General features: G+C 41.0%; 1 protein-coding gene across 1 annotated transcript; it reads left to right on the forward strand.

The window, feature by feature from the left end:
• The first annotated feature begins 25,705 nt into the window (after nt 1–25,705).
• Nucleotides 25,706–59,692, forward strand: LOC113040960 (pleckstrin homology domain-containing family G member 1). The gene is given in 19 exon segments (XM_026199187.1): nt 25,706–25,983; nt 35,565–35,774; nt 35,777–36,021; nt 39,685–39,785; nt 40,600–40,669; nt 46,706–46,752; nt 50,734–50,884; nt 51,036–51,167; nt 51,272–51,454; nt 52,293–52,388; nt 53,195–53,281; nt 54,028–54,061; nt 54,146–54,232; nt 54,329–54,367; nt 54,468–54,490; nt 54,582–54,752; nt 54,979–55,098; nt 55,224–57,072; nt 57,187–59,692. Coding segments are annotated over 19 exon segments (4,653 nt in total). The 5' UTR covers nt 25,706–25,973; the 3' UTR covers nt 58,185–59,692.
• The last annotated feature ends 12,397 nt before the right edge of the window (nt 59,693–72,089 follow it).

The raw sequence follows: 72,089 nt of genomic DNA on the forward strand, positions 1-72,089 counted from the left end.
AGTGATTTCCCGGGATATGTACATGCTTTCACACACAACCCGTAAAGATCCCGTACCGACACGTGACATCAGGGCGGGACGAGTAATGTACGAGTCGAAAATGTTAGGCACGTTATACTTTCACTGAAGCAAGCAAACGATCTCTGCGCCAGCGCAGAAAGTGAGGAACTAACTGATCTCTGCTTCCTTACAGTTTGCACATATTTTTTTTTTGTCACAAACGTTGATCTTCCTTCAAAACAGCCGGTAAAAGAGTCGCGCATCGCATTAGATCTGCCGTTCGACATGGCATTATATCTGGCTTTTGTTCACACAGCGCTCATCCCGGGTTGAACCCAGCGATGTTACTAGGTCCCTGACCCGGGTTCAATTCCAGAATCAATCCCGGGATGTAGTTGCTTTCACACAGAAGGCGACCCGGCAATGTTCCGGCAATATGCAGGGTCTGACGTGCAGTGTGAAAGGGGCTTTGGTAAAATCAGGTTCTGCATGTCAGCAACAACAGAACTTGCAACCATAGTAAGCTATCAAATGCTTTTGGAAAATGCACCCCTAATTAATAACAGAGGTTGAACTCCTAGAAACATCTGGAGAACTGTTTTTTTTATAGTTAAGAGCCTAGGTCTTCAGCTCCATCCCTGTTGAAAAAACAACAACATATGCTGGTTATGTACTGTATGTTTTGAAGCATGGCAGCTGGTTTGAGCTGGTTTAAACTTGACTTTAGTTGGTCATGAGCTGGTTTAAGCTGGTCATGAGCTGGTCCAGAGTAGTCGATAGTTGCTTAGGACCAGCACATGACCAGCTTAAAACCGCTCATAAACATCTTATAACCAGCTTAAACCAGCTGCCATGATTTAAAACCTACCTAATCAGAATATGCTGTTTTTTTATTTCTTTTCTTTTTTTCAGTATGGCTCTACTACAAATTTTAGTTCCAACTGATTCAGCACACCTGAACTGTAATCCTCAGGACCTTGATAAGCTGGTTGGTTTGTCTTTGATTAGGGTTGTAACTAAACCCTGCAGGACATTGTGGATCCCCAGGAGCAGGATTGAAGACCTGTGGTTAAGAAGGAATCAGGTACATTTTGGTTGATTTTCTCGGGAAAGAGAGAACTCACAATCTGGTTCTAGAACTGACATTCTCTTTCTCTCTGTTTTTCGTCCTATTTTCCTGTATTCTGTGACACCACCTTGGGGAGTTAAGGGGAGAAGGAGGGGTGAGGAGCAGAGAGCTTAGAGAGTAGAGGCTGTATAGGATGTATTTAGTCTCTAAAGGTTCAGCTGTCCTATATTAATGACACACTTAAGGCGAAAGATGAGCCGGGCATCGTATCTGACGATCAGAACCGCATGTGTGACTGTTGAGTCGAGACTGACTATATGTTAGTCTAAAGAGGTTGTGTGTATGTTCTGTGAAAGGGTGAATTATAAAGTTGTTTTCTGTGGAGATTTGGTTTCAAAGGCAGGTGTGTTACTGAGACCCTATTAAAGATACGTGTGTTACTCTATTTCTCTGTGTTATAGGTGTGGCCGTGTTTAGTTTAGCCTCAGGGTGCCACGTGAATGCCATCATGACCTTTTGGAACTGAAAGACACAATCCAAACAGCTACAATCCAAACAGCTTGCAGGATCCAAAGATGTCACCAGGTTTAGCAGACTTTAGGAGAAGAGTTTGAAGGGCGTTTTCAAACCTGCCTCGCTTGGAGCGTTGGTTTCGAAACTTTTTGTATTTTCATGTAGGCATGCATGAATCGGATCGACACAAAATCAGTTGATCTGAGATCAGCTGGGGGTTTGGCCTGACTCAGAATAGACTTTGGAGCAGTTTATTTGTGGTAAGAAAGCAATTCAATCCAACGGATCAACAAGCTAAGCTGTATTATAATTCACAATGGGAGATACATTGCATAAAATGCAGCAGTGCCTAATTATGTGAGTGAGCACATTACTTATCGCAGTTAAAATCCAATTATAATGCTGTGTAATTGTCTTCTCTGAAACATTTGCAAGAAAGCCAATGAAGCCTTGATTCCCATGCTAACTGATATATATATATATATATATATATATATATATATATATATGTATGTATACACACTCACATTTCACTGCTGGTTATATATGCTCTATATAATTGTGTATGTGTAGTGTAATTATTTAGTGAGAGCTGGAATAAAGGCTTATATAAATTTTTATGTGTGTAATAACAGTCTGCTTCTTGATGGATGAATGTTATCTCATAAACATTAACCATGAACCAAGGTGAAAGACACTGCAACAATTTAAGTCCTTGCTTCAAAAACAATCTAAAGATGCAACCCTTCCATTATAAAGTATATTCATGACATTCATTATTCATGAAATGTATTTTATGATTTTTGGCCATCTGAAATAAAATGTACACTCGGAAAAAAAAAGTTTTTTAAATGTTTTGTTCTTGCAGAGCCACTTTACAAAGAAAACCTGAAATGTCACTTTTCAAAAGACAAAAGATTAAAATGTATAGTCACTGCCGTTTTACATGTTTGTATTTGATTTTTTGAAAAATAATAATAAAGTGCTGATATTTTTAGATTCACAAATAAACCTTCATTTCTTCTCATTTGTTGACTTTCCCCTCGGGGTAATGCTGGGAACACTGGGGTCATGAACTTGGTTAGTAACGGTTGCCGGCCACTCTATTCTGTGGTATGTTTACAGTACCTTGGTTTCGGTGTAGTTAGCTAACATCAGAGGAGAGAGCTAACACTACCATGTTTGTAATTTTATAGCTAATGTAATTAGTCATTCATTACTTTGTTTTGTTCAAGTGATACCTCAATGAATTCCCTAGCCAGAGGGGAATTTTATTGCTCAATCTAGTAAACCTAAGACATTGTTGAGATCCAGCAGTGTAACTAAGATCTTAAGGACCCCAGTATAGCAACACATGATAGAAATTACATAATTGAATAACACTTTCAAAATTAAAATTTCCCAAGAATACCTGGAGGATGTGTCACTTACGCAGATTGCACCTAGGAGTGTTAAAGTGCTTTGGAGCATTCAAAAGTTGAGAAATGTGAAACTTTATGCAAAAAAAAAAAACATTTAAGCAGTAACCAGTCTATTTGTGATTTGTGATGGGTCATTCATGAACGATTCACTGCATCTGTCACTTAACAAATTGAAAAAAAAAAAAATTGTAAGGTAAAGTAATATTTATGTAATTATTTGTGAATTTCTTAATCCAAGACACAAAATAAGGTGTATCAACTGAGAGAGACATCCAAAATGTGTACTGTTGGGGGAACTCAAGTCCAGTTAAGGTTTTGGAAAGCATCTAGACATAGACCTTATCAGAAGATCAGAATGAGCTTTATTGCCAGGTATGGTCACACATACTAGGAATTTGTTTTTCTCCACAGTGCAACATAATGACAGCGACAGAACAAAAAACACAATAAGGAATAAAAAAAAAAAATATGCAAATAGGTAGGTAAGGAATGACAATATACAAATTGACAATGTATGGCAGGTATATTACAATGAGCAGTTATGTATGTACAGGTATATTATGTGCAAAAAATTTAAGTGTACGCTAATTATGTGTATTAGATATTGTTGTGTTCCACAGTTATTATCATTATCATATTATCAGTTATTAGCTGTTCATAAGATGGATTGCCTGAGGGAAGAAACTGTTCCTGTGTCTGGTCGTTCTGGTGCTCAGAGCTCTGTAGCGTCGACCAGATGGCAACAGTTCAAAGAGGGAGTGTGCTGGATGTGAGGGGTCCAGAGTGATTTTGCCAGCCCTTTTGCTCCCTCTGAATAAGTACAGTTCTTGAATAGAAGGGAGGGTTAAACTGATGATTCGCTCAGTAGTCCGGACTACCCTCTGTAGTCTTCTGAGGTCAGATTTAGAAGCTGAGCTGAACCAGACAGTTACTGAAGTGCAGATGATGGATTCAATGATGGCGGAGTAGAACTGTTTCAGTAGCTCCTGTGGCAGGTTTAACTTCCTCAGATGGCGAAGTACAACCTCTGATCGGCCTTTTTCATAGTGGAGGCAATATGAATATCCCTGTCATGCAGTAGTCCCTTGCAGATCTACTGCGGGACGTTTTAGGTTGGCTTGACCCGTAGAAGTAAATAAAGGGTAACTTTTATTTACAGTGTGCCGGAAAATTATCCAGTGCAGATAAGATATAGAGTATATAAGATTTACACAAGTGCTAAGTCCCAACAAAGCAAAGTACCAAAACAGAAATAAAAGAACAAAATAAACAACAAATAATATGTACAAATGGGTATCCACAGTATACAATACGTTTTTTGTTTCGCTCACGTCACCTCAGTAGCACGCTCACTGACTTGGTAAACAAGCCCCTGTTCTGAGCCTGGCCTCCCTTCTTATAGGCCAGGCTCCACCCCCTACCTGGAGGGTATCATTGGCAGGTAAGTATTTAATATTACACTCCCATCTTAAACCATAAACTTCACATAAAACATCAATCATATGTTAACACAAAAACCATTAACCCATTATTAAAATATATACTACTAACACAAATAATTAACATTCATTATATTTTTCCTTTTCCTGCAGAAAAGACGACACCTTCCCCCACACAGAAGCAACAATGGTTTCGTCAGAACGTCAAAAGCGAGCACCGCCTGATCGTTTGGTTTGGCCTGCGCAACGCGGAAGTCCGACTACTCCCCACACATACCCAAGACGAGACGAACTAAAAATAAAACTTTAAACTAACAACCAAGCATATGTGTGATTGAACCGGGGTATGTCTTCTGTAAAGGGGATGATGTAGAGAGTGTGAAATGTCCGTGTGCCATTCTGATTACATGTGCACCCGCCCTCTGATGGCTAACCAGTCGGGGTAGGAATGAGGTATGTGTGTATGTCTGTGTATTTAACTTATTGTGTGCCAGTACTGCCGTTCCCAACGGTGAAGATCAACTCTTCACAGTCCCACTTCAGGTCCTGAGAGATAGTGGTTCCCAGGAACCTGGTTGACTGTGCTGTTCATGATGGTTAATGGGGGGAGAGCAGTGGGGTTTCTTACATGATCATCTCCACTGTTTTGAGGGTGTTAAGCTCCAGGTTGTTGAGAGTGGACCAGACAGCCAGCTCTTTAACCTCCTGTCTGTAAGCAGACTTGTCACCGTCCTGAAGGCCGATGAGTGTGGTGTCATCTGTAAACTTCAGGAGCTTGACAGAAGGGTCCTAGGACGTGCAATCGTTAGTGTACAGGGAGAAGAGCAGCGGGGAGAGGACACAGCCCTGGGGAGCTCCGGTGCTGATTGTACGGGTGCTGGATGTGTATTTTCCCAGCCTCACTAGCTGCTGCCTGTCTGTCAGGAAGCTGTTGATCCACTGACAGATGGAGGTGGGCACGGAGAGCTGAGTTAGTTTGGGCAGGAGGTGGTTTGGGATGATCGTGTTGAAGGCCTAGCTGAATTCCACAAACAGGATCCTCACATAAGTCCCTGGTCTAGGTGTTGCAGAACATAATGCAATCCAATGTTTACTGCATCGTCCACAGACCTATTTGCTCTGTAGGCAAACTGAAGAGGATCCAGCAAAGGTCCAGTGATGTCCTTCAGGTGGGCCAGCACCAGTTTTTCAAATGACCTCATGACCACAGATGTTATAGCCACAGGCCTGTAGTCACTTAGTCCTGTAATTGTAATTATGCATCAGAGAAAAAAGTGCTCCGCTGTCTTTAGAATTTTGTCTTTGAACTTGTATTTTTGCGGTAGCTTAATAGCGTCACTGTTGATGAATTATTAGCTGGTGAAGTGGATTTACTTATCGTAGAGTCAACAAAACTTATCATGAGCATTTCATGTTTAAAACTTACATCAGTAGGCCAGGATGATTTTAAAATGTGCAATTTATTCATAAATTCCTACAACATTACCTTCATGCTGTTCAAATACAAACAGAAGACAAAAAGCACAGCACTGAAAAGGGGCAGAGCTACATAAGGTCTCTATATGATGATGATATTTGCCATCTACTGAAAACAGCTATAGATTACAGTGTGATTCCTTTTCAATTTTGAGTCCAAGACCATATTTTCATGGTCTTGACTTGGTCTTGGGAGCATCTGGACTCTGTTTTGTGTTCTGTGCCAACACATACACACTTGCACGCCCCAAAACAGAAGATTTTCAGTGTTTCCATTAGCACTCAGTGCTGATTTCTCCCACTTCAGTGGACACACACTGTTAGGAGTTTTAATATTTAATCTATATTGTTATAGAATACATTGAGGGGTTTTGGTCATAATAGGCCACCTGTTCTCTGGGCCGCCTGCTCTGTGGGAAGTAATGCTACTGTTGAGATCTCATCCGATGGAAACTTGTAGAAACAGGTGACATTAAAGAGATGATGATTTCATGCTCTGTAAAACAACATCTCCTAAATGAAACAAAATACACAAGAAATGTGAGATCAGAATGAGAATTATAAAGCTGTTTTATGTGCAAAACAGGGAGCGATGAATCACAGGTTCACCATCTGTGTCACACACACACACCCTGCATGTCTGCACAGCATGCAGTGCTACAGCAGATCTGCCTGCAGCAGTTCCCAATGTTCATCTGTGTATCACAGGCTCAATCTATAGTCACAAATGAGCTGCATTTCTAAAGTGTGTGCAAGCAAATATTTATACTCAAAACAGATGAGAGATCCACCAGTAAAACTGGATAATGTCTATAATTGAGCATTTTCTGAAGAAAAAGCCCTGGGTTTTTGGCAATAATCTCTAAAACACATTCTTCCAATGTCCTGGCTGAGGATTTTGTCATCATGGTTTTTGACAATACAAAAAATAAACAAAATATCATACTTCAGTGTGGGCTCTTTTGACTTGGGTCAGAATGTAAGTACCTAACAAACCACCCATAATACTATAAAAGGGTACTAGCAACACCTGGAAACAACATACATCAATTTTGTGACTTCTGTAACCCTAGCTGTCAGTGTTGTTAGATGTTGTGTTTCGGGGAGTTGTCAATTGACTGTAGAAGGAACACTTTAAGTTCATCTGATATCTGTTTGTCACTCATTTTGCCATGTCAGGACATTTTTCACATTCTGAGATATTCATACTTTTACTTCAAAAACATCTGGGCCCTGTTACTGCTTTGTGAGTGTGTATACATGTCTAAAAGCAGTTTCGACACAGATAACCCTTCATTAGTCAGACATGTGCTCTCCTGTTTAATGGTTTTGGTCGTCCAGCCAAAAATGAATGCAGAAAACCAAGCCCAAATGAATTACAGAGTTTCTCTCTCTTCCTATTTTCTCATTTCTGATTTGTTGGGACAGGGAGAGACTTGTTGTATTCATCTTCATTTCCAACATATTTTATCTGAAAGATCAGAGCACTGAATAACAAATACATAATTGTTCACAATGTAGAAAAAAAATTATGTAATATGAAGCATTCAAAAGTCTTCCTTTGTTGAAAATGAGGTGCAATAATGACTTTTCTGAGCATTTAAAACTTTTTAATGTCAAACATGTGAGTATGTAAATAATTTAGTTATCACTACAAGCACAAGCTAACTTTGAAAGAAAATCCAACCTGAAAACTCCACTGCAGTGTGCAGTGACACATAGACTTCAGTTATATTTGGGTTGTATTTTCGAGACTGTGGTTGTAGCTTTAATACCAAACACATGGGATCCCAATACTGGCTTGGCCGCAGCATTTTAATAAGTGTGTGTGTTAAAAACCACCATTTATTTCTGCCTTTGTGCCTATAATGAACATTTTATGTGTAATCTGTGTGCAGCTCCTGTGCATGTGTTTTATTCAGAGTCATAATGTATAGCAACATGGTTGTAAAGGGTTGATTTATAAATAGTTTTGAGGTCGTACTATCACAGTATCCATCGATGGCTATTTGAGTGAGGTCTTTCCTCAATGAGGTCACATCCTGTATGCTTCCCAATCTCCAGAAATCAGGAGAGGGAATTTGGGAGCTTCCCACTTTAATGTGAACGTGATGTGGCGGTAGTCACCTGTAAACTGAGCGCTCATGCTCACTGCTGGTTGGCTCTCCAGAGTCTTTCTGATGGGTAATAACTGAGTCACTCAGTGGCTCATTGCCAATCAGGAGAACAAGATAACTTTGATCCCATCACAATGAAAGCACATTTTAGATGATCTCACATTATGATGCATTTCCTGCAAATGATTTATCTGAAATGAATGGCTTGTTTGTTTTAACAAGCCGGTCACTGTAAAATGAGTGATGCTATCAGTGGACAGCAAGTCGTTTAACCTAAATAACATAAAAGGTTCCAAATTGTGGATAGCAAAATTGTGCCACCTATTTATTATTTTGACTAAAATTGACTATATTTTGACTAAAACACCATGTCTCATACAACCAGGAAGCGATAAGATTCTAGTGACAAGCAATTCGCAATCATGTGGTTCTGTGTATATCGTTTGCAATTTTGAAGCAATGCATGTTGGTAGAAACCAAGCACTTAAAAGAGCACCAGTCACTAGCAATGTTTCCGTCACACTGTTTTGTCCAGACTTCCAGAATCAAGTTGGAAAGCCACTGGATATGATGACGACGTAGTGTTTTACAGCCATACATTACCAGTGTTCAGTAACTTTCATGATAATTTGTTTCATGTATGGCCTAATTAAATTTAAGAAAGGAACATTTCAGAATCAAGAAAGTACAATGAATCATTTAATGCCTGTGTTTTTAATATGTAATCATGCAATCTATAAAAAAGCAACTGTAATCTGATTATGAACATTTAAAAATGTAATATACTCTATAATTACAAGCAGTTCATTTTTGGAATCGTATTCTGTAATCTAGATTACATGTAATCCGTTACTTACCAGAGTATTACGATATATAAATATACATATATTAAAAATAAGCTATTATACAGATACAATTAATATAATACCTGAAACCTGTGTGATTAAATAGTGTAATGTTTTTAATAATTTGACTGCTTTAATTAGCTGTATGTTTTCATGTAGGGTGTGCCAGACGTCACAATAACAGTCAGTGACCTGAATCTCACACAAACTCAAACATCGTTGCCCCTGTGTGCCCTGCATGGCCTTTTACAAGGACATTTATTATTATTTATGTTGCATTGTATCTTTGGTCATGAATAAGGCCATACATATGTGAGGGGTGTGTGTTTTAGTAAAAACCAAAGTGTGATGGAAACACTTCGGTCTCAGGAAGCAGGAATGACCGTTGGACTCTACTGAGGGACTTTCCTCAAGAGTGTGTGCAGCTATTATCGAAACAATGCCCCTGTTTAACACCATGACATTGTTCTGGGTCTCATACTGTTTCACCTATTTCCTCTGGTGACGTTAGTGTGTTTATGTGTGTGTGTGTGTGTGTGTGTGCGTGTGTGTGAGAGAGAGAGAGAGAGAGAAAGCGAGAGGTAAAGTTTCTTCTTCTCCTCTGTTGACTGAAGCAGAAATCCCATCTCTATGTCTATCTCAGACCACCTTCAGATCTATTTCTGTGTGTGTAGCCTCTTTAAAGTGACCCAATTGTGTGTACGTGAGGAGGACGGTTCTCCCTTGGCTCGCTTCTTGCTTTCTTAACCCCTCCTTTTCTCTCCAATTTTCTTTCTCTCAAACTCTTTATTTTTGTTTTAGTAATTTTTTTTTACAATTTGCATTGCCTGCAGCATTATCCATGATCCAGTCTGCATCCATGAATGTGAGTGACTGTGTGTGTGTGAGTCTTGTGATGGTGCATCAGGAGAAAGATCATCAGATATATGCTCTCTCTCTCTCTCTCTCTCTCTCTCTCTCTCTCTTTCTGATCTCATAGAGGTGTGGACTCGGTGGACTTTGAGAGTCAGTATCAAGCTGTGTGTGTGCGTGTGTGTGTTTGTGTGTGTCAGACAGCAAGCAGGACTGCCTGAGCCTATGGAAATGGAATTAAATATCCGAAGGATTTTATTCACAAGAAAACTGTGTGAATCACTCCAAAGGGCAGGGGACAGTGGTAAAGCTGTTTAAAAGGTGAGTTTATGGTTGTTATTAATTCATTTTTAACAGGAATGAAATTTATAGACTTAACATTTAGTAACAGGAACGAATATTGTTTTTGACGCTTGTGCAAATAGATGTACCTCCTTTAATATTCACTTTTCATGTTTATCGGGTTCTTGCTTTGTATTTGTAGGAGTATTTATGAGTTTTTATTTGCCATTACGGTATTACTAAGCTTTAAGATGTCATTTAGAAAGTGTTTTACTTCATAAAATTACAGTTTCATAAAATTAATATCCAACTCCACACGTATCCAACGATACGTTTACTGTCTATTTATTTAATTTTTTTTTTTTTTTTTTTTTTTTTATGAATGGAAATTAAGTGAAATCTAGAGCATATCAAAAATAGAGGATATCGTTATGTTCATTATATTTTCTGAAAACATATTTGGTAATGGTAAAGCAAATAATGGTAGTGATTTAAAACCAAATGTTTGTCTTGTGATAACTCTTGTCTACTGAGACTGTATGTGTGTACTGGATTTGGACATGAAAATATTTGGTACATGTTATGGACAGACTGGACATATGCTGAAGTCATTATGTGAGTGTGTGAAAGTGACCTGCTTGATGGACACTCACATTTTTGTTACATATTTTGAGTAATTTATGTTTTTTTTTTTAGATTTTCATTTTTCTTTAGCACACACACACACACAAATACATCCATGTTATTCAGAGGAAGACCATTTCCACCTCCTGTTGATTACTCACCCAGCGTGATCATCTGAGGCCAAACAACACTTCCTCCATCACACATACACACACACACAGTGCCACTGACCCCTGATGAATGCACAAAGCTGACCATAACCTACTTACACCATGTCTACCAAATGAGCAAAGAAATTGCCACTGAACATTTATTTGAGTAAAAATTTTGAAATGCTGTGGCATTAGAGACACGAAACTAGCACAGCTGAGTATACATGCTGTAGAATGCAGTGTGTGTGTGTGTGTGTGTGTGTGTGTGTTTGTATCGGGGACAATAGCTTTCATTTATTCTTATTCTTTATTTCTTATTCACACAGACACAAACACACACTGACACTATCTTACAGCAGGGCATATCCACTTCCTAGGGTACAAAAAAGAACACTGCAGTTTTTTTTTATTTTTGTATGATTTATAAGCTGTTTTCCCCATGGGGACTATAATAATATCCGCACTAGGTCAAAATTGACTGGTATTACTATCCTTGTGGGGACATTCATAGTGAATATTAGTACATACACAGACACACACTTGAGTACAATCTTGCAAACAGAAACAGAAAGACAGACACAAACACAATCACTGACTGAAATCTTGCCTATTACTAGGAAGTATGAGGAGAATTTGCTTTAGATTTGCATCAGTTCTGGTGGAGTGTGACGACATTCCTGCATGCAAATCTACAACGAATGTAACTTGTGTTTACCATGTAGTGCATTGTGACAGCAGAGTGTTTACCCTCTCTCTGTCTGTCTTTTTCTGTCCTTCTTTGAGAAGGAGTGCGAGAGTGAGGGACCCAGTCGTTTATTAAAGATGTTCTTTTGTGTAGGCCGTCCCGCCCCTCACATCCCAGGGCCTGCCACCGAACCTGTTGTCATAACAACAGCTGTCTTCCTGGCGACCCCCACCCAGCCCTCTGTATCGTGTGTGTTTTACTTTGCAATAGTTTGAAAAAATAAATAAATAAATAATTCCCATAATTTAGCAAAATTTGATTAATAAACTACAGTGAGTATTTCATGTACCTGTGATATTATCCTTAAACATTTGATTGGAATGTGCAAAACACTATCTCTCTTAACACCAAAAGATTCTGCTTTAACCATATTTGTAATTCGTTTAGACAATCCAACAGAGGTCCTAAGAATTCTTTACTTTTTTGCTGCAAGGGAAACTACAGCTGAGGATCATCCGCATATAGGTGGAAGGACACTCCATATTTCTCAAAGATAGCAACCATTGGTTGCATAAATATAGAAAATAAAACTGGGGCAAGAATTGAGCTCTGTGGCATCCCACAAGCAAGTGGGCGTGAGGACGAACTATGTTGGCCAATGGGAACACTAAAACTTCTGTTTGTTAAAAAAGATTGAAACCATTTCAACACCTTGCCCTATAACCCAATACATCTCTCCAACCTGGAAATCAAGATATTGTGGTCAATCATTTCAAATGCAGAGCTTAAGTCTAAAAGCACCAAAGCCACAACATTCCCTTTATGTTTCCATATAAATAATATTTAGGACTTTTAAAACTGCAGTTTCCGTGCTGTGTTGAGACAAAGCAACTTTCTCAAGGATCTTAGAAAGAAATGGCAAGTTTGATATAGGCCTAAAATTATACAAGTTTGAAAAATCAAGATTGAGGCTCTTTAATAATTGAGTTACTGTGGCTGTTTTTCGGCAGTCAGGAACAACCACAGTAATTAGATTAGTATTAAAAATAAGTAAAAGTTCATGTCCAACAGTATTGAAAATTTGTTTTAGAAATAAAGATGGAATGATGTCTTGAGAAGATGAAGTTGATCTTAGATGTTCAACAATTACTTCAATTGTTGTTCAAAAGAAACAGGCTGAAAATCGCTCCATAGCATCGGACCAATGGCAGTCTTGACAGCTCTCTGATACAAGGAATCTCTCCACATTTCATTTGAGATTGTAGCTTATGCTTGCACCATTTTCTCTCTCTCTGCAAGCCTTTCTAAGCAAGAAAGAGTTCAATCATTAAGCCGTGGCTGAGGTTTAATCACAGTACGTTTGGGTTTTAAGAGATAAATGAGATTCAGAGTAGACAAACGTTTTTGATTGGAGCTATTAAAAAGTCTGTTCACATCCTGCATAGGATCAGTGGATCAGTGGAAGGTGGATCAGTTATAGCATAAGAGGCAGGAAATCGCTCACATGACTGAGTGAAGAAATAATGATTCAGATGAGTCACTGAAAGCATAGCAATTGCCGGATCGGGAAAATGGGAAGAAAAAAGTACCAGTCTGTGGTCAGAAAAACTATTTTCACTGATTTCATTTAAGATATTTGGAATCCATATGAAAGAACCAATGAGCATGAGTAGATTCTTCACAAAATCAAATGAGTCAATAAGATTTTTATATTCAGCTACCAGAGTTTTAGTGGGGCAACATAAATGGATATTAATATCAGCCAATACTAAAATCTAATCAAACTGTGGACTCAGTTCTCCGAGTAAATCAGAGAAATCATTTTGAATATGCTGTGGGCGATAGATATTAATTGGGCCATTTGATGCAACACATAAAGTGTTCCTGTAGCTGAATTGGTAGAGCACTGTGCTGTCAAGCTCAAAGTTGGGGGTTCAAATCCCTGGGAACACATGATAGGTAAAAATTGATAGCCTGAATGCACTTTAAGTCACCTTGGAAAAAAGTGTCTGATAAATGTATGATGCTGCTAAAAATAACATTATTTTGTTTATGCGGTTTAAGGTCTATGCCCTGCCTACTGAAACGCATCGATTTTACAAAGCTCATCGTTCTGAAAAAGCGAGGTGTGCTGGTGTTGTGATTGGCTGAATGCCTCAAGCGTGTGACAAACATGTTATGTACCTTAACATACTGTGATGCTGTCTCTCAGGCCAGCTGCACGAGACTCAGTCCAGCTGCTCTGTTTGTGCACATCCCATCATCAGTTTTCTTATAGCAGTTCAGTCAATTTACTGTTAGGACTAACTGAATAACTGAATAGGATATATGGTTTAGTTCACATCAGAGGGAGTGTAAGGCACGTTTATAAACTGAATAACTTAAAGGGATAGTTCACTCTCAAATTAAATTTTGATATGATTTTAGCTTACCTCAAGGACATCCAATATGTAGGTTTCTTTGTTTCCGTGGTATTTCCCATTTTGATATTTTTAGGTCAAACCGTTCTTGTCGGTGACTCACATAAAGAAGGTCTATGGTCACCACCTCAAAGAGCATGCACAGAGGAGTCCAAATTAAACAATTCCCCATCGTAAGTACACAATGATGACCTAAGACACGAAATGAGCGGTTTGTGTAAGAACAATATTTATATAGTTTTTACCTCTTGTACACAACCACGTCCAACTGATCTGAGTGCGCTAGTGCTTCCTGATTTGACGTGCATGCGCGCTCTGGCTTTAGTCTGCGCAAGTGCAGAAAGCCCCGGATGTGATCTCTCGCGCACGCACATCACTCATTGTTTACCACACGCTACCCCACCAATCTGCACTATCTGAAATATAATGCAGTAATTGTAATTAATTAATTTGTTTATAATGCACCCTATAATCGTTGCGATTATAATAAAAATACAACACATTACTCACTCTATTGACAGCATGCCATTGGGTCCCTCTGGCATTGGACGTCGCCTCCAGTTTATACGTGGCAAACGTCTCAGTTACGTATGGTAACCCTCGTTCCCTGAAGGAGGGAACGGAGACGCCACGTCGGTGACCGACGAATATGGGATATTGCTTCGATAGACCAATCTACTTCGAGTGTAAACTAAACGAGCCAATGCACATTGGCATGCAATTATTGCATCCAGCTGCCGCTGATCACTGCGTGAGTATAAGAGGGCAGCAGGTGCAATGCATACCAGTTTTTCACTGAGGAGCCGAGCCGGGAACCCGGCAGCTCAGCGGCGGTACAGCAACCATGGCAACGGGACGTGGCGTCTCCGTTCCCTCCTTCAGGGAACGAGGGTTACCATTCGTAACCGAGACGTTCCCTTTCAGTCGGTCACTCTCGACGCCACGTCAGTGACCGACGAATATGGGATCCTTATCAAAGCGCCATGGGTGCTGCCCCTTCCAGTGCCCTGTGTGAGCCGTCTGCACCCCTATTAGGTGTAGGCCGGGGCTCAGAACAAGTAGCTCCACTCACCATTGTCAAAGCACTACCTCACTGGGTGAGATTGGATAACACTGAGAAAACGTACCCGGTCCGCTTGGAGCCGGGACGCTGCGGAAGCCCCATCCTTCCCGAAGGAGGTCTTGGAGGCATATACACATATAGCACCCGTTTAGGAGTATACGGAGAAATTTGAGGTGATTAAAACCCTCTTGGGAAGGCAGAAGTCTGCCGGGCAAACACGGGCTCTACGGCTATACCGTGGACTATACACATACGAGTACCCCTTAGGCGTCCAGCTGCTTAGGGTGATGGAGGATCTCAACAGGGTCTACAGTACGGACACTCTGGAGTGGTTTAAGCAAGCCGACACTAACCGGGGCCTCTCAGTGCCACTACCCGTTTGAGGTGAGAACACGGGAGGATACCGGCTCTACACGAAGGCTATAGAACCTAGCGAACGTGTTAGGGGTCGCCCAGCCCGCAACTCTACAAATCTGACAGCGAGGTGCCATGAGCCAGCGCCCAGGAGGATGCAACACTTCTAGTTGAGTGAGCTCGTAACCTGAACGGGCAGGGCACACCCTGAGCCTGATAAGCCAGGGTTATGGCATCCACAATCCAGTGGGCCATTCTCTCCTTAGAGACGGCTCTCCCCTTCTGCCGGCCTCCATAACAGACAAAGAGCTGGTCTGAGGTCCTGAAGCTTTGTGTCCGGTCTACGTAGCACCTTAATGCTCGGACGGGACAAATCACAGTCAGGGCTGGGTCTGCTTCCTCCAGGGGCAGCGCTTGCAGGTTCACCACTTGGTCTTTGAAGGATGTAGTGGGAACCTTGGGCACGTAGCCAGGCCGGGGCCTCAGGATTACCTGGGAGTCAGCCGTCCCGAACTCTGGGCACGAATCGTCGACCGAAAATGCATGCAGGTCCCCTACCCTCTTGATGGAGGCCAGTGCAAGCAGGAGCACCCTGGGGGAACCAGGTCCGAGTAGGCCAATATGGCGCTACTAGCAAGACTTGCTCCTCGTCCTCCCAGACTTTGCACAATGTCTGTGCAAGAAGGCTCACTGGGGGAAACGCATACTTGCGTAGGTCCCCCGGCCAGCTGTGTGCCAGTGCGTCCGAGCCGAGAGTTCCCTCGGTCAGGGAGTAGAAAACCTGGCAGTGAGAGGTCTCTGGAGCAGCAAACAGGTCTACCTGAGCGGCTCTGAACCGCCTCCAAATCAGCTGGACCGTCAGTGGATGTAGTCGCCATTCTCCAGGGGGAACATTGCTCAATACAGCTCGTCGGCTGTACGACTGAGCAGGCCTGGAATGAACGGTACAAAGTGACCTCAGAACCTTCTGACTCCAAAGGAGGAGGTGGCGGGCGAGTTGCGAGATGCGACGAGAGCGCAGACCACTATGGCGGTTGATGTACGCAACAGTCGCAGTGTTGTCCTATCGGACCAGCACAAGCTTGCCTCGTAAGAAACCTTTGAGACGGTTCAAGGCAAGGTGCGTTGCTAACAAATTTAGGCAATTGATGTGCCACTGCAGCTGCGGGCCCGTCCAAACCCCTGAGACTGCATGCCCGTTGTACGTGGCTCCCCCAGGCGGTGGTGGAGGCATGCGTGTAAACCACAGCATGCCTGGAGATCTGCTCTAGGGGCACCCCTGCCCAGAGAAATGCAAGATCTGGCCACGGATTGAGGGTTTGGCGACAGGCCGGTGTAACTTGGACCCGGTGAGTGCCGCGCTTCCACGCCTACCTCAGGACTCGGCCATAAAGCCAGTGCTAGAGAGGTCTCATATGTAATAGGCCGAGCGGTGTAAGTGCCGCTGTGGCCACCATATGCCCCAGGAGCCTCTGAAAGAGTTTCATTGGGACCGCTGTCCTGCTCTTGAACGTATTCAAGCAGGCTAGCACCGAACGCGCACGTTCCTCTGTGATGCGTGCTGTCTGTTCGACCGAATCCAACTCCATACCGAGAAAATAGATCCTCTGCAACGGCGAGAGTTTGCTCTTTTCCCAGCTGACCTGAAGGCCCAACAGGCTTAGGTGCCGGAGCACCACATCCCTGTGCTCACACAACTGATCTTGAGACTGTGCTAGTATCAACCAATCGTCTAAGTACTTGAGAATGCGAACACTCTGCTCTCTGAGAGGAACGAGAGCTGCCTCTGTGACTTCCATGAAGACACGGGGAGACCGGGACAGCCGGAAGGGCAGGACCTTGTACTGATATGCTAGTCCTTCGAACGCAAACCGCAGAAAAGGTCTGTGGCGCGGAAGTATGGACACATGAAAGTACACGTCCTTCAGGTCGATCGCTGCAAACCAATCTTGGGGACGGACGCACCTGAAAATGTGTTTCTGTGTCAACATTTTGAACTGTAGCCGATGGAGGGCCAGATTCAAAACTCGCAGATCCAAGATCCCCACTGCTTTTCTTGGGCACAATGAGGTACGGGCTGTAAAGCCCCATCCTCATATCGGCTGGAGGGACCGGCTCTATCGCGGCCTTCGCCAGTAGGACTGCGATCTCTTTCCGCAAGACAGGGGCATCGGATGCTTTCACTGTAGTGAAGCGGACACCGCAGAGCTTGGAGGGAAGCCGGGCGATCTGAATCGCATAGCCGAGGCTGATGGTTCGCAGAAGCCAGCGAGACGGGCTGGGTAGCGCTGACCAGGCACCTAAGAACCATACAAGCGGGACCAGCGGAACCACAGCCGTACCCGCAGTGGGGCAGCGAGGTGGAACACAGGGACCCAACTCGGGCGGCTTGTGAGCAGGCCGGAGTGTGGTGCGAGTGTGGGGTGCAGGGCTCACCTGGCTCCACGGGTTGGCAGAGGGTGCGTGAGTAGGGCCTTTGTTGACGCTCTCGAACCACCCGCTGCTGCCATCTGGCGAAGGAGGAGGATGAGTGAGGTCCGGTGCTTGGCCGTCCGCAACTCTCCGTGCCCTCCTGGGACCCAGAGAGGGAGGAAACTACTCTCCTGTCGAGATTTCCAGATTCTCCGCCTGGCCCTCCTCCAGGGGAGGGAGAGGTGCCTTCACCATCCCCCAGAAAGCAGCTACCTCTCTCTGGGTCACCCGTCCCAGGACCTCTTGCTCTTCTGCTCACCTCCAAGTTTGACGGGGGCCAGGATGGAAGGGGCAGCCAGGATGGGAGGGGCAGCCTGCCTGCGCCCAGCTCAACGGCACCACTTGGAGGCTGCTGCAGATGTGACGCGTGAGCAGGGGCGGATGCAGGGGGCTGCCCTCGGTGATGAGCAGGCTGGGGCACTGCAGCTGGCGGGTGGGTGGAGATAGCAGCAGCTGCCTGCCGGGGCAGGATGTGTCGGATCGCCTCAGTCTGCTTCTGGGCGGCCGAGACTTGCTGGGCCAAGATCTCGACTGCGTCGCCGAAGTGGGCCCGGGAAGGGAGCACCGGGTCTCCACTCCAGGAGGCGGCGGACTTAGGACACAATTGCATCGCTACCGCCCGCTCCACCGACGGGATTCCTGAATACCCCTTCGCTGCACCGCCCTCAAGGGTGGTGAGGGAGGAGGAGCCCACTTGCTGGTTTCTGGCAGTAAAAGGTGCCATCCACGACTTGGTGAGCTCGTCATGCACTTCCGGAAAGAAAGGCACTGGGGTGGGGCACTGAGAACCAGCGCGCCACCCCGAGAAACCAATCATCCAGCCGCGAGGGCTCGGGACACGGTGGGGGATTCCACTCGAGCCCTACCCTCTTGGCGGCCCAGGAAAGCCAGGTAACGACCGCACCCAGAAACGCACGGGTGAAACGGCATTCTTATAAGGACGATCCGTCGTCTTTACAAAGACGCACCCGTGAAGCTCTTTTAGACAAATTTGCTCTTTAGGAAATGCTCTTTTAGTACTGAGGCGCACAGGGGAATTGGCCGCTTGCAACACGATAGGGGTAGTGCAACCTGAAGTGTGCAATCCACTCGACACAGGAACAACCGCCGCTGAAGCGCCGTCTCGCCAACACACGAAGCTTCCGAGAGCGTGCTGAACTCGTAGTTCGCAGCAGACACAGTTGAGCAGAGCGATACTAACGCTCGGCTCCGAAGCGAAAAGCTGGTATGCATTGCACCTGCTGCCCTCTTATACTCACACAGTGATCAGCGGCAGCTGGATGCAATAATTGCATGCCAATGTGCATTGGCTCGTTTAGTTTACACTCAAAGTAGATTGGTCTATCGAAGCGATATCCCATATTCGTCGGTCACCGAAGTGGCGTCGAGAGTGACCGACTGAAAGGGAACTAAACACAACGTGTAAAACGCTGGGTCTCAACAGCGGAGAAAACTCAGAATCTTCAGTCAGGCAGGTGTGTGATGCAATACTGTCAATGTCCTCGTCCTCGTCTTGTAGTTGTTCCATTCGTGACAACATTTGCTCTCCACTTCTGTTGGCATCTCACAACACTTGCTACTAAAACACCACCAATTTTGAAGAGATCTCTGTCTGTCCGAGGCTTGAAGACGTGCTGCTGCAGCCGATGCTTCGTCCATCACTCTGAATACTTGGTCTGTGTATTCTGGTTTAAATAAATACGTTTGTGAAAAAATTTCAATGTTGTCTATGGATATATTGAAATCGTCTTCCATTCCATTTTCCTGTACGTCTAAATATGTTTAGATCTTCACAGTGAAAGGTAAGACTTCCGAAATCTGTGTAAACCATAGGCAGTAAGTGTAAACAATGAGTGATGTACACGCGCGAGAGATCACCTCCGGGGCTTTCCACGCTTGCGCAGAATAAGCCAGAGTGCACGTGCACGTCACATCAGGAAGCACTCGCGCCCTCAGATCAGTTGGACGTTGTTGTGTACAAGAGGTAAAAATAATATAAATACTGTTCGTTTTCTCACACAAACCGCTCGTTTCGTGTCTTAGGTCATCAATGTGTACTTATGATGGGGAATTGTTTAATTTGGACTCCTCTGTGCATGCTCTTTGAGGTGGTGACCATAGACATCCATTATGTGAGTCACAGACCAGAACGGTTGGACCTAAAAATATCATAATGGGAAATACTGAGGAAACAAAGAAACCTACATCTTGGATGCCCTGGAGGCAAGCTAAAACATACCAAAATTAAATTTGAGAGTGAACTATCCCTTTAAGTCATTTGTGGATTAGTGCGTAATGGAGACGTAAACTCTTTCAAACGATTCAGTTCGATTTGGTGAACCGGTTTGACTGGTGGCGTTTGAATCACCAGTGGCAAATTATTTAAATATAAAATATGTAATTACAGGTTGTCAGAAGCTCCAGTCTGTCCTTGCAAAGTTTGCACAGACACATTGCAGGCTACTGGCTCAGAAAACAGTCGTTGACTATAAAATGTGCTGCACACATCTTAATATTTGGGTTGAACTGTTCTGGAACAGTGTTGAAATTCAGCTCAACTGATTTCTAGTCTTGTCCTCTTTTGGAAGGCCAAACAAAGTAGTTTTGCTTTCACAATGAAACACACATTGACTCCAAGATATGGCGCCAATGGCAACAGTGAGAAGGAAAGTCTTCATTCTTTGCGTGAACATTTGGGAGGCCTTATGCAAATCTTCCCACATAGTGATGTAGACATGTGGGGGCGTGTTAGAACAAGCTGTTTTGGATATTATAAATAATATCTGGATTTTAAACTTTAGTCTTTGCAACTTTACAGATCTTCTTTATGAACCAAGAGCTTGTAACACTCCAAAGAGAAGGGAAGCATTAAAATCACATCATATGACCCCTTTAATACAGATAACTGGATGGACCAAATCTATTTGAAGAAGCTATACCTCAAAGCTTGAGTAGACGCCAGTCGGAACTTTCATTTAAAAACAGCTGCAAGACCTCCTCCACGTCCAGTTTTCCTGGGGCAATTATAAAAGGTGCAATCCTTGGGAACAAGTTCAGAACAGGGACTAAAGTCTCCCTCTTTAACCCAAGTTTCAGTCAAAAATATATTCATAATTCTTTGAAGTAAAAAATTTGTGCAAGATAAATGTGATTTTACTAGAATTTACTGACTTATCTCCTGCATACCCAGATGTCAAGGCTTTGAGATTCCCATTCTATGGTCCTGTTAGATGGCTGCCCACTGCTCCATGTGTGTGTTCACGGTGTGTGTGTGTTCACTGCTGTGTGTGTGCACTTTGGATGGGATAAATGCAGAGCACTAACTCCGAGTATGTGTCACCGTACTTGGCCACTTGTAACGTCGCTTCACTTCAAAAGGCACACAGGAAACAAAAACCTCGGAAAATGCTATACCACCCGCCAAATGCTGGCCAAATCTCAGAGATGCCGATTCACACTGGACTAATATTATCACAGGACTTTTTACTTTACAAAGTATAGCCATAGATGATTTGCACAGGATTAAGATCACAGACAACCTCTGCAATTATTACAAATGTTTAGAGTTCACCAGGTAATACTAATCCCGTGCAAATGGGGCTTAAGTCACACACAAAAATCTAACAGTAAGTACCTTGATTTCCTTTTTCTGACACAACCAATCGAATTGCCACATTTATTCATCAGTGCCTAACATTAACTCCTTACGTACTTCACTGAACAATAACCAATCATGGCTTTAGAAGAATAGGCCTGTAAATACACATCTACACAACTACTGTACACATGTTGATGTATTACTTTCTTTCCTACTGTGTAATACTGTATTCACAACCACAAATGCATACGGTTATAAAAAAACAAAAAACAAGATTGTTTCAATCATTCTTTTCTAGTTCCCCATAAATTTATCAAAAACTTTCTGCCAATTACTTTCAAACCTGTAAAGAAATGTACATTGAAGCTAAAGAAAGAAGAGCTTTAGGCTTTGCATAACTTTGTGTATACGATATATCCAAAAATATAATATTATGGCAAAGGTGTTTGGTGTAGTGTTTGGAACATAAGTTGAATGTTTGATTTTGAGAGGTGTTTGTAATATTTTAGATGCAAGTGCTTCATTCTGCATTTTGCATGTTGTGTGTGCAGTTCTTGGATTTGTGTGTATAGTTTTGAAATTTTGTGTAAGCAGTTGAAAAAACATTTGTGCATTTTTATGAATCTTTGATTAAAAGAAAGTTCAAAATAAATGTATTTATTTGAAATAGAAATCTTTTGAAACATTATAAATGTTTATACTGTCACTTTTGAAAAAAAAATGCATTCTTGTTGAATTAAAGTGTTTAAAAAGTATTAAACTGTAGTGAATGTAAACATCAACATTAACTTAGATGTGTATATATATATATATATATATATATATATATATATATATATATATATATTAATATACTTGCAGCATATTAAGTATGTTAACACTTTTGTGTTTCTCTGTGTTTTCTGCACATCCAGTATATCTCTGTTTTGTAACAATAATTTTGGTAAACTACAATATGAAAAAAATTATATGTAAATGTCAAAACTGCACTTTTAAATAGTGCAGTTTGTAAAATGTATTATTAATTACATTTTTATTACAATATCTGGTGGTGCAAATAATACTGCGCACACAATGAATGTGCTCAGTTAACACTAAACATATGTGAAGTACACATGTAAGGATACGAGGACGAATGGTTTCGTGTGTTTGTGTGATATCTCATCCTCTTCCTGGTAAACGGGGGTTTTGTTCAGTTTGTTTGAGTGGTCAGGGATTAGACTGCAGTTTCAAACTCTGTGAAACTGTGAATGGGGCTGCATTTGTGTGTGTGAGAGAGACTTTAATCCATCAATTCTAACTGACAACAAGCTCTTAGTGTGTGTGTGTGTGTGTGTGTGTGTGCTTGTGCGTGTGTGTGATGAGCTGTATGCTGGAGCTGAGAGGTGAGTTTCATTTGGGTCACTGAATATGAAAGCCTGCCGATTGAGGATTTTCAAACTAGTTAGTGTGTGTGTGTGTGTGTGTGTGTGTGTGTGTGTGTGTGTGTGTGTGTGTTACATAGTGCTCATTAAAATGTGTTATCATTTTCACAGTTGCTTATCATATTGTGTAAAAAAAAAAAAAAAGATATTCAGAGTGTTTAAGGTGTGTTAGAGTCACTTGTATTAGCATGCACATCCGTTGTCTCCTTCTGAATGTGTCCAAGGTGAATTAGTGTCTTTTCAACTCGAGGCAATTCTGAATCAGCTCAAAGCCACAAATCTGTTTACTTCACACTTACTAATTACATTTACATTACATTTACATTTATTTGTTTACCAGACGCTTTTATCCAAAGTGGCTTACAAATGAGGGGAGTGGAAGCAATCAAAAACAACAAAAAGAGCAATGATATATAAGTGCTATATCAAGTCTCAGTTAGCTTAAACACAGTATAGCAAGGGCTTTTATAATAAATAATAAATAAAAAGAAAACAGATAGAATATAAAAAGTAGAACAAGCTTGTGTTAGACGTCTTATACACACACACACACACACACACACACACACACATAATTGCATAATAAATGAAAAGAAAATATAATACAGAAAAATTTGAAAGGTTGTTAGATTTTTTTTTTAAAGAATAGAATTCGAATAGTGAGTGTTAAAGTTAGAGGGTAAAATAAAGATGGAAGAGATAATTACTCAGTAAAATACTGAACATTACTTAATCTTTGGTTTACTGTCCACAGTGGGTGACCACAGACGTCTGAATGACGCATGAGATAAGTACAGACAATGATGTGATGCTGATGTGTGCTTGTTTGTTGGCGTGAAAGCTCATTGATGCATTCCTTTCATTGCTCACTCAACACTTGTGATCATTTGTCAGTTTGTATGCTTGCTGTGTTTATTGGATATACACACACACAGACAAAATGTATGTAGTGGCCATGTCACTTAAGAAATATAAGTATTTAAAACTTATCAATCAAAAATATTTGTAGTTCTATCATGAAGCTCTAGCTGGCATAGACTGATATTGTAGTTCCTTAACACAATCTTAGTTCATGGTTCATTGCCCATAGCAGAGCTGTACAGGTGGAGCTGGGGAAAGGTGGAGGATATCTGTCGGCAAAGAAACCCTCCACCTCCCCAGCTCCACCTGTATAGGTCTGCTACAGTTTACAGTAGGACTGATAACATATATGTTATATATGTCTTACATGCTCACAGCAGTCTGTCTGTGGATACAGAAGCTGTTTACTCAGAAGCAGCCAGTCTAGCAGTTCTATTCTACCAAAATCAAATACAGTCAAACAATGTAATATTTATTACCATGAGAAACTATTCTGAGAGTTGTCATGATATAAACATAAATAAATAAAACATCCAATCACTCACTCAATCTGAGAAGATATTTAGTTTTGCTGTTAGTTAATTAGCAGGTTGATTTTTTGTTTGTTACTAGCTAGTTAGGTAGCCAGCTAGCTAGATTGTTGGTTCATTGGTAATTAAGTTCCTTATGAATACTTAATTTCCTAAAGGTGAATTTAACTGCACATTAGTTAGTTATTAATTAATTGGTGTGTGTTATGTGTGCGTGTGTATTTATTCTTATGTTTATTTATTTTATTTTATATTTAAAAAGACAGTCATGATATCTAATCTAAAGTCTTGATAATTAGATATAATGATTGAACTAAAATGACTAGCGAGTTTAAGGTGTGTGATTTAATCAGGCTCGTTAGTGGACAGAAATAAATCTCCCTGACTGATAGTGTGTGATGAAGTGGCCGTGGTGTATTGTTTGTTTGAGAGCATTTCTATGTGTGCAGTCTTAAGGTGGGGTTGTTCTCAGCTATTGATCATGCCTTTACCCATTCTACTGTTTCAGTGTGTGTGTGTGTGTGTGTGTGTGAGTGTGAGAGAGAGAGAGAGAGAGAGAGAGAGTCAGCTCTCTGTGAACCTGCTTGAATAACACAATAAATTTGCATCATGCTATTATTTTCTCTCTTTCTTGCTCGTTCCTGGCCTCCCATTCAAAACGTAAGGAGTCGACAATATTTTAAGCCATCATACTGTAGGTATGATCCTGATGTTTAATTATATAATAATTATTATTCAGTCTAATAGGCTTTCTTTTGCCAGACAATACCAGACAATGAAAAAGAAAACAAACTGCAATCAAGAAAATACTTCATTGTGAAATTAATGTAATGTTTTAAGACACATATTGCATGTTAATTATAGTTTAAATGCAATTATCCAAACTTTAGAGTGCTTGTTTTGACCCACTCAGACTTAAAAACATTTTCAATATGCTCTTTTATAATTAATTTTATTGTTTTTGAAATATGATTAAGATGTAGAGCACTTTTGAATTTACTGAAAATCATTAAACTGAATCATATTTCAATGATGTTTTCACTGAAATTTCATGTATTTAAATGTTTTGTAATTACACATTTGTAATAATGAAGCTGCAGTGAAGCACATTTAATACACTCTTAACACTCTTTCACAGCGATGCCATAGAAGAACCATTTTTGGTTCCACAAAGAGCAGTTCAGTCAAAGGTTCTTTAAAGAACCATCTCTTTCTTCCCTTTTTATAATCTGAAGAACCTTCTTTCGCCACAAAGAACCTATTGTTAAACAAAAAGGTTCTTCAGATGTTAAAGGTTCTTTATCCAACAAATTAGACAAAAAGGTTCTTCTATGCCCTTTTAATAGGGTACTTAAGTGTGTTAGGAAACAGTAGTTCAAATTTGAGTTCACATGAATTCAAAAGAGAAAGCGAGAGAGAGAGAGAGAGAGAGAAGCATTCTGTGGAAGTCTGAGCTGCTAATGTGTTGCAGTGGGAGAGGGAGGAGCCACAGGAGGGAGATTTGGGAAGAGAATGTAGAAGTGCTCAATGTGTAAGTGACAGGCAGACCATCAGGACCGCTGTGGTGCAGCTCAGAGCTTATGTGTGTGTGAACCCAGGATTTACTGAACGTGTGTGTGTGTGGGTGCAGTATCATTCACACTGACGGAGCTATCCCGTGTGTCTCAGGGAGAATGTAAAGTGAATTGAAGGATTAGAGGAGTGTGTTGTGTATGTGTGTGTGGCACTGGTCTGGAATACTAAGTGGATATGTGATCAAATCTGGATCGAGCTGCAATGCCTACGGGTAAGAAATCACACTTGCATGCAGCATATAAACAGATGACAAGTTTTTGGTGTTACTGTTATTTTGATAGTATGTTTTATTGTACTTCTGTGTGCACTTGGTTTCTTTAGATATGTTGGTCAAGTGTTTTATGTGCAGAATCTTGATGATTTTATGTGTCTTTATGGCTTCTAAAGTCAAAGCAGCTCTCGAAAGCTTCCTATAAATATGTGTGAACATATGAACACTTCTGTGATTGATGTCAGAGCTGCTGTGTTTAAACTGCTTGAGTTCTGCCGTTAGGACTCTTTCTCTCTCTCTCTCTCTCTCTCTCTCTGTGTGTGTGTGTGTGTGTGTGTGTGTGTTGGCAAGTTGGCGAGTATTTATTTGGCTTGGTTTTTGCTGGTGGGCTCTTGTACCAAACAGAAGTCCTCTACACAACCTGAACTGACAGAAGTGTTTTTATGTGCATACATATAAGTGTGTGGGTTGGTTCACTTATACTTTAGGCACAAAATTGCCTCCAGTCATTACACAGATCTGACCAAATCTTTATTTGACGACACTGTTAAAGGTAAATGTGATTTATAAATAAAGTAAACTTGAAATAGGTAGTGTTTGGGTTGTTTTGAGTCATTATAAATAGATTTAAATAGCTAAGTAGATGTGTGTGTTGTCGTGAGCATGTGTCTGATAGGATTTGACGTGTATGCAAATGGTATTACACTGATTTGTAAATAAAACACATTATTGGAATATGTTTTACAAGAAAATACTGTTGAGATGTAATGAGTAAGGTTATGTTTTGGTTATGTTGTCGTTGTGAAGAAACCTTTGGCTCTCTGTCGCTCTCCCCCACCCCTGACCTAAATTAGTCCCCCATGGGTTGAGGGTTGAGGGGGGATAAGAACAGTTTAGAGTCTGCTTTAGACAATACCAGCACCCCCTCAGGACATCTGTCCCTAAAGTAATACACCCCCCGGGACACAACCCAGCTGGAGAGAGCGAGAAAGAGTTTGAAGCATGCGTTTGAAAGATGGCGTGGTGAAAACCTGTCAGAACGTATTGGCAGATAACAAATACTTGTTTCAGAAGTTCAACAAGCATTCATCCTAGGAGGTTTTACCCTGACTGATCCAGAGCTTCTAGTTAAAAATTATATTTTAAAAGTACACTATACCTTCAGGGGTACACCTTTATACCTTATTTAGCACTAAAATGTTCAACATAGTACCTTAATGGCACCTATAACTACTAAAAGGTACTAATATGCACCATTTTAATCACATTTTAACCTAACAGTGTACTTTTTCCTCAAATTAGGAAGTTGCCAAAGCCTGTTCATTTGCATTCTTTGAACATTTGTAAGCTGGGGTTATAAATGCATGGCGTATATAAATGTCAGGTTTATGTTTCTCTGAAGCAAATCCGTCTCAGTGAAATCTAATCCGTGGGTAGCACTGGGGCAGTGGGTCACAGGCGGATATTCACCCCTAATGTGTGTGTGTGTGTATTAGTATGTCCATTCATGCAGGTTAAGTCTCTTTGTCACATCCTATTCAGTGCTCTAAGGGAAATTCTTACCAGCCTGTCAGTAATTTGGATGTTATAAATGTGTAATTAATACATTGCTTTTAAACATGCAACATGTTATACACGTGTTATAAAGAATGCACATGTTATATTATACAAGATCCTGATCCTCCAGACAGAGCAAACATTGTTCAGATGTCATACAGCATGTTCAGCAGATCAACAATGTGAATGGGTCTGTCCTTCTTCTGTATGGAATAGTTTTGGTGGTTGATAAATTGATATTTAAGATTGTCCTTGGACTGCAATCAGACTGTTTTGTCTTTTGTAGCTCTTTGATGTGTTTTAGTATATAGAGGGATTGTCTACAAGGAAAACATTTGGAAAAATAAAGAAAAAACTCTCTTTGTCTTCACTGAAGTGATGAATGTTCTGAGTTAGAATGTCCAACTCTGAGAACATTCTACAATCAGAACTTCAGTCGGTTGGTCTGATGACTTCTGGGAGATAATGGGCCGGTCTGATTGCAGGAAATGGGCAGCGAAGAAGAGCTATTTATAAAGATGTGATTATTCCAAGTCATTATGATTGATTGAGCGATAGGGAATTTTTCTCAGGGATCCTCAGTTCTGGAGTAAATGAGAATTTGGAGTTGTTTTGGGAATGTTTCTCGGAGTATTATGAATCAGTTACAGGTGTCCCAGCTCCAGAAGTCGTGGTGAAGTTCTAGCATGTTTCAGAGACAGAACAGAAGATGTGCTGCTTGCGTGTGTGTGTGTGTGTGTGTGTGTGTGTGTGTGTGTGTGTGTGTGTGTGTGTGTGTGTGTGCTGCTCTTGTGCAGTCGGGCTGGAGAGAATTAATCCCATTGGTTATGGACACAGCACTTGGCTGCAAAACACACATTGTCATGGAGATGTCAAGACCATGAGAGCTTTGAGTCATTTTGCGCATGTGTCCAATTGTTTTTATGTTCGGTGATCAGAGTTCTCTTAAAGTTAAGGTGACAGTTTATGTTTGCATATGTTTCACGCTGTAGGATTCATTTGTAATGAATACACACAAATGCCAGTGTTTGAGACTGAACAGCAGAAGAAGGTATCATTTTAAAAGTAATATAGTGGAAAATGTAATTAATAGTGGAAATTAATTCGCAAACTGACGTGCATAGTTACTGCCACATAATGAGATACTGAATCCACCATTAAAGGATAGACCATATCTGTCTGAGCAGATAGACTAGTCTGATATAAAATGGGCAATCGATCAGACAAAGCTATAATTCTTCGACAAAAAAGTGAAAACATGCATGTAAGTAAACAATAAAAATAATTCAGGAAAAATTTGCACAAAATTCTGTCATAGTTTGCTTTACTATCTTGTTTCTTCTATCCCTGTTTTTTTTTTTTTTTTTTTTTATATATAAACACAAAAGGAAATCTTAGGCATCATAAAAGCACCATAAAAGTAGTCCATATATCTCATGTGTTGATTTACAAATTGTCTAGAGCCATATTATAGCTTTGTGTGCCGTAGGTCACTGCTAAAATTTCCCTCTGCTCAAGCTCCTAAATATCATTTACAGTATAAATGCACCGCATCTAAACTTCTCCCTCTGTTTTTCATGGAAGAACACAAAAATAAAATAAATGAGTAACAGAATTGTCATTTATGAGCACACCCATGTTGTATATCAGAATGATAGGCTACTGGTAAAATTGTTTCACCACAAAACATACGGCAGCAACATTTCATAAGAACTTCATTTGTGCTTAACGAGCCATTTAACAATCCTCTGCATTCAACCATCTTTAATGTTTAATGCTTTGATGTTCTCACAGGCTTCTTTGCTCATTTCAGCTCCTGCAATAGTTTCCAGTGAAGCACAGTTCACTGGCCAGAACAAAAAACACACTCAAAGACTCACATTCTCTACAGGTGGACATGTGTGATGTAACATCACTTACAGTTTGACCTTTATATACATGCCACACTACATTATAGCATAAATAACATCAGTTGCATGCTTTACATTTGATTGCACATATTTGAAAAGTGACCATCATGCAGACAAGTAGAGTCATTCATACTCATTTTTGAGTATTTGACATGTTTATGAGCGTGTGTTTGGGAATGATTATGTATGCTTACTGTACAGTATGTGTGGTCAAGAACTGCTTACTGTGCATAATGACAGGGTGGAAATGTAGACAGACTGTGACTATTTTACAGTGTTTGCATACTGTAGATATTGGTGAAAATGTACATGACAAGGTGGGAGTGTATATATATATATATATATATATATATATATATATATATATATATATATATATATATATATATATATATAGTTTTTTTTTTCATGTGTATGTAGTTTTGTGTAAAGGCTAGTATCACTATTACTATTAGAATTAGTTTTTAGTTTTTATTTTGGAATGCTACAGACATGAATGATACGTCATATGTCTTCTTGACGGAAGGTGTTTTGTTGCATTTCCAAGCAATAAGTCACACTGATGAAGACAGATAGTGGAAATGTTTGTCTTTTTTATGATCGCAATAAAAGATTTAGTGCAATGATTTGCATTGATTAGTAGCAATAAGACTTGGAAAACGTTTGCAGGGAAAATGGGTAAAGCTTTGGGTAATTCACTCATTTTTTCTCATTTATGCAGCAAAGTGTGTGAAAAATTAATGAATGAATTCAAATGTATATCTGCATTATTTGATTATATAAGTCACCTTTATATCAGCCATGCAAGCCAAACAGCTAGTGTGTTTTCTAGATTAAATATAGGTTTAAACTGGACAACGCCTCAGGAAACTCTCAGCTGCACCGCTACCTCACAGCTGGACGGACTTCAGCTCAAAGTCTGTATTTAAAACTTTTATTGACATCCAGCTATATATAAACACACACACACACATGACTTAACTTTGGGAGTCTCTCAAAATCGCTTTCTCCCTCAGTAAACTATAAAAGCTTCACATTCACCGGCCTGAACTCCTTCGTCCCGCTGAATGTGTGTGTAACTGTAAAACGTGCACCATTCATCTGTAGAGGGCTGTTGGGGGGGCTATTTGATGTTGTCTGTCTGATGAGTGGATGAGAGTGAGGCACAGAGTGTGTGTGTGTGTGTGTGTGTGTGTGTGTGTGTGTGTGTGTGTGTGTGTGTGTGTGTGTGTGTGTGTGTGTGTGTGTGTGTGTGTGTGTGTGTGTGTGTGTGAGAAGTCTTTGTCTCTTCTGAATTATGTCATGTTTGAGTCTCCCAGCAGTAGTCCTCAGAGGGGGGCTGACAGGGCTTAATCCGCCTTAAACCCCCCGAGTTACTCTCTCTCCTTTCTTCACTCTCTATCTCTCGTTCACTGTGAGGAATTGATCTGTGTGTCTAAGCCAGCATTGTGATATGAAGGAGCGAGCGGGAAATCTGAGACCGGCTGCCCACCTTCTGGTTTTACCCCTGAATCACATTGTGTGAGCAGTGAAGCTTCTGGAGACCTTCATGGAGCTTCATAAAGCACATTCACAGCATGCTACGGTTTCAATACGCAAGTGGACAGCTCTGATTAAGACTAGGGCTGCAAGTAATAATTATTTTAATAACCGATTAATCGAATGAGTACTAGAGCGATTAAATGAGTCATCATCGATTGTTGTATCTTGAAACTGAGGGGAAAAGGTGTAGCATATACATTCAGTTTAATGCTGCTCTCATCAGTGTCTGGATGTTTACTAATGGTAACCCCCTGCTTGCGTATATTAAACTTCTTTTTTACCTTTTACAGAAGAATGAAAAAACTTCACTATGAGTATTTTCTAATAATATCCCAAGACTAATCGATAATTTCAGCCTCTATTTAAGAGAAGCATTGTTTTTAATGTAGCTCAAACTTCAGCACATAACTCATCCCACATGATGGATAACAATTGTCTTAATGTCATTCTAGCAACCACCGAGAAATGCCCTAGAAATCGCCCCCAAAACAGCTATGGCGTAGCAACCAAAATGTTACCATAAATCACTGTACTTCCACAGATCAAAGAGTAAATATACATGATGAACACTGGATTTAACTGTAATTTAAGCTGCTGAAGCCCACAATCCTCTGCTAAATAAACCGAAAGCTTAGTGTGTTAATGGGTCTGGTTGCAATGATCAAAGTAAACATGATCTTATACAAATGTCTTATGCTTATACAAATTTACCACACACACACACACACACACACACACACACACACACACACTTATTTTCTTCTTGTACCATTGCTTGGTTTTCAGTTACCCCTGAGCTTCATACACAGCTCCCTGTAGTCTTTGAACAAAAAAACAACAGCACACACCATGCTTGTGTTTATTTGCATGTGTGTGTGTGTGTGTGTGTGTGTGTGTGTGTGTGTGTGTGTGTCTGAGACAGTGTGTGAGATACTGTGTGTGTGATCGTAGACAAACGATAATACTTCCAGTCATGTGATAGTTGCCGTTTCTCTGGAACAGGAAACATAGTCTATAAAATGCACATAACAAACACAAGCTACTGTCCGTTCCATGAGCTGGAATCCATCTGATTATAAAGAGCTTGAGAATTTAAAGCGGCAGATGACCTAACTGCAGTACACACTTATAATAAATACAACATTATCGCATATTTGTGTAGACATTAATATAGTTAATGTTTTAACATTTTAACGTTATCTTTATAGTTATCCTTCTTGGTGCGAACGGTTCTTTATGACAAAGAGATTAAACCTGTAGATGATAACCATTATATAGTGATTCATATTTAAATTTGGCTTGTTTAGATATGTTTAAGTGATCTTCTGTGCCACTTTTGGTTTGGAATGGCAACAAATAATTGAGAATGTAATAGGAGCACCGCGACTTCTCAATGGACCATTTACTAAAATTATTAAGCAAAAACAAATCCACTGTGACAACATGGAACAGCACTTTTTTTAGTTCAGTGGGGTTTCAGGAAAATGAGGCCATCGGGCTCATTTTATTGACAGTTCGTTATGTCCAGCGGGTTGTTTTTAATTCTTAAAATCCTTATCCTACCACATTTAGTTGTCCCGCAATCACCTCTCCTCACTCCTCACCTGCAAAAAGCAAAAAATTTATATTTATTAAATTTATAGCACTGTACAAGCACAGTGAATCAGCACAGTACAGGTAAAGAGAACAGGTCAGGTTAATCAAGTTAAAATTATCTTGATTATAACCCAGGATTTGGTCTCTTTTTGTCTGTGACCTCAATGTGAGATTTTATTTATTATTAAAACGGAGTAGTAAATGCTGCTGTGTCAGACAATATATAAACGGCATTATACAGCAGACATGGTAATGGTGAGCTTAAGTCCTTTTACATCAGTTACATTAATAGGAATATGGTCTCCTTTGGTTCCAAAGAGTAAGTCTGATTAATTGCCTCTGATTTCTATTTGCTTAAGACACAGTCTGAACATAGTGGCGATGTTAATGGAATTGACACAATAGCTGTTTGGTCATTAGTTTTATCAAAGATGATTTACTATGTCTGGTGGATTTGCAAAGTCCATGTTTGCTTTTTTGAGGTAATCTTGGCCACATCCCCTTGTGCAACATTTGGGGGGAGAAAAAGACTATCCCCATGCGTTGGAAATCCTTTCTGAATTATAAAGGTAGGCATATGTTTTCAATTATAAAAACCCAGTTATACTGAATGAGAAAAAGAGTGATATTATAAAGACATGTCATGTTTGTGGTGTGCATATTTGGGAGCAATAGTGTGCTGACTTTTTGTGCTTTAATAGGCAAAACATTGCAAATAAGAACCACAAGAGAATCTCTACTTTGAGATAAACACAGACGAACCCGTGCTTTATTAAACATTAATAAAGACGTTAACATATACAGACGTATCTGTTCACTAGTTCAACTGAAATAAGCATGCAGCACAGAAACATATGTGTTTACTTGATGGCTGCATCTCATCTCGTGTTTGTCTAGTGAAAGTGGGTCAGTGTGTGAGTTTGGCATGCACAGGAACTAACCAATCACAGCCTGGCTCAAACAATCAAGAGCCAATCATGTGGCTTTGCTCTGGAGCCCTGGCTAATATAGACGGCTCCGTGTTGAATGAGTGATGATGGTGATTATTCATAACTGGCAGCTGAGAAGGAGACATGTGGTTGACTGCAAGACAAAAAGAAAGTCTTCAATTCCCTGGAATCCTTTTATATGGTTTTGTTGTCAGACAGCGATTACTTGTTGCTTCTGACTGGTTTCCATGATGCAGTTTGGTGTGAATTGTATGATATGTTGTAATTCAATGCCATACTTTGTTTCATATGTTTATCGCTTACCTCTTTCCACTGCGGTAATCCACCTATTGTGTTAACAGAGGATAAAAAAGACCATGTTACACTGAGTTGATTGTGTGTGCACACCTGTGCTAGTGTGTGTGGAGTGGGTGCGTCTGGATGATCTTACATTGTTGTGTTAGTGAGTCTGAGAATAGACTGTCTACAATCACACACGTGCACACACACACATGCACGGTCACACAGAGCTCTCTTTCATTTCACCCAGAGAGTAAAATGTCTCCATTACATGTTAATCTGCTCATTAAAGCCTCTCTCTTACAGTGCTGGCCTTTTCTTTCATGAAAGACTCTGTATGTATGTGTGTGTGTGTGTGTGTGTGTGTGTGTGTGTGTGTGTGTGTGTGTGTGTGTGTGTGTGTGTGTGTGTGTGTGTGTGTATATGTGTGCTCCCATGGTAATTCATTGAGTGAGGTGGTGAGTGACTGAATCACAACTGAATCAAACCAAAAATCCTAAAACACATGCAAATACTCTACCTAGCAGTAAAATCTCTTAAGATTAAATGTAGTAAACGCTATAATTAAACATCTTTTGAAGAAAATGTGACTAGCGCTTGCCATGCTGCACACAAACCACAATGCTAGGGTCTTTTGAGTGTTTTTTTAGGGTGTTGTTTACTGTCCCAAGTCCACCCTAAATTCACCTCCAGTCATATTCTGGTCTCTAGATATGAGTCCGTCCCTAGCAACAACTCAGAATAACCTATTAATCGCCTAGCATTATGCAAAAAAAAACACTTTAGCAAGAAGACTCACCTATAAAACCCAGAGGTTTTCACTCACAGTTTCTTTTGTGAATGTAAAACGATGTATTTTAGTGTTGTGTTCTTGATTTCTACTATTTTAGTCGGGGATAATAGGGCAGTAACACTTTTGACATAGGAATAATTATAACTGCTTAAAAGTAGGTGAACTTTTAACTCTCTCCTGAATTTCGTACAAAAAAAATAAAAATAAAAATAGGAGCAGAGATAGAGCATAATTGTTGTCTGAAAAACAAACCGAGAATGGTTTTGTGTGTGTATGGTGATCACCACACAGGAATGCTAGAGATTGCTGTGGGTTTCTCATGATGTTTTTGTGTGTAAGTTCCCCCTTGAGATCTAAGTCTGTGGGAATCAAATCTATAATTGCAGTGGGTGGGATTTTTGGTTATAATATTGTGTTCAACATGAATCAAGAGTCCATTTAAAGGGAAAGTTCACCCAAAACCCAAACAGTTGCCAGTGCTTATGGGAGGAAATCCTATGGAAGTCAATGAGGACCAGTAACTGTTTTAAAGCCTTTTAGAATTACAGCTTCTAATAGGGCTGCATGCCATTTTGACATTTATCAAAATAGCTCAAATGTACAAATCCCAGTTTGCACATAGCATTGGTTTGCGATAGTTGAATGATTTTACTACTTCAAAGTTTTAGTTCAATTCATATAGGAATAGACTGTGCATGCCACCTTTTACTTGGGGTATTTGTGTGAATGTGTGTGTATGCAAGACTGTCAACAATTGCTGTGATGCTCAGTAATCGTCATATGTCGAACATATGTTGGTTCTATTATTTTTTTTGTTTTTGTTTTTCATTTCATTTAAATATAATTGAACAGTATTTGTATTTACTGGTCTGGTATTTACTGGTATGTAATGGTCTATTGCAGTTTTCTTCAATATTGTGCAGCTCTAATGTCTAGCCACTTTTTATCTTTCAGAAGAGTATCCATTCTCCACTGATGTTTTACCGCCACTGCCGGAGGACCCTGTTGGAGGGCCGGTCCTAAGCCCAGCGGGTCCCATCAGAAACTCTGCTCTGAGATATTGCTCCTCACGCAGCATGGACTCCACACACTGCAACGAGCGGCCGGTGAGCTACGGCTCCACGTCTTCATCCGCCTCCTCCCGTGACAGTCACTGCTCGCTGGGGGGCGGCCGGTATTAGGCTCCGCCCTTGAGAGGGATCATGATTCAGGAGCCATCCGACTGGAGCTGGTGCCTGCCCAACAGCTAGAGGAGGAGGAGACAGGAAGACAAACACCTACACCGACCAGTCAGAGCGATGCAGACCTTCAGTCACCGGAAGGACGTAAAGTCCAGTATGTGGACCGAGTGGTGGAGGAAATCCTTGAAACAGAAAAAACCTACGTCCAGGACCTTCGCAGTATAGTCCAGGTGAGAAAAACACAAAGCATGTGCAGTCACTTATACTAATGGTGACATACAGCAGATTGCTTACTCAAGGAAACTAATCACAACAAACCAAAGTTAAAGGAATAGTTCCCAGTTTTTATTCACAGTTTTCATTTTATTTTATTGTTTTTTAATATATATATATATATATATATATATATATATATATATATATATATATATATATATATATATATATATATATATATATATATATATATATATATAATGAAGTAATTGTTTGTTAAATTTATTTATTTATTCATGCAACGCTATCTCACGACCAATTCGTACGTATTTTACGAGGTGGCTTATTCGTACAAATTTGTACGACCTCACTCGTACGATTTTATATGATTTGTCTAAACCCCGGTGACGGTTAGGTTTAGGGGCGGGGTTAAGTGTAGGTCATTCGTACAAATTCATACGAATTATGCAACTCGTAAAATATGTACGAATTGCTGTGAAATCGGGTTGGAATATGTGATAAATTAACCCAATATTTTAACATTGTAAAAAAATGGTCTTTGTTGTGAATATCTCAAAAAATAATATTGCTAATGCATTGTTAGCATTAGATGTTGTTTTTATTGTCATATTTTCATCAACAGTGTGGTTTAATTAAATTTATTTCCATAATGTACTTTTTTTCTCTCCTTTTTTTGTTTTTGTTTTTTTGCTTCACTATCACTGATGAAATCAAAACCCCTTCATTAACAAACATTTTCATCATAACTTGATATTTTAAAAAAAAGATGAATAATCATTTAAGAACACAGCTTTTAAAGAATGTTTAAGCTGGTCTTTCTACACAAAGTACAAAAAAGACCATAGAAGTATTAGAAAAGTACAGTATACCATATAATGTGTTACGTTTTCTAAAGTCATGATAACTTCATGTGAGAAAAATAATCAAAATTAAAGTCATTCTTCCCTGCAATAACACTCAGAACTCATTTGTAACTCTGTATATTCAATATTGCAGTGTTGTGACTGTAAGTGCAATAAATAGTGGAGTTTGGTGTCACATCAAACCTGATGTATATAAAGATCAAGCATGGTGTATTATAAAACATAAGTTCGTTTTTACATCATTATAGATCTTGATAGCATCTGGTTCAACATAGAAAAAGTCTGATTTGAATGACAGGATAGTAAATTATGACATAATGCTTATTTTTGAGTGAAAGAAACAAATGGTAGTGAGTGTCCAGTGTATGACTTTCCCATTCTTGAGCTCAAACCTTGAACATTTGTGCTTAACCACCGTTCCCCATAAACCGTGACGCTCCACCTGCTGACGCTCTTTGAGTAAGAGGCATGGGTGTGCTTTCTTTGTGTATGATTTATATAGCTGTCAGATGTAAAATGCACATGGCAGTCATTTGACCTAGCGAGTGAGGAGATGAATGCCAAACTCTTCCTCTCACCCTGGCCCTGACTCTTTCTCTGTTCATTTGGGGACAGAGTTTAAGGAGGTCACTTATACAGACACATTCACAAGCCCCCGGCACTGAGACAATGATAGATGGTCTGAGGAGAGAATGAAAGAAAAGGAAAGCAGGCAGGATGGATGGAGAGGACAGATAAAGGAAAGGAAAGAGGTTTAGGAAAACACCATTCTGTTAACACATGCGACTGTTGAACACACAAAGGCAACATATCCCCTGTTTTTTTTAGTGTCTCTTAGATACAACATATTTGTGAGCTCAATGTTGTAAATAAGCCACTTAGTTAGGTGTTGGTTCCTGCTGATCTATAATAGGTATAGGTATAATAGGTATTTTCTAAAAAGACCATGCATTTTAGAAAATTTTCTTTTAGAAATAGTAGTGTAGCAGCTTAACTTTGTAACACACTAATCTCCCACCTTACAAATCCCCCCCAAAAAAAGCCATTTAACTGTAATTTTACTTCATTTACGTATGCTAATGAGGGAGAGACAATTCAACATTTTAGCTGAATTTTATCTTGGATTGAGGTTAACTGAGATCAAACAATGTTTAGTGGACCCATCATGGACCCCCTAGAAACTGAAGACCCCTGGTTTAACACATTTAACCATGTTCAAATCCAATCTAAAGACTTTTTGTAGATAACGTAAAAATATGAGCATATTTAATTTAGTACTTGCAATCTGATGGCAAAGTTTATAATGCCATGCAAATGTTACTGCTGGTTAGTGTTAGCTACAGCTGAAGCTATGAAAAATCATTTTATTTTATTGAAATAACACTGAAATTAAATAAAACGTGAATATATAAACAAAAATGAAGAAAAATGAGTTTAAATAGAACTAAAACTAAAGTATATTAAAGCTAAATCAAACTCAAAAACGTCAAAATGACAAAAGCACATAACTAAATTTACTTAAATGAATAAATAAAATAAAATGACTAAAACGTAAACTAAAATTCTAATTGAAACTGAAATTATAAACTAACTAAAATTGTTTTAGGTCATGCTTTGCATGAATACATTAAAAGCCCATAGTCATATGGACCTGAAGAAATTCCATCATAAGGTGACGCTTCATATAAACTGAGACAATCTAGATTGTCTGCCTGGAGTTTATGGGATGCTTGTGGCCTGAAGAGCAACCACAGCAGGACTCAAACTACTGCTATCATTTGACCCAAAGGCAGATTAGACCACATATGCGAGGAGGAAAGGTCATGACCTTTAAAGGTTATTCATGTGAAAGAGCGTCCCCCAGTTTCCAGTAGCTCTTGGAGTCTGTTGGCGTCTTTATAGACAACACTTCGTTGCACTCTGTCTGAACTCGAAATCACTTCTTTACATAGTTTTTGACAGATTTGAGATGTTTAATCTGTGTCATCTGATAGAGATTCTGCTGTATAGTGTTATCTATATCTTCTGCACTTTTATCTACAATCTACAAGTGAATAGAAAACTGTCCTCAAAGAAAGCAAAGCAGGTACTTCCAGTGAAGACAACTTTGTTGATGATCTGTGTTGATGTGTGAGCAGGCTGCTGACGCAGGGTGTGTTTTCCCCACAGAATGGTTATTTTACACTGCCTGAGGGAGTTCAGGTAGAGATTTCTGTCAGAGGGAGAGAATCACTTACCTGTCAGCCGAAGCCAGAGACATTCAGATGCAGGGTGGAGCAGAAGTTACAGATTCTGACATGCTTCGCTGATTTCTGTGTATGTGAGAGCTCACTGTTACACTCCTACAGGGTTTCAGTTTCTGTGCTCTTTAAAACTCCAGCACATCGCTACGTTTCTACAGAACCAGAGCATGAAAAGCTCATCGTGGATCTGTGTAGTGTTTTATTCCTACATCACTAGCTGCACCAAACAGAACTGCAGTGATGCTGGTATCACAAGAACAGCACAGAAAACTTTATTTTATAACCACAAATATTATCCCCAAATGTTCATTTGTATAATTTACATCCTGGTTATGGTAAATGCCATTCTTTTGATGCTTCAAAGTGTCACTTCATAAGTACTTTACATCACAGACCTAAGCGGCCATACTGGAGCTGATCTGCCCACGTGGAGATGTTAATGTCAGGTGTGAGAGTAGCATACAGCACCCCCTGAGCCTCGTGAAGCCAGTGTTTGATGGCAGGCGTGCGGCCTGATGAGATTATTCATCTTTCATATGTTTCTCTGCAGGATTACCTGGAGTGCATCAGCAATCAGTCTCTTCTGCTGCTGGGAGATGAAGAGAGGAGTTCTTTATTTGGAAACATCCATGAGATCTACCGGTTCAACAGGTACACAGACACTGCTCAGATCCTGCCTGCTTCACTGACAGATATATACACACACATATATACACATATATACATACATACACATAAATATATTTTAAATGCACGAATTCTGAGTATGGGTCACCATACTTGGCTGAATGTCACGTCACTTTCACTTTCACTTTCATATATATACATAAATATTGGATAAATGTTACACAAGCCAAAATGTCGTCCCAAAATAGTTGACAGATTAAGATATATTATTGCATTTGGTGTAGTTTTTTTCATTTATTATTATTTAAATGTAATTTATAACAAATTTAGTTTGACCTTTTTACGATACACTATGGAATATTTTTTTTACTTCACTGACCATTTGCAGAAACAAAATGACAAAGATAATGGCCACAAAATGACAAAAAGTGTCCTTAAAGGCCTGATGAGGGAAGATCTGTTTTAGACTGTCTGCTGTATTTGCTATTTTCAGACCACACACACACACACACACACACACACACACAGACATACACGCACACATGCACACGCACACATGCACACACACACAGACACACACACACACACACACACAGAGTGTGACTTCATCTGCCTGTAATGCTGAAGTGACCACACACACATTCACAATTCTGTTCAATTCATGGAAGTGGGTTTTTCCTCACAATACACAGCCTACAATACAGCACATAACTGGAAGACAAGTGAAATAGTTTAATAATGGCTCAGCCCTTTAATGGATGTGAGTAATGATATATAATCATTCTGTGTGTGTGTGTGTGTGTGTGTGTGTGTGTGTGTGTGTGTGTGTGTGTTTCAGTGATCTGCTTCATGACCTGGAGAAGTGTAATGCCAACCCAGTTGCCATTGCAAAGTGTTTCGTAGCCAAGGTAAAACTCTTGTCTTTTATTTGTCTTTTTCTTTTTCTTTTTTTCACATTGACAAACATGACATTTTGATGATCATTTACTCACCCTCAAGTTATTGCAAACCAGATTTTCATGCATATAAATGATCAATACTATTATGTGTTACGCCTGTTATGTGTTAGAATTGACTTCCCACCTCAGACTAGTGTAATAACACATCCTTGAGTAAGTGTTATAGCAGTTTTACAGCTGTAATTAACAGCTGCTGGAATGCAGCTGGTTTGTGTGGTTTTCTGTCCTGTGGTGTTGTGTGATAATTGCTTTGTTTTGTTCCGGTTATTGTTGTGCTAATGTGCTGTTAGCAGGGGGCTGACGATTTACAGAGTGCAAATGACAGTGGCTTACAGGATCTCATTTAGAGCCTAAAACCCACACATCCAGAGGTCTGCGTATATGGTTATGAGGATTTATGTCTATTTGAGAAAACAACAGAGAGACATTACACAGAGAGGAGCTACAGTTAAAACACACTGACAGGTGGTGGTTTCCTCAGAGACTTTGTGTGCTCTGAATTTAACCCATCCAAGTGCGCACACACACAGCAGTGAGTAGTGAACAAACACACATATATGTCATGATCCTGCCCTCGTGTCCTTGATTTTTCCTAGTCTTGAGGCAGGATCATGACAGACCCTTGTTTTGTGTACAAGCGCATGGCCTTGTCTTTGGGCCATGTGCTTGTGTTGTCTCGTTCCCTTGCCCCGCCCCCCTTGTTAACCTAGTCGTGTCTTGATTGTCCCATCTGTAACACCTGTCATGTCTTGATTAGTACCCCTATTTAGATCTCCTAGTGTGCTCTGTCTTGCGTCGGTTCATTGTCACTGAGATTTGTTCATCACTTGTGATTGTACCTGTTCCTGAAGAAGTGTTTTGTATTTCTGTGAGTGTTTGTTTATAGTTAGTGTTCTCTAGTTTTGAGTCTTTGTTTATCTTGTCTGATCAGTCCTGTTTAGTATTTGTTGTATCTGCCCTAGTCCTGTTTTCCCCCTCGTGGGTTTTGTTTTCCCCTTTTTGTAAATAAACCCCTTTGTTTGAGAATCCCTGTCTGCACCTGAGTTCCTCCCCCTTACCAAGATCCTGACAGAATGAACCGACCCCAAAGGAACTCCGCAGACAGGAGGCAATGCTGGATGGCATCAGCCAGCCAGCGAGATTGTTTTGAGGGCTCTCGCCTTGTGGTGTTCCGGGGGACCAGGGGAGGTCGTTCCGGAGTGAGCGGGCGAGAGGAGGAGCCCCAGAGGTCCCCACCTACCCAGCTGCTTGCGATCCCGGAGGGTCGTGTCCTGGCCGTGGCAACCCTGGGGGGTCAGGCAAGCCCCTCCCAGAGTCCTGAGGTGCCCTCCTCAGCCAGCAGTCTCCCCATGAAACGAGGGAGACGGTTTTCATGGGAGTCGGCTTCAGAGTCTTCGGCGTCCGAGTCTGCCCTGTCCGAGACCAAACTCCCCCAACCCGCCTCTGACCCAGCTGTAGCCTCTGCACCGCGCCCGAGGAGGAAGAGGAAGAAGAAGGGGCCTGCCGGTCCTGTGACCCTGTCTCCTCCCGAGTCAGCAGCGGTGAGCGTGCCCGTGCCAGCAGCGGAGAGCGCTGGCGTGCCCGTGCCAGCAGCGGAGAGCGCTGGCGTGCCCGTGCCAGCAGCGGAGAGAGCTGGCGTGCCCGAGCCAGCAGCGGTGGGAGCTGGCGTGCCCGAGCCAGCAGCGGTGGGCGTGCCCGAGCCAGCAGCGGTGGGCGTGCCCGAGCCAGCAGCGGTGGGCGTGCCCGAGCCAGCAGCGGTGGGCGTGCCCGAGCCAGCAGCGGTGGGTGTGCCCGAGCCAGCAGCGGTGGGCGTGCCCGAGCCAGCAGCGGTGAGCGTGCCCGAGCCAGCAGCGGTGAGCGTGCCCGAGCCAGCAGCGGTGAGCGTGCCCGAGCCAGCAGCGGTGAGCGTGCCCGAGCCAGCAGCGGTGAGCGTGCCCGAGCCAGCAGCGGTGAGCGTGCCCGAGCCAGCAGCGGTGAGCGTGCCCGAGCCAGCAGCGGTGAGCGTGCCCGAGCCAGCAGCGGTGAGCGTGCCCGAGCCAGCAGCGAGGAGCGCTGGCGTGCCCGAGCCGGCAAAACAGAAAGCCGTATTCAAGTCTGCAGTCGTGAGAGCGGAGGAGAGAGCCGCGGCCGACTCTGCAGCAAAGACTCTTGTACTGTCTGTCTCATCCCATAAGGAGCTGCCTATTATCCTAGCTGCTAAAGCATTTTCTGATTATTTGTCCCGTCTTGTCCAAATTTTAGAAATCCCCGTCAGTCCTGTCTTGTCCCCTGACCCTGTCCCCAGAAGTCCCAAATGTCCAGCCGTTGTCTCCCCGTGTCCTGTTGATGTGGCCCCGTGTCCTGTTGATGTGGCCCCGTGTCCTGTTGATGTGGCCCCGTGTCCTGTTGATGTGGCCCCGTGTCCCGTTGATGTGGCCCCGTGTCCCGTAGGTGTCGTCTCCCCGTGTCCTGCTGATGTAGTCATGTGTCCTGCTGATGTAGTCATGTGTCCTGTGGATGTGGCCCCGTGTCCTGTGGATGTGGCCCCGTGTCCCGTGGATGTGGCCCCGTGTCCCGTTAATGTTGCCCCGTGTCCAGTAGATGTTGTCCCCCCGTGTCCAGTAGATGTTGCCCCCCCGTGTCCAGTAGATGTTGCCCCGTGTCCAGTAGATGTTGTTGCCCCGTGTCCCTTGTCTGCTCCTGTCATGTCCCCCGTCAGTAGTCCCGAGACCCCTCCCCGCCCCTCACTATCCAGACCTGCCCGTACCCCCCGTCGTCAGCCTTCGTCCTACCCTCCTAAGATTCCTACCCCCCCACCCGCCCTGGTCTGTCCCCCATGAACTTTGTGGTCGCGCCCCCTCCCCTTCCCTGTTTGTTTTTTTTGATTTGTCACCCTAACCCTGCCATTGTGTTTTCATGTTTGCCTTTGTTATTATTAGTCATGTCTTGTTGGTTTGTGTCTGTGTCCCAGTCTGTCATGTCAGTCATGTCCCGTGTTTGATGTTCCCTTGAGGAGCGTCTGGAAGCCGCTCCTTAAGGGAGGGGTTCTGTCATGATTCTGCCCTCGTGTCCTTGATTTTTCCTAGTCTTGAGGCAGGATCATGACAGACCCTTGTTTTGTGTACAAGCGCATGGCCTTGTCTTTGGGCCATGTGCTTGTGTTGTCTCGTTCCCTTGCCCCGCCCCCCTTGTTAACCTAGTCGTGTCTTGATTGTCCCATCTGTAACACCTGTCATGTCTTGATTAGTACCCCTATTTAGATCTCCTAGTGTGCTCTGTCTTGCGTCGGTTCATTGTCACTGAGATTTGTTCATCACTTGTGATTGTACCTGTTCCTGAAGAAGTGTTTTGTATTTCTGTGAGTGTTTGTTTATAGTTAGTGTTCTCTAGTTTTGAGTCTTTGTTTATCTTGTCTGATCAGTCCTGTTTAGTATTTGTTGTATCTGCCCTAGTCCTGTTTTCCCCCTCGTGGGTTTTGTTTTCCCCTTTTTGTAAATAAACCCCTTTGTTTGAGAATCCCTGTCTGCACCTGAGTTCCTCCCCCTTACCAAGATCCTGACACATATACACACACACACCTGGAGCTGTGGCGCCCCGGTAGCAGTTGGGGGTTCGGTGTTTATTGAGAGTAAAGAGAGCACTTGTTATTCACTCCGCCCATCTACAATCCCTGCCAGACCTGAGACTCGAACCCATGACCTTCGGGTTACAAGTCTGACTCTCTATCCATTAGGCCACAATTTATTATTTTTTTCTAAACCAACTTACAAGTGAGAAATACAACGAAGCAAATCATCTCAATGGCTCATCCCATCAGAATAATATCAGTGTAATTTAAGTATTATTAAAATACTTAGCATAGTATGTATAAATATTTTTAAATAGCCTTTATTTTTAGATTTTTCAGTTTTGATTTTAGTTGAAGTTTGAGTAATTATGTTATGTAATTTTTTTAGTTATATTTAGCTTTTTGATCTTCTTTTTATTTCAGTTTTAGTTTCAGTAATTTTAGTACTTTGATTTAAAGTACTTGACAATATGTTTATTTCAATAACGAAAAACTATTTTCAGTATTTTATTAGTTAACAATACCCCGTTTACAGCAATAAAAGGTAACCAAAAAAAAATATATATATATATATATATATTATTTAGTCACTAAATCCATGTAAGTGCATTCATTTATAACAAAATGAATGCACTTTTTACAGTGTGTTGGTCAGTAAAGGTTAGTCATCGTTAGCAACACTCCCAGAACCGTGTGTGTGTGTGTGTGTGTGTGTGTTTAAAGGCATTACTCAGCCAGTTCTGTGATATTAGTATCACAAAGGAGCTTCAGGATTCCAGTAAGAGAGAGGAGTTTTATTACATCTGATTCCTATCAAAGCTTCCTGAGAACATTGGCTTTCTCTCTGTTAAGGACAAGAGCTGGCTGACTCAGTCTTTCTCTGAGAGCATAACCATCCTCCACCTGCTGTTTGCAGCTCTTCAGTTCAGACAGAAGGATATTACACAGCACTAACACCACCTACACAACAAATAGTCCTGGATGCTAACTTATTAAAACAGTTTCATTTGTCCCAGAATGAATTATGTAACAGTTCTGACATAAAAAATGTCCATTCATTTTAAAACTGGAGTACACAAGAAAACAGCTTACATGTTCACATCTATACAGGCTTGAAGACGACTTCAGCATAATCAGACAGTAAGCACACATCTGGTGGTGGTTCCGGACTTTCAAAAACAGGAGTGTGCTGCTCTTTAATTTATATGTTTTCCCATGGAGAACCTACCACTCTGTGAGTTTGTGTAACAGCATTTATGCAAGGACACCTTTATTAATAAAGCTACCTCTGTGTGTGTGTGTGTGTGTGTGTGTGTGTTTATGTGTATGGAGAGAGAGAGGGCAGATATGAAAGCCGACGGGGGCAGCGGGGGGGGTGGGGGGGTATTAGAGGAAGAGGATAAATGGCTCTTTGATACTCAGACTCTCTGTACTTTTCCAAGTGCTTTGATGTTCATATAGGCGGAATGAGAAAGCTAAAGACTCCAGATGAAGGAGGAGAGCAGAGAGATTTAATCAGAGCACACTCACATACTGTAAACACAACATCAGGACTCGTATTACAGTCACTGCACCTGATGTGTGTGTGTGTGTGTGAGAGAGAGAGGGGCTGTAATCCACCATGCTGATGTGACCTTTCTGAGCAAGTCTGATGCTTTATGGGCCAAAACAGCCACACTAACCTGGCTATCTAAATGTGTGCACTATCACTTTCTAAAATCAGTAATTATAGAAATACAAACTGAATGTAATGCTTGACAGTCTTTAACCTGACTTAAAATATCATTTCATGTAATTTTTACCGAAACATAAAAGTATGAGCATGTATTAACCAGTTATTAGACTTTATATTGTTTTGTTTTGTCTTATGTGCACTTTCATTTATTTCCCTTCACTGAAAGTCAACTTCACCAAAACTCGAACATACTCAACTCATTTAAAAACTAATTCATGTGAATAAAGCATTTTTAGTCCATTTCTTCTGAAGAGACACCATGACTTTATATGATGAACTGATTTATTTATAGCTATTATCACATATAAATATTGACCAGTGTGCATACATAGAGCACATCAAATATGGTAAAACTGTACTTGATTGAAACATGGTCCATGTTCATTGGATCGTGCATTGACATGCAACAATAATCCGTACTGGTTCTTGTCAAGAACACATAATTGAGCTTCTGTTATCCATGTTTGATGAGTTTTATATATGTATCTCATAGGTTTATAACAACATGAGGGTGAGTAAATTGTGAGTTTTCATAAGTATTAAAAGTCCTGAACAGGTGTTCTTTACCCTCACACAAACCTTCCTGCATTACTTTTCATGATATCTTTTAATATGTTAATCTAGGGGACCCCTGGCTGACCACCACACAAACACACACATCTTACTTTGAGGAACTGCCTCTAATTTCCTGATTGTTTTTCAGAGTGAAGACTTCCACATCTACACGCAGTACTGCACAAATTATCCAAGGTAGGAAATGCTTCCTGTGGTTTGTGGTTGTAGTTTACTTCCTGTGGTTTGTATGTCACCATCTGTCTGTCAATCTAGAGCTTTATAAGACTTCGACAGCCGTCTCAGATGCCTGTTGTGTGTGGGTGTAACAACACTGGAGTCTGGGAGTCTGCTCCTAAGGGAAACCCCCTGTCTGACTCTCTCTATCACATGCACAATCTGACCCTTTGTTTGTTGCATGTAAAAATGCACCAAGTATCCTTTTGCACTTTTGAACAGCATCCCTAAAGAAGTTAATAGAACATTAAACTTTTTCAAAATGACATACAAATGATATCAACTGGCCAACATGTTGAAATCTGTTGATCAGAGGTGCATTGCTAACCAACTAAGGGTCACAAGATCTGTCAGTTCCATCACAGTTTAAAAGTTTGGTTTTTCCCAAAACCATGCTTCCAACAAACATTTCCAAACAGCTTTGCAAATTTGTATGGCAGGAACTACAGCTCTCGTCATGCCATGTTTGGTTTTTACAACAATTATTTGACATTCATTTGTTCTCAAATAATTTAATTAGAAGTTATTAATTATGACGTCTGCTCTATCGTTGAATGAACATGGTTTGAATGATGAACAAAGTGCAGCAAAGTCCCAGCATTTTAAGGAAGCAGCCGTGACTCATTTTTTTAACAATGAATCATACGGTTAGTAATAGATGACAAATATGGTTGTTAAGATAAAAGATTGGTAAGATAAATAAGGTTTTGTATGTTCTTCATCCACGGTAGAAAGTGTCAGTAAGAAGTCCAAGCCTGTTGCACTAGCATGTATTCATGTTTATCATTACAAGGGGTTATTACAGTCAACACTTTTGAGAAATCGTTGAAGATTTTGAAGTTTGCCGGGTCAGTGTATCAAATCCAGACAATTTAATAACAAGTACACAAGACATCCATCAGCAGAACTGTATATTCCACTTCGTTTTTTAGATACATCTGTGAAAAAGATCATTCTCACCATGTATCATTACAAAATCCTCATATTTCACACAAATTTATTTAGTAGACTGGCACTGCTGTGGTCCAAGTGGACCAGACTTGTCAAAACTCAGGGCCTGCAAAACTAGCTTAACACTAACATTAGTGTTTTATTCTGTACTTATATAAACACACTGATTCTGTTCAGTTATTTCTGAATATCTTAGCTTTGCTTGGTTAGCAAGCTACTTTGGGTCAACTTCACACACATTAGTGTGTGTACAGGTGAGAATCAGACAGCGTTTTAGTGACTGAACAGTGGTGAGGTCTTGAATAAAGGTTATCGCAGATTATTGTGAATATGTGTCAAATATATTTGCCTTTTGGTGCATGTATACGTGCAGAGATTTAAATCTATTCATAAGTCTGTAATCTGACAAAGTTCAACAAAAGCATTGACATACAACACCTTTCCCTTGCAAAATGCCACACACACCCATGATTTATTTTCTTTATTATCAAACACACACACACATACACACACTGGTGCAGCACGTGCTGTCACGAGTCCTACTTCTGATGCTAGGAGAAATTAAAAGTGACTCAGTAGTAGCTTCATCAGATGCTGAATGGTGTGAGTATGAATGGTTCTTGTCTGGCCACAGAGACCCTCTCTCCACACCCTCACACAGCTGTTACCCTAACCAAGGTCATATGGCACGCTCACACACACATACAGTAACACTCCTGAAAGCAATAGCTGTATCTCAGTGATACTGGGGTCATATTTCCCATCGGGACAATGTGAAGTCTGTGCGCAGGACGCTGGAATGCGGGCACACACACACATCTATCAGTCCCAGTGCTTTGTGAGGCGTGCTAGCAGATCCAAGAAAGTGTAAAATCTGTGTTTTAACTGAAGGCCCCAACCTTACTCTCTCAACTCAACCGTGGATATACTTCTTGGTTGTGTGTGTTTGTTTGTTTATCGATGCAGTAATGTACTGTACATTAGCCCAAAATGTTTTCGGACACTTGATCACCCAAAAATGAACGTTCCATTCACAATTAGTCACCAGCATGCAGTTATAAACTTGCATAATGTTATTTTTCTTCCATTCAAAACAAACGAACATCCGAGATGCAATTTTGAATTATTGGATGACCCATTGGTCACACTTTATTTTGAAGTCCAATTCTTGCCATTAATTAACAAATCATTAACTATGACTTTTGCATTAAAAAAAAACTCCTATTAATTTGTTTCTTATTAATAATTAGTAAGGTAGTTGTTAAGTTTAGGTATTGGGCAGGACTAGGCTAGAATATGGTCATGCAAAATACATGTATGTGTTTTTAATACTAATAAACAGCCAACATGTTAACAATAGGAAAACTAATAAGCAAATTAATAGTGAGAATGAGTTCCATTTAATAACAGCTTGTATCAGTGCAAACCCTCTTTCGGTGTTAAAACATAAAACTACTGTTAGGATTTACTAAAGACACGTAGTGGAAAAAATAGCAATGAAAAATATTCTTGCGGCCTGCTATGCATTTGTAGTAGTTTCCCTTTCAGACATAAAATGTATGGGAAGAGAGGAGGAGAGAATTAAAATGAACCATGCACATATTAGTTTACCCACACCTGATTATCATTGGCTTTGCTTATTTGTGTTTACACTAATTTGTGAAACTCTTAGTAGATTCCATTGGTCATTATGAAAATGATCCAGCTGCATCTGTGTTTTTAATTTGTGCAATCTCTGTAGATCACCCGCTGAACTTTCCACTCCTATCACCGCAATTATGAGAATGCATTTTCATGCTAATTTGGTCTGTTTAGTAAATGCATGGCCCCAAATCTGGTGTAATTTATTTCCAAGAAAGATAGCATGCACAGATGTTAAGCAATTTATTCTACAAATAGGAATTTATTGGGTTGCAAATGCAAAAAAAATGTGATACTGTAGTTGTGAAACACTGGATCAAATTCATAGTTGATGTTATCAACATTATCCATGATTTCTCTGCTGGGACACCTGCATGAACTTAAGGGGTACTCAACTTCACTTCTAAAGCACTTTCAATTCCACAATATGGAACAAAAGTCCTATACAGGAAGAATAAATACAAGAATAAAAACAAACATAAATTAATTAGACATACACCCCACAACAAATCAACATACAAAGCAATTTTAAAAGCTAAAGGAAACAGATGAGTTTTTAACACACTCTGAAAGATACTAAGTGTAGGAGATGAATTTACCAACAGAGGAAGGTCATTCAAAGCCTTGGAACTGAAACAACCTGATCAACTTCCTATTTTAAGCGAGATGGTGTAATCGATTGTTTGAATGTAGAGACCTTTCAGATTAATGCAGTCTGATAAAATCAGCAATATACTTTGGTGCTAAGCCATGCAATGCTTTGAAGACATACCTATAGCAGCACTTTGTAATGGATTCTGTAATGAACAGGTACTTTAGTCAGTGTAGATTGATAAGCACGGGAGCAATGTGCTCTCTCTTCTTAATACTCATAAGAAGCCGAGCAGCTGAATTCTGAACAAGCTGCAGGCACGAGAGAGAGAGAGGCGGGACTTACACCCAAAATGCATTATAATAATCTAAATGCGATGGCACAAAGGCATGGAAAACTTTCTCCAAGTCTGTAAAAGATAGGACAGACTTAATCTTGGATCCAGTTCTAAGATGGAAAAAAAACAATATATATGTACAAAACTGACTTCATACATCCAGTAAAAATCACCAAACACCAAATCTCTGCAGCAATGAACAATGATAATGTAATGACATTGAGATATTTTTAAGTGCACTTAATACTTTTTTGGCCAATGTACATATATTTTTGGTTCTAGTCTGAACCAATTTATTAGAGACGCCAAGTCAATGACATGTCACTGACACATCACTGTTTATATTGTCCATATCTGCCAAAGTCTGAGTGGATATAAAAGAAACATTTGATTGATAACATGTGTTTGTGTGCATCTGCAGGTCTGTTGCTGTCTTAACAGAGTGCATGCGGAACAAAACGGTGGCAAAGTTTCTGCGAGAGCGCCAGGAAAGTCTTAAACACTCCCTTCCTCTCGGCTCCTACCTGCTTAAACCTGTCCAGAGGATCCTAAAGTATCATCTACTACTGCATGTAAGTACACAAACATCCAGAATGACCTTCCTAAACACACACAGACCCTAGACATAGTACACCTGTACACATGACTGCCCGGGCACACACACACACACACACAGATGATGGGCCACTGATCTGAGATCACAGGTGTACTGGTGTTTCACAGGAGATCGCCACTCATCTGGAGAAGGATTCAGAGATGTATGATGTAATCCAGGAGGCCATCGAAACCATGCAGAGGGTTGCTTGGCACATCAATGACATGAAGAGAAAACACGAGCATGCAGTTAGACTGCAGGTTTGTCTACCCTACACACACACACACATACACACTATATGCACCATATACAGTATGTGAAGAGTGACGCTCCTCCTCTTCTGCTCACACCTTCTCTCTTTCAGGAGATTCAGAGTTTGCTGACTAACTGGAAGGGGCCTGATCTGATTGGCTACGGTGAGCTGGTTCTTGAGGGAACGTTTCGTATCCAGAGAGCCAAAAATGAAAGAACACTCTTCCTGTTCGACAAACTTCTGCTGATCACTAAGAAACGCGAGGAGACTTACACCTACAAAGCCCATATCCTGGTGAGAGTCCATATAACTACTAGTTTCCCATTCTGGACAAACAGGTCAAGGTGGTCAAGCTGGTGTTTCGTGGTAGCTTTAATTTTAGACTTTGCCTAAGTGGTCTATCAAGTCACCCTTGTCCTCACCAGCTGGTCATAATGCATTTCTCATTGACACTTGTTTCTGCAATATGCCATTCGGGGAGCAGCTTGCATTCTTCACATCTCTTGCAATGTAGCCATGGCAAATACAAGCAACGGTCTGTGCGTGTTAAGTTTGGTGGAAAATCCAAAGGCACAAATGAATCATTATGCAGCTACTGCAGCAAACAGCTTTGAATATTACTCACAATAAATATGCAAATATAACATGGTTTGAACCCTAATAGTACAGTGTGAAAATAGACCTGCAGGGGAGGTGGAATTAAACTCTGATTCTGATCAAGTATTTTCTATTGTCAAAACAACGTATTTTACCAGTTTTGGCCAGCTCGATAAATAACTTATTTTTGTTAAGCATTTGCAGCAGTGTGCACTTTGAGAAAAGCAAACCTTTTGGAAAAACTGGACCCTCAAAGGGAGACCTCTGTACTTTATTTACCCCTGAAGGGAGTACTAAATGGCACAATTGACTATCTTAAAGGTACATACTATTACTACTCAAAGGCACTAGTGTGCAAGCTTTAGGTGTAAAGCAATTAACAAAGGTGTACTATTTTAGTCCTAAGCATAAAATTTGTACACCTATTTCTGGCAGTGTGTAAATGAAATGTGCATAAATTGTTCAATAAAATGTTTGGAACTATTGATGATACTGATCTCTTTCATTTATAATCTGTTTCTCTACATTTTTCCAGTGCTGTAATTTAATGATGGTAGAAGTCATTCCTAAAGAGCCCCTAAGCTTCACCGTGTTTCACTACAAGAACCCCAAACTTCAGCACACTGTGCAGGTAATATTTCAATCTTTCTCATACAAGCACACAAACTGCATGTAACCAAAGATCAGCGGGTTGTGTTAAACACACAGTGGAATGTCCAGCCTGAGGCCAGGCTTCTGACGGACAGCCAATCGCCTTGAACTTTACCCTAGTAAAACCACACCCCTTTACGTACAGGCTTCAGCATGTATGAATATACGCACACAAAAGTGTGTGTGCGAGTCTCGCCTAAAGCCAGTGCTGGTACATCTGACCTTTATGTTGGACCCCAGCCGAGTAGTCATAACTATGATGTAGTGTGTGCTACAGAGGCCTGAACTGACTGAACGCTTGTAAATCACCTTGCCTCCTAATTATTGAATGGCTCACCGTTATCTCAGCAGCTAAAACATGCCTGGTCATATGTACTCCAAGACTTAATAACTCTTAAGGGTTAGTACATCCATCCAACCAACCAACCAATCAACTATCAATCTATCCCTCTATCAATATTCTTTCACAGCATTACAGTAATAAAAATGTAGAGAGTTAGCCTGAATTATGAACTCTCACAGCGGCATGTTGGGTTTTGCTGTCTCTGAAATGAACCATGTATAAATGCGTCACTGCTGAGTAGCGGTTCCAGTTAACCACTTCTGTGTGTGTTAGTTACTGATTCTTCTGACGTTCACCCAGTTGATGAAAGTGTTTGTTTTGATTTTGACTGTTGTTGATGTTCTTTGATAGTGGGATGACTCGGTCACAGTAGTTTCAAAGGTGTGTCGGTAAATGATCTTAAACTTGCAGATCGTGCTGAGATGTCTCTAATCCACTTTTAGGCGAAGTCTCAACAGGACAAGAAAATGTGGGTCCTGCATCTAAAACGGCTGATCCTTGAAAACCACCCTGCCAAAATACCGGCCAAGGTTAGAACGTGCACACACGCACATTGTCCTTGCTCTGCTTCTGTACAGCTCTGTAATTAGGCAGCTGTGGCTGAATCTGGCTGTTCACACTCAACTGTGTCACGATAAAGTAGTTCACTCAGAGAGAATAAAATAACTTCAGTGGTGGAGAAGAAATGTTTGTACTTACAGAAGAGAAGACATAGTGCCACCCAGAGGCCCTTTAGTCAATTTCATTTTTATTTTACAAACCTTCTAAGCTCATTTAAATGTTTTGATTAATTTCAGGGTCCTTAAGTTTTTCTTCTATGTGCATTTAATTTAACTTTAGTAAGGTAGATCATATGTTTAAGTGTTCCTGTAGCTCAATTGGTAGAGCATTGTGCTATCAAGCACAAGGTTGGGGGTTTGATACCCTGGGAACACATGATAGGTAAAAATTGATATCCTGAATGCACTGCAAGTCGTCTGCTAAATGCAAACATTTAATTTAATATGTAAATTTGTCAGAATCATATTTTGCCTCAAGGGGAAAAAAATAAATTTTCAGCACTATAATACAACAACTAACCCCATTTTATCTTAATAGTTTTATTCATAAAATTAATCATGTCTCATTTTACATAAAATATACTGCATAAAAAAAAAAACATATTCTTTTTTTATTAAAAATGTGTATAAATAAATGTTAGTTCGTGAAATACAATAATAGTAGAATTAGTCCTAAAAGGAAGTGTTTAAGAAAGGTTTTATTTCTGTCTCTGCAGGCTAAGCAGGCCATTCTGGAGATGGATACTGCAAGTAAGCATTATTTGAACAATATATTTAGCACTCTCTGTATGTTTACGAAGACTATATTTCAGACACAATTCTTAACTTTTTCAGACCACCCAAGTTTTAACTACAACTCTGATGACAAGAGAGTGAACACTAAAGAGGGTCCATCGCCCCGGAGAGTGCGCAGGAAGACAGGTGAGACCCACAGCAAATACAACAACACAAACAGTTTTTCATTGATCATGTTTACTCATTCTTTTTGTCTCTCCTTCTGTCTTGATGTTTCATCAGAGCCCTTATCTAAGTTATTGAAAAACTCCAAACATATAAGTAAGTAGCATTCATTAGAAAAATTATAACTGAGAAAAAATATATAAAAATAATCTTTTAAACACTGTCATTTTTTCTTTCTTCTGTATTGTTGCTGTAGTATCTAGTCCAGATATTCCGAAGGTAAAGATCACCACCCATAGCATTAATCCATTATAAAAATCTGATGAAAAATCTTTACAAAGTGATAAAAGAATGTATTTGCTCCTCACAGCGTTCTAGTTTGGGAGTCACTCTGTTATCACCTGTTGCCCATTTGGGTAGTATTGGCCGATCCCGTAGCCTTGTCAGCGAATCACAAGAATCTCTAGACCCTGGTGACCACAGTGATGTTGACGACGAGTCCCATCCACAGGATGCTGATGATGAGGACGATACTGGTCTGGTGAGTCTGAATCGACATTGAGATGTTTTATTTTTATCCTATAAATAATTACTTAGGGTCTATTAAAATAGCTAGCAAGTGCATGGTAGTTAATAAAGGGTTTAAGATCAGAGATGCTAGCATACTGAAGACCAAAAATAAAAGAACAAAGACATAAAAAATATATATCTACACTGTTTTCAATGATTATGAATGATATTCAAAGAGTCAACTTTTGCATGATCAGAGTTCTGGGGGCAAGCTGAGAGTAACAGGGAAGGGCAGCCGGAAAAGACTGAACCAGCAAGTGTCAGTGGACAGCATTGACCAGTGGAGAAACCACAACCTTACTCATGCAGACCTACAGGTAGGGACATAGTATGATACATGAAGTGGCTAGGACACAGCTGACATGGATAATTATTTTGTAGTTCCTGCTGCCCTAATCTTATGTATTGTAAAAGTGGCTATTATTATTTTTTTTTCATTCAGACTGCTAAAGAGTCCCTGCAAAATAAGGTTATCACACCCCCTATCCTACGGGTTACTGCACCTCCAGAAGGAGACAGAGATGAACGCTACTCTCGCATGCTAGGAACTGGAGAGGAACCTTCCTTCCGCAACATATGGACAGACCATCGAGTCCGGAGGACTATGTTTCCAACTCGTCAAAAGAGTTTTCAAATTGATGATGATGAAGACATTTATCAGATGTTCCTGCCAGCAGAGAATGATGCAAGGAGTCATGATGCTGAGAGTGACCATGAGACTGCTGACCACCCAGAAAGACCCTGTAGCTGGCATGTTGAACAAACTAAAACACCACGCCTAGACCTCCCCACAAGCGGAAGCAGAATTCTTCGCAGGGCCAGCAGTGTTGGAGAAAACCAAAGTGAGCGTCAAAGCCCTACCAAGCATGCCCTACAAGAAGAAGAGACCACCAACCAGACTGAGTCTTCAAGCAATGAAATCTCAGGGTCATCTTCTGCCGAGCAGTTAACAATTGATGATATCGAGAATGTTTATGACAACATTAGTTATGAGGAGCTTCAGGCCATGGGGCTTATCCCCAAGGATCAAGTTAACCATGGAGACTCTGAGGTATCAGAGGTCAAGTCTAGGATAGCACCACAAGTTATAATAACTCCGAGTGAAACTGAGAGTTCATGTGAGAGCAATAGGTCTTCTGGTCAAATCGGGGAGCCACCTGAGACATGTGAACTGCAAATTGTTGAGGATGAAGAGAATGTCTATGATACCATTGTCTTCAAAGAGCAACCAGTCCTTGCAGCTGAGATGTATCAGGTAAACCCAGAGAGTTTGCAGACATCGGAAGTAGATCTCATGGCTAGCCAGATTTTAGGAGGGTTTGCATCTGAGGAAAAACTCTGTCCTACAAATAAGACAGAGGTTGAACAGCTTCATATTTCCTCTGCTGCAATTTCTGACACTGAAGCATCGCAGCTTTCCACAGCTGAACATACATTAGAGCAAGTGGATGAGATCTGGACGGATTTGGAAAACTACATCCGGAATAATGAAAAGAAGCCAGATAGACTTCCAGCTGCATTTCCTGTAAATGCAACAGACACTGCACGTAAAACACAGGACTCCAAAAAAGTACATGCTACCCCACACAAAGTACACGACTCTCCACGAAAAACACATAACTCCCCGAGTAAAGAGAACAGGCTGCAACAAAGAGCTAGTGATTCCCAATGCAAAGCACAAGAATCTCCAAGAAAGAAAGCCCATAAGTCAAATGATTCTCCATGTAAATTACCTTTAAAAACGGTCCCTGTTTCTGCTGCATCTGGGTCACCTAACCCACCAGCCTCTAACCCCTCTTCAGCTCCCCAGATCCCTATCCTCAACATTCCCAAAATTGTAGAGTCTAGGTTGGATGAGAAAGACGAAGCATCTTCTCCTACAGCACCTTCCCTTCCACTCCCTCCTCCCCCTGAGCCTCAACCTGGTACAGTGAAAAGCATCCGCAATAAACTTGCAAGATTAAGCAGCGGAAGCTTCAGAATGGATGATGAGGATATCCCTTCACCAAAGGACTCCGAGCTCCAGACCCTGTTTAGTAGCATGGACTCAGGCTCCTCTAGTATGCTGCTGAGTGTGGAAGCTGGGGACCAGTTTCTTGACCTTGGAGAGAAGGGCAAGAACAGAGTGTTCCTCATGGCTAGGCAGTACAGTCAGAAGATCAAAAAGGCCAACCAGTTACTGAAGATGAAGAGCATGGACCATGAACCAAGTTGTGCTAAGCTAAGGCTAAGCAAACAGAAAAACTTGGCAGCCATACTGGAAGAGAAGAAACAAGGTGGCACTGCAATAGGTAAGACATAACTGTGTGGCAGATGTTATTTTTTCTTTGTTCTACAATGTGTTACTCATAAAGATTAACCATATGATATATTGGTTTATGAAATTCTTCTTTTCTTTTGCATAGGTGCAAGAATAGCAGAGTACTCTCATCTTTATGAACAGGTGGTTTTTAAAGGTTCTCCAACCACTACGCCAGTGCTGAAATCATCTATCAGTATTGCCGGCCCCCATCCACTTTTCCCCAGCACCAAATCCTCCCCTTCCCTTTCTGAGAGCTCTACCCAAGAGTCTGACTGGATGAACTGCACATACAGTAATGGAGAACTTGCTGATTTTGTACCTTGGCCTGCAGAAACAACAGTATTCACTTCAACCCCACAGAGAGGAATGGCACCTGCAAGTTCTACTCCTGCTTTGAAGAACCTCCCTCCTACGCCGAGTACTCCACCCAATCAGCGTTGGAGTGCTTGTGTGACACCAATTAAAGATGACTCTGATCACATTTACAGTTCAATTGGACCACGTAACGCCAGGGTGTCACCCTACGATCGCTGCCAGTCCTCATCTTCACTGATAGACCAGACCAGAAAAGAGAATGGCAGGGGTCCAAGTAATCAGGTGTGGGAGGTCAAAGGAAACGAATCAAGGACACACATGCCACGGCAGCGCAGCCTCCCAGATTGCCCCATCCAGGGGACTTTAGACGTTACAACGCCATGCGATATCACACTGCGGGACTCACAGCAAATATTGGTGCTCAACAAAAAGGTGCCACTGAATGCTCAAAGTGCCACTGAGAATTATCTGGCCAACTTTAAAGACACTGGAGATGATGACGATGACTATGTAGAGATCCGTTCTGAAGATGAGGGTGTGGAGCAGAAGCATGAAATTGCTCAGACGCACAATCTGCCTGGAACTGCAGTAAAGTACTACAACCCACCTCAAGGCAGCATGCAAACCCTTGTAAAAGGACAGCAGGTTTCCCCTAACCCTGAGATGGCTCTGCAAGGATACCTGTGGAATGATCCGGACTGCAGCCAGCAAGGTGTGAATGAGCCCACTATTGTCCAGTCACTGAGGGAAAAGTTCCAGTGTCTCAGCTCAAGCAGTTTTGCATAAGAAGCAGCAAAGATGGACAATATGTCACATACTTACCACAAAGGAAGAAATGAGACACATCAAACTTAAACTTCCACATGGAACATGTTACAGAGCTTAAAGACACAACACAAAGCACAAGACATACTACATTTGAACTCTAATTCATTGTACTTTACAGAGCTAAATGTACTCAACAACATACAACTTGTAAATTATGGATTCAGCATTATTCTGCTCATCTCTACACTTGAATTCAGTTAAACATTGTATTATATATCCAATCAGAACACTGTACACAACATCTGATTTATCTCATCTTCTTATGTTATCTCGTTTTCTTAATATGAAGAACCAATAATTATATCCCATGAAAATTCATGTACATGTCAGAACATGTTTTAAGAAAGACACACATTGGCTACATGGGCTTTAATGGCAGGCACTTATTTCTCTCTAAAGCTGTTACAATATTCTCAAACTACTGGTTATAATATTCTAGTACATGTATATAAATGTTGCCATACAAACTTTAAGATAAGCCACATACGCTGCATATTAATGGGGATGTTAATTCAATTATACGCCATGATTTCTGTGTGAACAACAGTTCCTTAAACCAATAATGAAATATTTTCCTTTTAATTGTGTAGGAGTTAGTCAATTTGGTTTTGTAGGTGGCTGCATCTAGAGGAAAGTATGCTAACATCAGCCAGTGACCATTCAGTGTGTAATTTGTAATATTTGCATGGCACATTTTTTCGGGTCCAGGAATACATAGAATCCATATATATTTTACCATGCTGTACATTAGGTATATATATAGGTTTATCAGTCTGTAAAGTCATGAGTATACTTAAAAATGTGATCTGTTTTTTCTAAAATATAGTTACAATCAGCCATGCCTCGGATATAAGCACATCATCAGTAATTATGGCATAAAATAACTTATACTGCTTTTAGATGTAATTTTTGCTAGCATCATTTCAGGTACACATCTTGTAAATGTAATTGGCAAAAAAGAAAAGACAATTTAATTTATAGTGTGTTCATTTTAGGTTAATCTGATTGTGTTCAGGGACCATGGTGGATATTAAGGAGTTTGAGGTGTCACAAATGTACTGTAATTGGATGTAAATTTGAGTTTAATACTGTGTTGTCTGATCATTTAATTGTTTAGTGTTTAAAATATTCAGCATTGGCTGTCCCCACCCTGTCTCTGCCTTTAAACTACGCACTGTTTGGCTCACACACTGTCTGTCATCCCAAAGATTTAGTGATTTTCACAGCACCTTTCAGTTTATTTTACTTATTTTTTTACATCTGGGAAAAATGTTATTTACCCCCTGTAATTAATTATGTTTTGAATGGTGGTTCAGCTGGCATGATTTTCAAATGTGCTGTTAATAGAGTCTCTGAGTCAAGTCTCTTTCATGAGCAATGTTCAAAGATGTTACTTTAAAATGTTACATTGAAATCTCCTATAGCCAAGATCTATTAAGTACCATTGTAAATAAACTGAATTTAAATATGGATGGAAGCTTTGAGAGAATGAAGTATGTTTATATAGTTTTTCTTTCACTTTTATTTAGTTGTACATTTTTTTTGTGTGTTTCACTGGTTGGGACTGTTATCAAGTTGAATTGTTACTGTTGCACTTTCCCTCCTTTTAAACATTCTGTTTGTAAAGATTTTAATTTTAATGAATGTTGCCATTACCTATTTCAGTGGTATTAAGTTGTTGCCCTTTTTTCTTTCTTATATAAAACTGCCTAGTTGTAATTGGTCAAAGATGTAATGTAGGCAACAAATAAACATTCAATTGAAACAAAACTGCTCTTGCGTTTAGTTTTGAAATGACAAAGTTACATGTTTGCCTATTAAATTTTTCTACGGTCACTTTATAATAAGCAAATGAACCTCTAGTGTCATTTGGGTCATTATGTGTCAGAGGTCTCCGGCTCAAATTGTGATTTTGTCAACTTTTTTTCCTGAAATAAGATGTGGGGCCTTGAAATTGAAGTACTCAAAAAACACTTGTTTAACAAACTATTCTGCCAACTACTTCCTCTCACCACTGCTTTCTGATGGATTGGAGAACAATCACTCGAGCAGCCCATTGTCCTTTCACAGAAACATACAGCAAGCATGTCAGGTGTAAAAAAAAACTTGACATGTAAAAAAAAAAAAAAAAAAAAGTTATTGTAGGCAGTTCCTGTCTAAATTCTCCACTTGATCATTGCATTCATGTATCTGTAAACCGATCAACGTTATGACGGGTCCGAGCACCCTGATTCCTGAAACTTGGCAGGTGTGGTGTACTAGTAGATTAGTAGATTCTTTTTATTGAGTTGTACAATAAACACAACTTTTTGTATGTGCATTTTAACGAACAATAACAGCCATTATAAAAGTATAAGAGGCTTATATAAAAGGAAATACAGACAAAAGATGCACAGTAAGTTGACCAACAGTTTGAAGGAAAACAGACTCACCCATTTTTTTTCTGTTGTTAAAGGGTTAGTTCGCCCAATTTGCAAAATTATGTCATTAATAACTCACCCTCATGTTGTTCCAAACCCGTAAGACCTCCTTTTATCTTCTGAACACAGTTTAAGATATTTTAGATTTAGTCCGAGAGCTCTCTGTCCCTCCATCAAAGCTGTGTGTACGGTCTACTGTCCATGTCCAGAAAGGTAAGAAAAACATCATCAAAGTAGTCCATGTGACATCAGAGGGTCAGTTAGAATTTTTGTCAAGCATATAAAACATTTTGGTCCAAAAATAGCAAAAACTACGACTTTATTCAGCATTGTCTTCTCTTGCCGCAGTAGAAATGGCTGCCCACTGCTCCGGGTGTGTGTTCAGTGTGTGTGTGTGTGTGTGTTCACTGCTCCGGGTGTGTGCTCACAGTGTGTGTGTGTGTGTGTTCACTGCTCTGTGTGTGTGCACTTTGGATGGGTTAAATGCAGAGTACAAATTCTGAGCATGGGTCACCATACTTGGCTGAATGTCACTTTCACTTTTCACACACATCTCAATTTGTTATTTTTTACTTATTTACTAGTTATTATATATTTGTAAAAAGCAATCTTTCAAAGGTAGGCCTACTCTATTTGCTGTGTTTGTGCACTTTTGAGAAATAAAACAAGTGACTATAAACACAGTTATATGGAAAAAGCAGAAATTAGTACAAATTACTATATTTGAATTCAAATACGTGTGACAATGCAAATGTAATGTGTAATGTAAATATTTTAATACAAACCTGATTCAAACCTACAAAACAAATCCTGCCCACTTGCTTCTCAAAACTAGGCCAAAACTAGCCCAATTTACCAACTAGCATTTACAGTAGGTTCTCCGATTAAAAATTGCGTCCCGGGGTTAAAATATGCCATTTTTTGGCAGGGTTGCCTTGGTAAAATTCCCATTTTAGAGGCTAAACATCACGTTATTGGTAATGGGGTCGCTTCGACCCACGGACATGAAAAAAAAAACGCGGACTTGGCAACACTGGTTCAGGGGGAGCGGCATTTACTACATAGAGCCGTAGTTCACTAACAAGCTGCACAAAATCGAATTTTCTGTGAATTACGGCTCTGTGTAGTAAAGGCCAACCATTGTTGCCAAGTCCGCGGTTCTTTTTCATGTCCGCGAGTCGAAGCAACCCCAATATGTTTAGCCCCTAAAATGCAAATGTTACCAAGGAAACCCCGTACCGTACCACAATAGAACAAGTGCGCGAGATGCAGGAGTGGATCGACTGAGTCATGCCCATCGTCTGGGAGCACCTCGTCAAGGCGCAAGGTCACCGAAAAGGTCGGTCCCGTTACGTACCGTGTGCGGAAGGAGGATCAGCTCTACCACGTCAATCTTCTGAAGCGCTGGGTCGGGACCGGGCCCCAGTTCTCGGCCTACAACAGCTCGACTCCTGTGGTTGTTGATATGGATCACCAACTCTCCACTGCCCAGAAGTCAGAGCTGCAACACCTGGTCAGTCAGTTTCCGGATGTGTTCTCCCCTCAGCCAGGGCGGACCCACATCTTGAAGCACGACGTCCGCACACCACCAGGGAATTGAACTATCACGCAGCCCATGGTCCAGCCCCATCGTCATGGTTCCAAAGCCCGATGGCACCCTCCACTTCTGTAACAACTTCCACTACCTGAATGAAGTCTCAGAAATTGACTGCTACCCAATGCCCGTGTCGATGAGTTATTGGACCGTTTGGGAAGGGCACGGTTCATCTCAACCCTCAACCTTACCAAAGCTAATGGCAGGTCCCCTTAACGGAGCAGGCCAAACCGAAGACGGCCTTCTCTACCCCAAGTGGCCACTGGCAGTACCAGTTCTTTCCCTTCGGCCTACATGGGGCCCCGTCCATGTTCCAACGGTTGATGGACATTCTCCTCTGGCCGCATCAAGCGTATGCGGCAGCCTACCTCGACGACATCGTCATTCATTTGGAGACTTGGGGGGACCATCTGCAGCGGCTGCGGAGGGTGCTGACAGAACTATGCCGGGCTGTTATTGTGGTATGTCTCTGATTATAATGTCACTGCAATATCCTAGCTACAGGGTTCTGAGTGAGAAAGAGGTGAAACAATCAATAGTGTTGCCAATGGAGACAAGATGCTGTGGTGGTGATTAAATGATTAAAACTAAATTAGTACTATAACGTACAGGGTCCTGCAAGAAAAAGACAAGACCGGCAAATCCATGGCCAGAATAGCAGAATATGAACGTTTGTCAAAGTCTCTCTCTAACCATAGAAAAACATAAACACTTAACATGGCTTAATGTATTAAGATGCTACTAAAATATCAAATTAAATATACAGTTCATTATTTTAATGAATATGTCTATATTATTTTCCTCACATACCGCAAAATGAGGCATAGGCCAACCTCAATATGCTTCTCTACATTATTAAAATACATTATGTGTTTTATTTTTATAATGATTTTCTATAGGAGGAAAACATTTAATGTACAATTTAATGCACTGCGTTCTGTACTCGTCTGCTTGCCTGTACGGAGTTGATCCTTTTAAAACCACTTAATGCATTTCATAATGCACGTTCATATTTTATGGTCTGTATATATATTGAGTCAACAACAAGACATATAAGCTAGGCCTACTGAATTGTCTTGATCATTTTAGTCTGTTATTAGGCCACATTAAGCGTTTTGCTGTATGCCTTTTTCTTGCAGGTCCTTGTACGTTATAGTAGTAGGCCTATTAACTTCGTTTTAAACGTTTAATCACCACCACAGCCGTCTTGTCTCCATTGGCAACACGCACGATCTGTGTTGATTGCAAGTGACGTCAAAGGTAGCGGAGAGTGCAAGTAGCGATTGCAAGTGACATGGTAATTTAGTTTCTTTTTTCTTGTCTTCACCACCTGGCTACTGTTGTAAAAGTTATCAATAAATAGAACAAAATAAAAAATAAAGACTGCAAGTGATGTCACTAGTGGAAGCATAAGTGTCTGAGACATAGACAGGTCTGAGAGTGTAAGTGCAAGTCTGCAGCCAGAACCTTTTCCTAACTGTAGTTACCAAAATTTATTTTGGTAGCTATTTTATAAGTATAAGTAGTTTAAAATAATCTAAATATTTTTCCTCTCTTTAGAACAAATCAATTAAGCTTATGAGAAATTTGAATCAAGGACCGAATTTGGAAAATCTTGAATAAATTATAACAATTTTCATTTCATTTCATATATATATATATACAGTACAGACCAAAATTTTGACAACACCTTCTCATTCAAAGAGTTTTCTTTATTTTCATGACTATGAAAATTGTAGATTCACACTGAAGGCATCAAAACTATGAATTAACACATGTGGAATTAATAAATTAGGTGTCCTCAGCGCAGAAACCATGATCCACTTACTATACATAATCCATTGCGATGTATCTGTTATTAAATGAACTTACGTTTCGCCAGATTGCCCTTCATTCAAGCCCTCGGTTTACCCGCGCTCATAATAGTTAGCAGAGAATCAGTTCAGAATCAATCACCAAAAGAATCAGTTCGGTTCAGACGTTCTGTGTGTCACTCTGCTTCACGCTGAATCACGCATGCGCAGTATCATTAGTTCATCGGTTCTCCAATCGGACATGTCCGAAAGAAACGGTTTTCGGTTCAGTGTACTGGTGATCCAAAAACCGATGCAACTGGTTCTTGACTTGAGAACGAGAACTGCTCCAGCAGTGGGCGTGTTCTTTTGTCATATGGCTCGGCTCAATGTTCATCTTCAGTTCTCTCTTCTCAGCAGTTCAGTCAGTGTACTGTTTGAATAAATGAATTACTCCGGGATATTGGTTTATTCTGACTCAAAGGAAGTGTCATCACGTTAAAAAGGGTAACAGCTTAAGTAATTTGTGGATTAATGCTTATTGGAGACGCAAAACATTTCAAACGATTCAGTTTGATTTGGTGAACTGGTTCAACCAGTTAATCCATAACTGACTATATTTATGTGAGATACTGTGTTTATCTGACATGTGATTAATTGTGATTAAATAATTTGGCAGCCATAGTGTCACACTGTGACTTTTTGGGGGCGGAACCAAAAGTGGCGAAGGTTGGTTCCGCCCGAAGATGGTTTCCGCCCGGCCCGTATATTACAAACACCGGAACTTCCGGGAAACTCCGGGAGGCAAATTGGGCTGTACGAGGCACAGGTGAGGACGATAAACGCGGCGATCGTGGATTGGACAATGGAGAGAACAGGAAAAGTATAAAAAGAGTCTCAGAAATTCAAACAGGGTTGGAGTTGAATCGTTTCAGGCCGATCCGGCGGGCAGTGTAGAGGTTTGGGCAGAGTCAGCATTGGTGAAGGCAGAGGGACTTCACGGGGTGAAGAAGGAGACAAGGACACTAGCAACTGGGCTGAGTATACAACATTTATTGATGTTTGATGAGACCATCTATATATAAACTACTGATGTGTTGGAGTCACAGGCATAGGAAGTACTCACCGGAAGTAACGTCAAGGGTGATCTCCAGCAACGGAAAACCGATGGTGTGAAGAGGATTGGACAGCGAGAAGGAGACAAAGGAAGAGTGGTATCGTTCATTTGTGAGTACTATTGGACAGTGCATTGTACATCATTGGGGAGAGTGCATTATCCAGCGTATGTTGTGAGCATCTGGTAAATAGGCCAGCGGCCCCATTACGGAGCAGAGTTTTGGGTGAGCCGGGAAGTACGAGTACAGGAAGCCGCAAGCAGTCGTGACGGCAACGTTATTCCTCCGGCCCTTCATCTATCAACAACGCCCAACGAAACCCCAGGATAAGTCCTAGTAAACCGTGGTTCTGACCCTATTTCACGTAGAGTGTGTGGAGTGCAGTGGGTGAGTCCTTGTCTTTGCTGTGAGTGTGTACACTTGAAATCTTGCAGTGTTATGCTGTGGTTGTGTTGTCAGTAGCCACCCTAGACTGGATGAGTCGTGGGGGAGACCAGTGACCGTTGAGGCTGGTGAAGCGCCATTTTCATCTATATGCCATTTTGCGACCCCTGCATGGAGACCCAAATGTAACGTCCTGTCTGGACCCTTTCAGAATACCCTGGCTCTGTGGAAGCGGTGGTGAAGAATACACGTAAGCAAGAATGGTGTGAGTAAAAGCCAAAAATTATACCTATATGCAAGGAGGAAGTTTTACTGTTGCAAATTAGCTGTGTGGATTTTCTTTACCTGTTGTGGAGCCTCTTCAAAGGTTCACCCCGGTCCAGATCCCTTAAACTGCAAATAGAAGAGAGGAGAGGGAAGCGTTCAGGCCGGTGCGACAGTGTTTAACTTTCCCCGACGCACAGGAAATCCCTGTGGAGGTCTGCGCTACGACGATTTACTACTCCAGGTCTGACAGTTCATCTACTTACTGTATCGCAGTATTTCACCGTAAGCCCACCGCCCAGGAGAAGTATTCTAGTGAGAATAGAGCCCCAGTTGCCTGTGGAATACTTACCTTTGTCCATTGCTGCGAATCACTAAAGTGAGAATAGAGCCCCAGTTGCCTGTGGAATACTTACCTTTGTCCATTGCTACGAATCACTAAAGTGAGAATAGAGCCCCAGTTGCCTGTGGAATACTTACCTTTGTCCATTGCTACGAATCACTAAAGTGAGAATAGAGCCCCAGTTGCCTGTGAAATACCTACCTTTGTCCATTGCTACGAATCACTAAAGGGAGAATAGAGCACCAGTTGCCTGTGAAATACCTACCTTTGTCCATTGCTACGAATCACTAAAGGGAGAATAGAGCACCAGTTGCCTGTGAAATACCTACCTTTGTCCATTGCTGTGAATCACTAAAGTGAGAATAGAGCCCCAGTTGCCTGTGGAATACTTACCTTTGTCCATTGCTACGAATCACTAAAGGGAGAATAGAGCACCAGTTGCCTGTGAAATACCTACCTTTGTCCATTGCTGTGAATCACTAAAGTGAGAATAGAGCCCCAGTTGCCTGTGGAATACTTACCTTTGTCCATTGCTACGAATCACTAAAGTGAGAATAGAGCCCCAGTTGCCTGTGAAGTACCTACCTGTGTTGTCCCCCGAAGTTTGAGTGACTTCTCTCTTGCAGTGCCATTGGAGTTCTGTGTCGCGGGTTGGCGCTCACCTCGGAGTGTGCAGAAGGGGAGGTGCCGCCCGAGCACCCTGTACGAAGAGATCGGAGGAACAAGTCGTTTATCAGCCAGTCGTATGGACCCAAGTAACAGGTAGCCACTCTCACCGGATCGATTATTCATTGTGTGTTTCACTCTGCCTTCAGGAGAAAAGAAGGGCGCCACGAGTCAACAAAAGCCCAAAGAGGAGGACTAAGGGTTTTCGAAAGGGACAGCGGAGCTTCGTCCCCCTCTTCCCTCTGTGGACATACTAACCCTCGCCGCTTTGGGACCTCCTCGAGGTGGAAACTAGGAAGGGGCGTGACTTGCAACATCTGTGGTCCGCTCCGACCTGTGACAATAGTTTATGGTTTCATGACAACGCTGGGGCACATGTCAGGGAACAGCTTACAGTCACTATCTTGTCCAGGAACGTTGTATCTTCACCTTGACATGGGAGTACCATGCTGACTGGTACAATTCCATTTAGTATGGTGTACTTTGTGCGTACACTTCCAATCACCCTCTCCACATGAACCCTGAGGTGAGCTATCTGGCGTGTTTGTTCCACATCTTTTGCATCCAGCTTGCTGTGTCCTCTTGTGAATGCAGGTATTTTCACTTCAGCACACACGAGACCAACACTTTCTCTGTCAAATCCACGATCTGCCAACACCAAGTCCCCAGGTAATAGTTTATTAAGAAGGTCACTATTCTCAGTCACATGTTTGTCACTAACACGACCTCCCCACCCATGGGAAATGAAAGAGATAGAGCCTTGTGGTGTAATGCAAGTGTCATCCATTTGTGAAGCATCATCTGCTATTGCAGCTGATGAAAAAAACAACAAGTTTAACGTGTTTTGTTTATAACTAACCTTTGTGAAAATGGCGTGAACAAACAAGCGTGTTTGGGAAAATGTTGTTGAAGTTGATGGTTCCCTTCTCGAGGCGCCCTGTGCGAGACAGCCAGCGGGTCATCCTCGGCTACCAAGCCATCTTCCTGACGGGCCGCTATAGAGGAAGAGAGAGTGCGCTGGAGACCCCTCCCCCAAGCACCATGTTTAAGAGCTTCATGTCCCCCATGTTCCTTTGGGCAACAGTTGCAATGTGTGTTTAAATGCTGTTTGTGCAAGTTTCACAATAAAAACATGTATATTTTCACAAAAAGAGCTTTCTCTTCCTCGTGCACCCAGCACTGTGTCACTCACCCTGTCCCAGAGCAGTGCAGAGCCACAACCCATGACTATAATGGCCTCACAAGGGTGCAAGAGTGCCAACACCATACAATGTCTGCCGCGGGCCACCCTCCTGCCAGTGCTTCTAGCCTCGGGGGTGCGGGGCCCTGGTCAAAACAAGCCATCAGTGGCTACGTAGAGCTAACGTGTCTGCTGTGTCATTTCCTGGATGCGTGGAAGGCCATCCCAGGCGTTTCACCATGGGTACTGGGAATTATTCAGCACGAATATTTTCTCCTGTTCAAACGCAGTTTTTACAAAGAGCGAGGATATTCATATTGACCTGGGGACCAGCTCCGTGTCTGATGTTTTATGCTTTATACAGCACAGAATGAACTGCGGGAGTTTGCTGTCTACGCTGAAGGTGTATGTGGCTGCTATTGCCGCTTTTCGTTCCCCGGTTGACGGGCAATCAATCGGTACGCATGCTCTGGTAATCAGTTTTCTCAGGGAAGCGAACGGCTTCACGGCTGCCCTCCGTGCCACCATGGGATCTAGCACTAGTTTTGAGGGCTCTATCTCTACCGCCGTTCAAGCCCTTAGCTTTGATTGGGGTTAAGGAGCTTTCCCTGAAGACTGCCTTGCTTCTTTCTCTCAACTCGGCTTTATTACTAATCTCTATAATAAAGGATGTGCTGTTTCAAAACAGATACTTTCTCCCTGGATTTTGGACGCTATCGCGTTGGCTTACGAATGCCAGGGAAAGGATTGTCCCCTCAACATCAAAGCTCATTCTGTGAGGGCAATTGCTTCCTCCTGGGCCTGGTCTAGAGGTATGTCTATCCAGGATTTATGTCTTGCTGCTGGGTGGTCTTCCAAAAACACTTTCGCCAGGTTTTACAAGCTGGATGTACCTTCTGTAGCATCACATGTACTTGCGGTGAGTTAAGTTTTATTAATTCTGTTATAACCAGCTATACAGTATTTACCATGGCTGCTAACTCTGTGTTATGGTTTATAAGGTTTATGCAGTTGTGACCGCAAAGCTGTTGACCCTGTGTTTAACTCTCGTGCTTGAGTGCTTTTTGTGTTGTGTTTGCCCTGTTCAGTGCAGCCTTCACATTTATTGCATGAAGATATGCAAATTTCGTTAGGGTCGGAGCAGATGTCTTATTGGTCTAGTTCCGCCTATCAGATGAAAGCACTCTTAGCTACACGGCCATTGGCTAGAACTGTCCTGCTTATGTGTGGGGGTGATTGACTCCGTTCAGGGCTTATCTTCACTGCTCTCACGGCGGGATTTTATACAGTTCCCATAAACGTCTTAGCTGACGTAATGTTGAGTTACCGCCTCGAGAAGTGAATGTCTCTGGTTACTATCGTAACCTCGGTTCCCTGAGAAGCAGGAACGAGACATTACATTAGCTGCCGTGGTCGTTATTTGATCAGCTGTGCTAGCGTTCAGTCGTCATTCAGACGTAATTTTCGCGCCTATGCAATTTATAATGCCCGCGAACCTGTCAGTATTTGCATGCTTCACGTCAATTGGCCAGCTGCCCCCAGTTGGCGTTAGCCAATAAGATTTCAGCGAAAGTGGAGAAGGGAAGAGTTCCCATATACGTCTTAGCTGACGTAATGTCTCGTTGCTGCCTCTCAGGGAACCAAGGTTACAATTCTTTTGTTATACGAACATGTAATATTTGGTTTTTTACAATATGAAAAGAGTATGGAAAAGGAAGCGTATATTATTAATCTTTTGATTATTTTAGTTAAGTTTCATATTCATAGGTGCAAATTTACTAATCAGAAACCTTTATTTTCTGTGGTATTGAAAGATTTAGAAAATTATATGGTTTCCATTAAGGACAGTACAAACAAAAAAGCTGTTAAAACCATGTATTTGTTGAATAATTTTAAGATTTTGTGAAATGTCAAAGCCTTTAATTCTTTGTTTGGTCTATTGAGTTTTATTTCTATTCAATTTTTGTATTTTACATTTGTGTATCTTTAACCCTGGCATTTTATTTTATTTTCTATTTTTATTTTCTATTTTTATTCTTTTTTTGTATGTGTGTTCATTTTCTGTAATTGTTATTCATGCATTAAAAAAAAAAAAAAAAAAAAAACAAGGTTACAATAGTGACCGGAGGCTCTTACTGCTGCTAACCAAGCCATGCGATGCCGCTTTGTTAACTCGGAGACCTGAGATCCACAGTACTGTTTTCCAGGCAGGAAAGCTGAAAATTCGTCGAATTGAATTTCTATTGCCAGTCATGAGTGCGAGTATGGCAGTTAATTACACAACAAGCTTTCACCATTGTACCGTATTTTTTAGCTGTACAAAGCAAACAAAACCGTCTATTATCAGTCTAATCCACTACATTCAGCAGCGTCCGTGTCCCCAAGTCCCAAAATGCATTACGTTGCTGTCGTCACATTCTCAGACTCTATTGAGAGTGAGGAGTCACATGCTGATTTGGGTTGTTTTGGACGGGGTCTGAGCTGGTTGGCCATGACAGTAGGAGACGCTATCGGTTGCCAGGGGCAATGCCTTCAGAACTTCACAGAGGCGCGACTAAACATAAAATAGCTCTTTAATTTTTGCACAGTTTTTATTTCGGCGGAACAGAGACGGATCTACGAATACGAGAAAGAAAAGGAAGAAAGTAAAGCAATGCAAAAAGATACGACGAAAGAAAAGGGACCTTACAGGAACAAGCGCAAAACAGTGGAGAAGCTCTCAGGCATCCAAAATATCGACCCATATGAGCTCCCTGCAGTGTTTACAGTGCAAGTCACCTTGCATTCATAATGTTAATGGCTTTAATCTAACCAGGACATTTACATCTTGCAATCACACATTTAACTACCCTAGCTAACCCAGAACTGGTTTGTCCACTTTGCAGCCCCCAACACAAAAACCTGGTACAATATGTGTCATTGGGTTAAAATCAAATTATAATTAAACATACACAGCTTTACCCTACATCAAAACATGTTGGAAATGTTTGTGTACATCAGAGATGTATAGTAACGAAGTAGAACTACTTCACTACTGTACTTAAGTACTAAAAGGCGGTATCTGTACTTTACTAGAGTATTATTTTTTTCTCCTACTTCCACTTTTACTTCGGTACATATTTTCGCTGAGTTTAATACTTTTACTCCGATATTTTTTTATGTGCTGCATCGTTACTCGTTACAATTATAAAAATGTTACGAATCATTCCATTACAAACCACTGCCAGAACTGTAGATGGCAGATTTGATGAAGCTCCCACATCATTGAGCGAAACAAGCGATTAAGAAGACTGCGCGTGCTGACTGAACTGCTGTGAAGAGAGAGATGAACACCGAGCCGAGCCAGATAATGACTCGTTCACGAGTCAAGAACCGGTTGCATCGGTTCTCGGATGACCAGTAACGTTAGTTCTTTCTGACAGTTCGATTCAATAAACCAGTTGAAGAAAACAGTTCACCGATTCTTTTGCGCTCGATGCAATGGCGTCATTGGCGTTGACTGCACCTGGGCTCATAACATTAGCACAGAATCAGTTCAGAATCAATCACCAAAAGAATCAGTTCGGTTCCAGACGCTCTGTGTGTCGGTTTGCTTCACGCTAAATCACACATGCGCAGTATCATCAGCTCCTCGGTTCACGAATCGTACGCGTCTGACAGAACTGTTTCTTGACTCGTGAACGAGTCATTTGTCTGGCTCGGCTCTGTGTTCATCTTCAGTTCTCTCTTCACATCAGTTCAGTCAGTGTACTGTTTGAGTCAATGAATTACTCCGGGATATTGGTTTGTTTTAACTCAGAGGGAGTGTCAGACACATTAAACAAGTTAACAGCTTCATTCATCTGTGGATTAATGCGTATTGGAGACGCGAACTGTTTAAAACGATTCAGTTCGATTTGGTGGACTGTTTCAAAAAGATCCGGTTACATCGAATGATTCGTTCGCGAACCAGATATCACAAACTGTCTTATAACAGACACGGATGAGAAGACAATGCTGAATAAAGTCGTAGTTTTTGCTATTTTTGGACCAAAATGTATTTTCGATGCTTCAAAAAATTCTAAATGACCCTCTGATGTCTTAGGGGTTTGAAACAACATGAGG

Source organism: Carassius auratus, chromosome 23 (genome assembly GCF_003368295.1).
Source record: "Carassius auratus strain Wakin chromosome 23, ASM336829v1, whole genome shotgun sequence".
Classification (NCBI taxonomy): Eukaryota; Metazoa; Chordata; class Actinopteri; order Cypriniformes; family Cyprinidae; genus Carassius; species Carassius auratus.